This window comes from Gossypium hirsutum, chromosome A13, assembly GCF_007990345.1.
Source record: "Gossypium hirsutum isolate 1008001.06 chromosome A13, Gossypium_hirsutum_v2.1, whole genome shotgun sequence".
In the NCBI taxonomy this organism is placed as follows: domain Eukaryota; kingdom Viridiplantae; phylum Streptophyta; class Magnoliopsida; order Malvales; family Malvaceae; genus Gossypium; species Gossypium hirsutum.
In genome coordinates, this window is record NC_053436.1 from 94,668,374 (window position 1) to 94,740,462 (window position 72,089).

The 72,089-nt window shown below is 33.3% G+C and overlaps 5 protein-coding genes, 2 non-coding genes and 1 pseudogene across 11 annotated transcripts; 4 read left to right on the forward strand and 4 right to left on the reverse strand.

The window, feature by feature from the left end:
• Window positions 1-3,791: 3,791 nt before the first annotated feature.
• LOC107893526 (purple acid phosphatase 18) lies at window positions 3,792-6,568 on the forward strand. Its single transcript, XM_016818556.2, has 5 exons — window positions 3,792-4,206; window positions 4,870-5,538; window positions 5,642-5,830; window positions 5,913-6,001; window positions 6,132-6,568. Exons 1-5 carry the CDS (start codon window positions 4,060-4,062, stop codon window positions 6,349-6,351), a joined length of 1,314 nt encoding a protein of 437 aa, XP_016674045.1. The 5' UTR covers window positions 3,792-4,059; the 3' UTR covers window positions 6,352-6,568.
• A 191-nt stretch (window positions 6,569-6,759) lies between these two features.
• Window positions 6,760-10,473, reverse strand: LOC107893525 (probable folate-biopterin transporter 4). Its single transcript, XM_016818555.2, has 7 exons — window positions 10,269-10,473; window positions 9,464-9,591; window positions 8,845-9,066; window positions 8,246-8,713; window positions 7,705-7,902; window positions 7,469-7,606; window positions 6,760-7,311 (listed from the first exon to the last, which is right to left on the reverse strand). The coding sequence occupies exons 1-7, from the start codon at window positions 10,347-10,349 to the stop codon at window positions 7,050-7,052; spliced, it is 1,497 nt and encodes a 498-aa protein (XP_016674044.1). The 5' UTR covers window positions 10,350-10,473; the 3' UTR covers window positions 6,760-7,049.
• A 27,447-nt stretch (window positions 10,474-37,920) lies between these two features.
• On the reverse strand, window positions 37,921-40,405 carry LOC107893528 (uncharacterized). Its single transcript, XM_016818559.2, has 2 exons — window positions 40,108-40,405; window positions 37,921-38,463 (listed from the first exon to the last, which is right to left on the reverse strand). The coding sequence occupies exons 1-2, from the start codon at window positions 40,403-40,405 to the stop codon at window positions 38,180-38,182; spliced, it is 582 nt and encodes a 193-aa protein (XP_016674048.2). The 3' UTR covers window positions 37,921-38,179.
• A 666-nt stretch (window positions 40,406-41,071) lies between these two features.
• Window positions 41,072-41,156, forward strand: LOC121212998 (small nucleolar RNA R21). Its single transcript, XR_005908365.1, has one exon. It is a non-coding gene; the product is annotated as a small nucleolar RNA R21 (small nucleolar RNA).
• Window positions 41,157-41,518: 362 nt separating this feature from the next.
• LOC121212999 (small nucleolar RNA R21) lies at window positions 41,519-41,608 on the forward strand. Its single transcript, XR_005908367.1, has one exon. It is a non-coding gene; the product is annotated as a small nucleolar RNA R21 (small nucleolar RNA).
• Window positions 41,609-41,657: 49 nt separating this feature from the next.
• Window positions 41,658-44,686, forward strand: LOC121212491 (uncharacterized). The gene has a single exon (XM_041085313.1). The coding sequence runs from the start codon at window positions 42,482-42,484 to the stop codon at window positions 44,510-44,512; it is 2,031 nt and encodes a 676-aa protein (XP_040941247.1). The 5' UTR covers window positions 41,658-42,481; the 3' UTR covers window positions 44,513-44,686.
• On the reverse strand, window positions 44,571-49,109 carry LOC107893527 (microtubule-associated protein TORTIFOLIA1-like; annotated as a pseudogene).
• Window positions 49,110-50,210: 1,101 nt separating this feature from the next.
• On the reverse strand, window positions 50,211-60,508 carry LOC107893529 (DNA polymerase delta catalytic subunit). Of its 5 annotated transcripts, XM_041085316.1 has the most exons (32): window positions 60,151-60,507; window positions 59,938-60,048; window positions 59,681-59,787; window positions 59,439-59,598; window positions 59,042-59,237; window positions 58,815-58,950; window positions 58,514-58,651; window positions 57,889-57,966; window positions 57,653-57,744; window positions 56,975-57,041; window positions 56,800-56,871; window positions 56,497-56,583; window positions 56,035-56,103; window positions 55,565-55,684; window positions 55,387-55,485; window positions 55,165-55,272; window positions 54,930-55,025; window positions 54,729-54,794; window positions 54,540-54,596; window positions 54,330-54,417; window positions 54,135-54,214; window positions 53,637-53,750; window positions 53,168-53,282; window positions 52,915-53,087; window positions 52,720-52,791; window positions 52,254-52,328; window positions 52,067-52,156; window positions 51,826-51,986; window positions 51,292-51,365; window positions 51,099-51,186; window positions 50,726-50,824; window positions 50,211-50,458 (listed from the first exon to the last, which is right to left on the reverse strand). In XM_041085316.1, the coding sequence occupies exons 1-31, from the start codon at window positions 60,434-60,436 to the stop codon at window positions 50,737-50,739; spliced, it is 3,363 nt and encodes a 1,120-aa protein (XP_040941250.1). In that variant the 5' UTR covers window positions 60,437-60,507; the 3' UTR covers window positions 50,211-50,458; window positions 50,726-50,736. The 5 variants fall into 5 exon arrangements, with proteins under 5 accessions (XP_040941250.1, XP_016674049.1, XP_040941248.1 ...); XM_016818560.2 differs by lacking the exon at window positions 56,035-56,103 and having other exon boundaries at window positions 60,151-60,506; XM_041085314.1 differs by having other exon boundaries at window positions 50,211-50,824; window positions 60,151-60,506.
• Between the last annotated feature and the right edge of the window lie 11,581 nt (window positions 60,509-72,089).

Genomic DNA, 72,089 nt, shown 5'->3' on the forward strand with positions numbered 1-72,089 from the left:
GGACTTATCAAATTCAAGTCTCATAATTCACATTTAAATCTTAATAATACTCCTTGGATGGTGAAAATTACACTTTTACCCCTCTATTAATAAAAATGGGTAATTTATAATTTAGCACATGTACTTTCAAATATTTTTCAATTTAGTCTCAAAAGTGATTTTTATCACACTAATACATATTCCAACTTATTATTATATCACTTAGTCAATAATAATAACTCACAAATCTCATTTTAGTCAAATTTATAATTTAGTCCTCAAACTTTTTAAAATTTACAATTTAGTCCTTTTACCGCAATCTCACATCCACAATATTTTCATCGCTTTCCATCTCAATCATTAGTTTACCTTTCAAAATTTTTCTTTATATGACTCATTTCCCAATTTTCACTAAATTTCATTGTTTTTTAATCTTTAAACATTACTAGATGCCATATCAAAATTTTTAAGGTGTTAAAGTTGTGGATCAAGAAAAGAGTCCTCATTTTTATTTGATGCTAGCTTTGAATTCCAAAGGTATTGTGAATGTGACAAAAAATGATAGTTCAACCATGTTATAACATAGACGACTTAACCACATAAGTGAGAAAGGGCTTAGTTTCTTAGTTAAGAAGAATCAACTGTCAGGTTTGAAAAATAATAAACTAAAGAATTGAGCTCATTGTCTAGCTAAAAAGCATAAAAGATATTTTTTTAAGCATCATCCTCCTTTAACAAAATCTAATTTTCTAGATTTGGTTCATTCGATGTTTATTGTCACTTAAAGGTTAGGTCACATAGTGATTCATTCTAGTTTGTGACTTTCATTGATGACTATTCAAGAAGATTTTGGGTTTATGCTTTGAAAACAAAGAACCAAGTACTTGACATGTTCAATCATTTTCAAGCTTCAATTGAGAAGAAAACATGGAAGAAGTTGAAGTGCATCCATATCGATAATAGTGGAGACTAGAAAAGACCATTTGATGATTACTATCGGTTATAGGGAATCGAACATCAAAAGATACTACTAAAGACTCCACAGTTGAATGGGTAGGCTGAGAGAATGAATCAAACATTGATTAAGAAAGTCAAATGTTTTCTTTCAGATGCAAAGCTGCTCAGATCTTTTTAGGCTAAAGCTTTGCATATAGTTGTACATGTGATTAATTTATCTTATATTGTCCCTTTGCAGGGTGATGTACTAGATAAATTTTGGTTTGCTAAATATGAGTCATATGATCACCTACATGTGTCCGTTTGTAAGGCATTTGTTCATATTTTAAAAGATGAGAGATCTAAGTTAGATGTCAAGACTCATCAATACATCTTCATTGGTTATGGTTATGATGAGTTTGGGTGCTAATTATATGATATAACTAAAAAGAAGCTTGTAAGGAGTAGAGACGTGGTTTTTTTATCGAGGATCAGACTATTGAAGACATTGATAAGACGGAGAAGATGGATCCACAAAATAGTGGTGACTTGATCAACACGGATCCAATTCCTCTAACCCTTTCATTGAATCCTTTTCATAATGATATGTAAGAAGATATTAGTGATGACATGCAGAGTATAGTTGATTTTAATGCTATCATAGATTATGTTGAGAATAATCAACACCAAGCACCTATAGCTCCACCAACAGTTCCATCTCGAAGATCCATTAGAGATCAATGATCTTCTATAAGGTATCCTTATGATGAGTATATTCTATTGACTAGCGAGGAAGAACCAAAATGTTATGAAAAAGTTATGGAGAGTGAATGCAAAGATCAGTAGGTTGAGGTTATGAAGGATGAACTTCAATCCTTGCATGACTACCATACCTTTAGGTTGATGAAATTGCAAAATGGTAAAAGAGCTTTGAAAAATCAATGGGTTTACAGGTTGAAGCAAGAAGAAAATTCATCGCCACGATATAAAGCTAGATTGGTCGTCAAAGGTTATAGTTAGGAAAAAGATATTGATTTTGAAGAAATATTTTCTTCGGTTGTGAAGATGACCTCTATCAGAACTATATTGAGTTTGACATCTTGTTATGACTTAGAAGTTGAACAGATGGTTGTGAAAAATGTTTTTCTTCACGGTGATTTGGAGGAAGAGCTTTAAATAGAGCAACCAAAGAGTTTTGTTACACAAGGGACAGAGGACTATGTATGAAAATTGAGGAAGAGCTTGTATAATTTGAAGCAAGCTTCGAGACAATAGTACAAAAAGTTTGAGTCAATTATAAGGGAACATGGCTACAATAAGACTACTTCTGACTATTGTGTTTTTGTTTAGAGATCTTCTGGCGATGATTTCATTATTCCACTGTCTTATTATTGGTTGTAATGCTTTTAAAATTGCCATGTTAGAGCAATAATTGGGTCAACAAATCAAATTGAAAATGTTTTAAAATATAAATAAATAGGTTTAAAATGTTTAGAAATTCATCAGCTTTGCAATATGATTTGGGAAGTGAAGATTTCTTTGTGATAGAATGTTAGTTTCATTTCGTAATAAGGCTTAGCGTCGCTCCTTTCTACCAAAAAATATTTTATAAAGCTTAAAAAAGTTTAAATAATAAATCAAAATTTTACGTAATTAAAATCTATATTATATATAGAACTATTATACATTAAAAAATTATGAACTTATTAAATTTATTTTCAAAATTAAACAAAATAAATCGTAAACTTTTTGTATATTTTTAATTTGATGAATTTATCATGAAATTAAACATTTTTATTATTGTGTTTTTATTTTCTTAATTATATTATCTTAAGCAATGATATATGATTTTAAAAGAATAATTTTTTAATTTAAACTTTTTTTTGTAATTATATAATTTTTTAATTTATAAATTTATATTTATATATTTTACTTATTTCTCAAATTTTATTTAAAAAATCATTTTAAAATTTATATATAAATATTTAATTTCAATTTACATAGATGTCACAAATCACATTTTAATGGGAAGGAAGTATCACGTATCAATCGATTTTGTTTTAAAAAATATTGGGCTAAATTACATAATAAAATATAAGATTAGATACCAATTTAGAGAACCAATGCATTAATCTTTAAAAAAAAAAACCAAAACATTAGGCCAAACTTTTAAATATAAATATAGATAGTTAGATGCATTATATGGACAGGTGAAATTCGGTGCTAAACACAATAAAATAATTAAAATGATGACTCTTACATGACTTTTTTAATTTAGAAAGGAAAAAACTCACATGGATCCTTTATTTTTTTAAGTTTAATATATTATTTGATATTTGAATTAGATATTTTTTTAATGTAATATATGTGCATTTTGATCTAATATGGTATTTGTATTTAGTAAAAGTTATACATACAACGATTACGAATATTTTTTTAAATTTTAAAAATAATTTGATAAAAATTAATTGTTAATATTATTAGTTAATTATAAATTTTCATTAAATCAATTCTATAATTAAAATGAAACACTAGAAATTTAACTCATTATCTATGAGTTGACAAATACAAATACCATATTAAAAAAAAATCAAATATAGGGGCATCAAATGATGCAATAAACTACTTTTAGAAAAAGGAGTTATCCAAATATACAAACAACCACGTATAATACATAACTGGATAATTTGGTATAAATCACAATCTAACTAGAAAATAGAATTTATTCACGAAATAAATTATATTTAAATACGATAAAATAAACATCATTAAGAGAAATAGATAAAACGAAACATAAAAAATCACCATAAATTCATGAAAGTGTAAATAGATGTTAGAGAAATATTAGGAAAGTTTGGCGAGGACATGTTTGGCATTCTCAAATTTCATAAGAAACCATCTAGCTCTCCACAGTCCACACAAATAAAATAGTATATTCCAAAACCGATACCGTGTGTCCTTGATTTCTCTAATAGGACAAGAATGCCACTTTCCTAATACAAAATTATCAGCTTAACAAGGCTAAAACAGTCATATAAAAGAAGACCGTCATGGATTGAGTGAAGACAAAGAAAAAAAACCATCACAATTTTTCTTTCAGTTCAGTGTTTCACAAAGGGGAAGAGATTCCGTAAAAGAACAGGAATGGAAACAAAAAGAATGATTTTTGTGATACTAATCAGTGTTCTTCTATCCTTGTCATTACCCGTTAGAACTGATTACGTTAGACCCCAACCTCGTAAGACTTTGCATTTCCCAAGGGAACCAAAGCACCCTTCTCTGCCTCACCAGGTAACTTTTTATCTTGAGCAGTTTCGTTTCTATGTTGTTAATGTTTTTGTTTGATTCTATTTCTTTTTTCTTGATCTGGTCTGGGACTTTCTTGTTTTATGCATTTCTGGGTTCATTTTGTTGAAAAAGATGATTTACTTTATATATATACGTGGAAGTTTTGGGTTTAATGTTTATGGATTTGTGATTATTTTATGTTTAGAGAAAAGGATTTGACTTGAAATAGCTTAAATTCTTGACTATTTTGTTTTGTTTGTTTTTAGGTTACTGTCAATTTTCTCTGTGGATTTTGTATTTGACCTGCCTGTAAAACTTAACATTTAAGCTAATAGATTTGGTTGTTTCTGGAACTGCATGGTAAATTTGTAAAATTAAGCAATCTATCTATGATTAGGGTTTGAAACTTTCCCTGAATGTTTTTGAGGGAATATTAATAGTAATTTTGAGATTAATGATGCTTATCTAGAACTGAAGAATGGCAGTGTAAGGTATTACTGTCAGATTCATGCACATGTTTTGTTTGAAAGCATGATACATGCATCTATAATCGCGGTCTGACATACAAAAGTTTCTTTCTCTGGTTTAACTTCCTGTTAATTCCGTCAAGACCTTGATGTTGTGATTTTTAGTTGAAATGCATTGTGCTTCATGAATGTGTTGCAGGTACACATATCATTGGCTGGAGAAAATCACATGCGAATTTCATGGATCACTGATGATAACTCCGCTCCTTCAATTGTTGAATACGGAACCTTGCCTGGACAATACACCTTTTCATCATCAGGAGAGGCCACCTCTTATAATTACTTATTTTATAGCTCCGGAAAGATACACCATACTGTCATTGGGCCTCTGGAACATGATACCGTTTATTTCTATCGGTGTGGAGGACAAGGTCCTGAATTTCAGCTCAAGACCCCACCTGGACAATTTCCTGTTACTTTTGCCGTGGCTGGAGATTTAGGTCAAACTGGCTGGACTAAATCAACATTAGACCACATCGACCAATGCAAATATGATGTACATCTGCTTCCCGGGGACCTTTCTTATGCTGATTGCATGCAGCATCTCTGGGACAACTTTGGTGAGCTGGTACAGCCACTTGCGAGTGCCAGACCATGGATGGTAACACAAGGCAACCATGAAAAGGAGAAGATACCATTTTTTACAGATGCATTTGAGTCCTATAATGCAAGATGGAAAATGCCGTTTGAGGAAAGTGAATCGACCTCAAATCTTTATTATTCTTTTGAAGTTGCAGGGGTCCATGTTATCATGCTTGGTTCATATACGGATTACGACGAGCTTTCAGATCAATATAGCTGGTTGAAGGTTGGTTTTTCCTTTCCTCTAATAAGTGATTGAAGATCAATATAGCATGCAACTCTATTTGCGTATTTAATTGACAAAGTTTCTTGTCTCTTTAAAATCGTAGGCTGATCTTTCAAAGGTGGACAGAAAGAAGACACCCTGGTTAGTTGTGTTGTTCCATGTTCCATGGTACAATAGTAACCATGCTCATCAAGGTGAAGGGGATGGGATGATGACAGCCATGGAACCACTGCTTTATGCTGCTGGTGTTGATTTAGTATTTGCAGGTCATGTGCATGCTTACGAGCGCTCCGTATGTCAATATTGGCCTAGCTTTCTTTCTTATTCTTATGTTATTAGTTGGATATATGATAATGTTGTTCTCTACCTGGCAGAAACGTGTTAACAAAGGAAAATCAGATCCTTGTGGCACCGTTCATATTACTATAGGAGATGGAGGCAATAGAGAAGGATTAGCTCAAAAGTACGTCATAACAACAAAATTTCTTAAATTCTGATCTTAGTTGTAATACAAATTGAACATCATGCATTTATCTTGTTTGTTGTAACAACGTTGAGCCAGAATATAGTATGTCATGTAAATTTACTGACAGGTACATTCACCCAACACCAGAGTGGTCAATGTTCCGTGAAGCGAGCTTTGGTCATGGCGAGCTCAAGATAGTGAATTCAACTCATGCATTTTGGAGCTGGCACCGGAATGATGACGATGAACCAGTAAGGTCCGATCAGGTTTGGATAATCTCTCTCATCGGTTCTGGATGTCTTGCAGAAAAGGCTTATGAATCAAGTAAAATTCTTGTTTCTCCTTAAACTAAGACTTGGCGGTCAGTGTCCCTAGATTCGAGCTAAGTTGTTGCTAAACAGCTTGATCTGTGTTATGTGTATATATACACTAATACTAGAAGACATGGTTTCCATTAGTAAAATGGTTATTCGTTTCATGTAATTGAGCATAAAGGCCATCTCCATTTGAAGTTGTCCAATTGCTCATTTCTTATATGTAACTTTTCAAAGATAATTTTGTTTCCCTATGCGCATACTGAAAAGTTTCTCCGATCGATTGAGCACTGTCAACGGAGGTATTATTTTTGTACTAAAAAAGTAAGTTTAACAATTTCGAAATGACCTGATTACACAGTACAATAAAAGAAAATTGATTAAAATACAATATAATATGAAACACAGTAAAAAAAATATTTAAGATGTTTAGGCAAAAACTGAATCCTCAATCTTTTCTTACGATTGTTACATTCCTTCGTGTAACGAATCAATCGACCAAAAACGGTTTATACAAAAATGCCTTTGCAATATCAGAATGAAGATATTTAAAGATGTGAACCAAGAACCAAATGACTGAATGTATCCATTGCTATTAATTTCTGTGTATGGCTACCTGTATTTAAGTAGTAAAGTTGATGGAGAGATTATAATTGTTAGGCTGATATCTAGTCGAGTCAGACTCAGTGGCTAGCAACTCTGGTTGTTCATCTGAAACATCTTAAGGTAAGTTATGATGCTATCCCTGTAGCTTCCTTCGGTATCAAAAACAGGAGCACAACAGGAATGAAAGTGCAAAAGAGTTGAATATTGATGCCTAAAAGAAGGTTGTCGAAAGATCCTGAAGAGATGTTCAAGATTGATGCCAACCCAGCGCCTACAAACGATCCTACAGTGGACCCAAAGTTGTTTATTGACATAAAGAGAGCAAAAAGTGTTCCTTCAATACCTGGTGGGCAAAGCTGTCCGGACAAGATCAAGAATGGCATGAACCTGTGCAGTGACAGGACAGCTTGGCTGAAGAGAGAATGTCTAAGCCTTGAACGTAACTAAAAACTAAGAACAAGGCATGTGGCTTGCGCACATGATGAAGAATTTCATATTCATATTATGATAGTGATGATTTATGAAAAGAAAGCATTATACATACTTGAATTGGTTGACGGCATCTGAAAGTGCAGATCCACAAAGAACCAAGGTCTTGTCTGATACTCCAAATGCAACATTAATTCGAGACACCAAAATAACATCAAAGAGATTCAAGAAAGCCAAACCAATGTGAGTCAACCTGCATTACGTTTTCGGAATAGGAGATACAACTTCACATTAGTTTCAGGAAAGGATAATATTTTACAAATGAATTAAGCTAAAGTACTAAGTACTTACGCAAGAATTCTCCGTAACTTCATTTTCTTCAAGTACTGATTATATGTAAATGTCCCTAGCATGAGTCCTAACCATCCAATAACTCGTACAGTCCCCAAAAAAGATGCTTCCAACTTCAAAAACTCGGTCTGATAGTAGAACATGACTGTTGAAAGGTTTGGAACAGTAACGTGTGCTAGGAAAAACCAAGCCATCGGTCTTGTTTTCCCAGGGGAAAATTAAATCAAAAGAAACTTGATTAGAAGGGCAAAGAACATAACTCTGAGACAATATCAAACAATAGCGTCAACTAGGATAGTATCAAAGATCAACTGCTGATTATCCAATGTTTCATAGACAGTACTTAAATGACGTTTTAAATCTACACATCTATAGTCAAAGAGCTGAGCCTACCCAACATAAAATGCGGACAAATATTAGCGAGACATTCTAGACCATGCGCCATTTTTGAGTAATCATTTCAATTAGCTGCCTTGGAAATGTAAAGCATTTAATAACACTATGTTTAACCTTCAGTTCCAGAAAGTAAGTTAATTCTTACCTCAAAATCATAGGCTGTTTAAAAGCACGGCACAAATTGTAAGTGGCATATTTCAGGGACTGGAACCACAGTAATGGCAGGGACTTGCCCTTTCCAGGACTCGGAGTCTGTGCTTTTCTGCCTGTAAGTTGTGTCTTTTTGCTTTTCTTTTGGCCCTTCTTTCTTTTTCTGGCACTAACATTGGATTTCTTTTCCAAAGAACCGTCTTCATCCAAATCATTAGCTTTTCCATTCAAATGATGGGAATCACTTGAAATAGAGAAATCAGATAAAACTTCACCGCCCATAGAACTCTCTTCGACCAAACCACATGAAAACAACTGTATGGCTGGAAGTATAGAGAAAAGAAGGAAGATAATATCTATCTCTAAGTTGGTTAATGCATATCCTCCTAGCAAACTCCCACACACTCCACCAAAAGCCATCGATAACCATGACAATGACTGAAGGTCTCCGGCAAAGGAGGCCCTGATGAAAGTTAGTTCAACTTTGTAAGCTATTTGTTCTACTGAAATAAAACCAAGCAAACAATTGGTTGCAGAAAACATAGAACGATTTATCAAACAGAGTTGAAAAGTAAATTTGATAGAAGAACATACTTCTCAAATCGTACAGCCTCAGCGATCATTGCATCAACCACAACATCTGCCATTGCAGAACCTAGGTTCTGCAGTGTTAATAAGATCATGAGGTGCCATATGGAACTCCTTGTGGAGGCATTTATACCCAGAATAAGCCATGGCACAAGAGACATCACAGTGGAAATCACCAAATATGGGATCCTTTTTTTCCCTTTAATCGGAATGCAGTCAGACAAAATCCTGCATGTGGAAACAGAGTAAGGCTCCAATAAACAATCAAGAGATAAAATAATGCTAAAAGGACAATTTTCTTGTCATCATATATTTTTCACCCAAATAGTTTTCATCACATTATATTAGGGCTTTAGTAAGGACTACATCATAATTAACATCCTTTACAACATATTTCATGGTCATTATTCCATTACCAATCATGTTCCAGAAAGATATTTTCCCTGAAAACATGCTTTTCCTATGCCTATACTTTCATGCTAAAGATTGGTTTATCAGAAAACACCAAACTGATATTATCCAGATTCTTTAGAACCTCAATATGTCTTTTTTTCTAATAAATAAATCTACCACAATAATGTCATTCCATGGCAACAAGAGTACTAAGCACCACAATGACGCGTACCCGTATATAGGTTTTATGCTCCATGGGAAAAATGATACTGAAAACACAAATTGGGAAACCGAAGGTGACAACTTAAGCCTATCCTTCAACTGGTAAGAAACTGCTGTCCATACGAATGATCTGAAACCCTGCACTCATACATGGTGAAGTTACTTTAAATCCAAACTCAAAGTAAGATAAAAGGGGACAAAAGGTAACATACATAGGAATTACAAGAGCAGAGGGATTGGAACTATTGGAAACCCGGAACAATAATGAGATTGTTAACTTATGCAACAGATACTTCAGGGAAATCTTGAATCACACTTAATTCATCTTAGCTGCCTTAGGGAAATCTAAGCAGAAAAAATGGTGATGTTTCTAAACTAAAACTCATTTAGCTTTAAGCATGAAACTAAAGAAAAGCTTCTCTGTTATGTCGTTTGAGACTTGACAAAGATCTCAATCATAATTCGGCATCAATCAAACGTAAATCACGAGGTTCTATTTGGCTTAACAAAATTATTTCTTTCAATTACCTAAACGAGCATATTTTCCTTCAACGAGAAAACAAATAAAATATTAACCCAAACTATCATTTACAAATTCATATGATATCCAAATCCAAAGTTATATAACATCGACAATTAAAAAGAAGAAAAGAAAATCAAAACTTTAAATGCAAATTGTTAGTTTTTCAACAAAACCCAATACGAAATCAACAAAAAGAAACCACAAAACCAAAGCAATTGAATTTCACATAATTAAGAAGTCTATGAATCAAAGTAAGAGGGAAGAAAAAAGAAGAAGAAAGAAATGGGGGAACCTGGGTGAAGTAAATCAAACAAACGAGCCACAAAAACGCCAAACCAAATGCCGTTTTGAGCTGCTTTATACATTGTATCATCTTTCAGAAACAAAACAAACAAATATGAAAGAAAAAGGAAAAAAAAACTTATAAATTTCTCTTGGATCGGTTTCTGGATCATCAAAAATCGTTTTGTTGGGGGGAGGGGGTGGTGTTAATTTTCAGTTATGGAATAAAATGGTGAACACGTACATGGTCCAACTAGGTCTCGCCACGTAAGCTATCTGGTCCCGCCCACAGCACCAGTCAAGGTCTCCTCCCTTGCCATCCGTGTTGACTTTGACTTTTTGATCAAAATTTACCTTAAAATAAAGGGATATATAAATTATAGCTCCTGAACTTGGCAAGTAAATTCACTTTGGCCCCTAAATTTGATAACTATGTTCACTTTGGTACTTGGGTATTTTTTTGTTCACTTTGATATTTGAACTTGACAACTAGGTTGATTTTAATCTATGAACTTGTCTAAAAAGTTAGATTTATGGCACTCTAAGATTGTGTTACATCATCACTTGAAAAATAAAAAAAATTTAGAAGATAATGTGGTACAATCTCAAAGTTTCATATTCAATATTTTAGTGACTGAATCGATCGTTGAACATGTTAGACCACTAGCTCTTGATTCAACTAGTTCGATCAGTTCAATCGTCGGACCAACAATAATTAAATAAATATTAATAAAAATCTAAAAATCCAAGTAAAACTGATTTTATTTTATTTTTATTTTTTTAGATTTTTATGAATGTTTAATTATTTATTTAATTATCGTTGGTCCGACGGTCGAACCAATCGAATTGGTTAAATCAAGAACTAGTAGCCTAACATGTTAAACCATCAGTCCGGTTATTAAAATACTGAATATGACACTCTAAGATTGTACCACGTCATCATCTAAAAAATTTTTATTTTTTAAACTCAGAGTGTCACATCATCAAACATTTAGAATTTTCAAATTCAGGGATCAAAAATGGATCTAGTTGTCTAGTTCAAGTGTCAAAGTAAGCAAAAAAAGTATATGTACCAAAATGAACTTAGTTGTCAAGTTTAAGGGCCAATATCGACCTACTTGCCAAGATTAGGGGCCAAAAGTTACATTATCCCAATATGGATCTACATGATAAGTTTAGAGGACAAATTTTACATTATCCCTAAAATAAAAAGGGAAAAAACCCAAAATAAAATTTATCAAATAAATTTCAATTGGTTAGGTGATTTTATCTAGACCTGCTTGTGGGTCGGGTCACCCGTCCAAGCTCAAAGGCCAGTTCGAAAAATGAGAGAGTTTGAACAAAAATACGAGGCTCGTAAAATAGGCTTGGGTAAAATTTAAGACTCGTTTTCTATATAGGTCAAGCATTGGGTGTAACACCCTTAACCCGTATCTATCGCCGGAATAAGGTTTCAGGCATTACTTGGATTTACATATCATTTAGCAAAAATTTCAATTAAATACTTATCGTTTCTTTATAGGTATATATCGTTCATTTCATTATATCAATATTTCATGCACCATCATTTCCATATATTTTATGTATATTTATTCTGGTAATAGTTCATATCAAACTTAACATAAATTATATTCCATGTACCTATACTTATTTCGTTTATCTATCTTCATAATTATTTCATGCAACTGTTTTGTACATATATTTCCATATGACCAATTCTTGTAAACATTTCACACAACCATTTTGTACAACTAATTCATATAACCATTCATCATCTGATACATATTACCTGAATATCAATTGTTCAACAGATGTCATAGCGTCTCTCATCCACGGTCTTATTAATCTTTGACATGATGCCATAGTGTCTTTCAACTATGGTCTTACTCATTTTCTGTCATGCTTCCATGGTATCTTTCAACCATGGTCTTATTCATTTCTTGTCATGTTGCCATGGTATCTTTCAACCATGGTCTTATTCATTTCCTGTCATGTTACCATGGTATCTTTCAACCATGGTCTTACACATTTGAATCTTGATGCCATAGCGTCTTTCAGCTATGGTCTTACTCGTCTGAATCGTGATGCCATAGCGTCTTTCAGCTATGATCTTACTCATTTCTGGTATGATGCCATAGTCCAACTATGGTCTTACACATGTATTGCCATGGCCCAGCCATGGTCTTACACTCGTGGTGTCATATCCCAAATATGGTCTTATCATCAGGATGCCATAGCCTAGCTATCGTCTTACACATATATTGTCATGGCCCAGCCATGGTCTTATCCGTCAATTCATCACTAATCACTGAATGGTCATACTCAATTCAGCGTTCTGCTCAATTTGAACTTTTGATCTGATTTCCATAATTTAACAATATTCATAATTCAATAGAAAACATATGAAATAATATATTATATCAGTCCTAATTTAGCAAATAATCATGAAAGTTCAATAATATGAACTTACCTGGTTAAATTGCAGAAATACCAAAATTCAGGGGTATTTTAGAAATTTTTTTATTTTTCTTTATTTTCCACCCGAAATTTATCTAAATTGATAATTTCATTCAATTTATTAATTTAAATAATAAAACAATTCATTTCATGCAATTTGGTTATTTTTTACATTTTTACAAAATTACCCCTAAAGTTTTACTTTTATTCAATTTAATCCCTAAGCCTACAACACGCAAATTAGTCATTTTTAATGTAAACTCATGTTAGCTGAATATTCACATATATTTTCCTCCTCCTTCTCTCCATTCCACATCCTTGATATATACATAATTCTACTATATGCTTATATACTCATATCAAGTTGTCCACTTGAGTCATTGTCACTAAATTATTTAAATCTTGAGCTACAGAATTCTAAATCAATATCCGCTTGTTTTTTTAGAAACTAGACTCAAATATATTTTTACCATAAAAATTATAGAATTTATAATTTATCCAATAAGTACAGTAAAATCTTCAAATTTATCCATGTTCTGTTGTTTGATAGTTTCAACCTTTCTTTCGTAAAAATTAATTATCTCTTAGTACGGGATTTGAATGATGTTCCTGTTTGTTTCTATTGAAAATAGACTTATTAAGGATTTTAAAATATAAATTTGAACACCTAATTATTTTTATACAATTTTTAATAATTTTTCCAATGTCAGAATAGGGGAACCCGAAATCATTCTGACCTTGTCTCACTAAATTTATTATATCTCACAATTTCGATTCAATTGCTTACACTGTTTCTTCTATGAAAAACTAGACTCAATAAAATTTAATTTCATATTTTATTCAGCCTCTAATTCAATTTCCACAATTTTTGGTGATTTTTCAAAGTTAGACCATTGCTGTTGTTTAAAATTGTTTTAGTACAAAATGTTGATTACCAAGTTTATAACACCCTTATTTCCTTTCTCTACAATATTTTCCATCACTTTCTCTTATTTTCCTTCGCTAACATATCAAGAACATAAAACTTTATATAATAAAAACTCTACATTCACATCATTTCATTGCTTTTTCAATAATATTACACTTAAAAATATATTGAAATCTTGATATTCTTACCTTGTTCTATTGATTTCAATCTCTAACTTGATTTTCTCTCTCATCCAACTTCTATTTCTTGAATCTAACTTGATATTCTAGCTCCCCATAGTCTCATTGTCATCTTTCTCTCTTGATGGCTATGGAAATTCTTTTAATTTCTAAGTGAAAATGGTGGATTTTTTGTGAAATGACCAAATTGTAAAGAAAAGAAAGTTTCTTTCTTTCTTTTCTTTTCATACGTTGGGTGCATGGGAAAAAGATGATGGCTCTTCATCCTTCTTTCCTTATATATACTAAATAAAATAATACTAAAATAATAAAAAATCATTTAAAAATCAAATTAAAATATTAATAAACTAATATTTATTTATTTAATTAATCTAAAATATCTTTAACATTATCATTACCTTCTAGATTTTTCTCTCCTTCTAATTGACCATTTTACCCTTTATGATCTTTTAAAATTCCATCATTGAGCCATCATTTAAATTTGGTAAAATTGTAATTTAATCCATCATAATTCTTCACCTATTCAATTTGGTCCCAATTCATCCATTTTCCTTAGTTTCTAGATCATTCCACCCTTAAAATATTTACACTATTAGTCCTTTAACTTTTTCATATTTACACTTTAACCCTTCAAATTTTGAGTATTTACTCTTGTGCAACAAAACTTTTCTCACTTTTACAATTTAGTCCTTTCTTGAATTAATATATCATAATATACTCCCTAATGTTGACATAACTCAAAATTTCCCTTTTTTTCACTTTATTTCTTTATTTTACTATATCAAGGATAATATCTTACTGTAAAAATTTTCAGGGTATTACATTGGGCAAGATTCTTTTAACCTGAGCCTGGTGTTGGGGATCGACCCGTTTAAACAATGAGAAAGAAGTAATAGAGAAAATTGTGCACACAAATTTACGTAGAAAAACTCCTCCAATCAAGAGGATAAAAGTCACAAGCAAATAAGACTTCACTAATGAGCAAACAAACGAATAGTACAAGATGGAGAAATTTAAAACAAACCCTAACCCCAAATACAAAGCTCTCTCTGGCTAAAAACACAAAATTCCCTTAAAGGTCTCTGGTATGACTGTAATATTAGAGTTCTAATATGACTATAATATCTCTAGTATAATCAAAGTTTAACTAGGAAAACTATAACACCCTACATCCGACCCATTCACCAGATTTAGGTATGGAGCGTTACAATTTAAAACAAATCAGACTGAAGAATCAATTTGAAATTCTAACACCTTAATTTCGATGAATCACCCCACAAACTATAGCATAAACTCGAAACATAAAATGTAACACCCCTAACCCGTATCCGTCACCGGATTAGGGTCATGAGGCATTACTAAACAAAAGCACAATTTCGAACATTCACATATTCACACAAGTTATACTCATATATATGAACGAATGTCCAATTAAATATTAATCATGAATTTATTAATTCATAATATATAAATACAAATCATATATTCAACATTTTAATGATATTCGAATATCTAATAAACATCAAACATTTTAAGTCATATTTCTATACATGTACATATCATATCAAATAAAACATAACATATGGCATTTTAATCATTAGCATATACGGTACTAATAACTTCACCAAATGATCAAATATGTTTTATTAAAAAAATAAAACCTTATACACATTTAACCATATCAAACTTGAACTATTATCGAACATCTATAATAGTACATATCAAGTTTGATTCACATACTAAAAATTTTACTCAAATCATTTATATATAGTTAACCTTTTTATAGCACAAGTAACGACTTGAAATGCACTCATTTCATATGCCAATTATCATGCCTAAAATGTATATACACAACTAATCTATTTATCACCAATTTGGACATTTAAACATCACATAAAATGCATATAATCTTCTTGATTTACTAATGCACAAATCACTGTTCATTTGGTCATTTATTTCATTGCATTAACTGATTATACATGCATATCATTATCAATTCCAAGCAAAACTTACAAGACAAATTATAAATTAAATTATTATATTTAATCCAAAAATATGATACATTATCAACTCAATATAAATCTATAACTCAATATTTGATCTTTTATTACCATAATTTAACAAAAGCATAATAACCGAAACGATCATATAACATACTCAATATTTATATTCATCAACTGTACGTAATTTATCAACCAACCAAGCACAATATATGCACATACACTTTCATTACAAACCGAATCAAAAAGGCTAATATATACATATATAAATTATATCTAAATCATCAATATTATGTTCTATTACTAAGCCCAAATTACTAAACCATTCACGAGATAATACATATCATACCAATTCATCATATGCATAAATATTTATAAGAGAAAGTGCCAAATCACAAAGTTGGTTATAACCATCTCACATATTTTCATCATATAGCCGACTTTACAAGTACATTATTAAAATAGCTTTCAAACCAATTCATGTTACAAATTACACTTCACAAAAATAAGTCATTAACCAAATATAGACATATATCCATAACACAAATCTTACATACCATGTAATAAACGTATCAAAACAAACTCTTATCATGTTCGGGTATAACCAAACAACCTTTAATACCAAATCACATATAATACCTTAACCTAACACAATAACCAAATTCACATATACTTTTATCTATGCATATCCATAACCGAATTAACCATAATCCATATAAAAATTTATAAGGCCGAATCACCAAAATCACAACCAAGCATAATCATCATCAAAACAAAGCATTAAATACGAGCATAACAAATTATTAAGCCATTTTTGCATGGCTAATATATACAAGTTTCAAAACCAACCAAAGCAAATACTAGCCTATACATGCCATATATTCAAAGTTTAAACTTTTAAAATACCAAAGTAAAGGTCGATAATGTAATGAACTTCCTTGATGATCCCCGAGCTCGTAACCAACTTCCAAAATCTATAAAACAGAGATATACAAGAACATACACAGTAAGCTATTTAAGCTTAGTAATTTATAAGGAAATTAATAACTCAGTGTTAACATCAAGTCAATTTAACCAAACTAATTTATGCTATTAGGTTCACATTTATTTTCAAGATCATAATTTCATGTATAACATATGCTTCCATATACAATTTCACATTGGCCGAATATACATAATCTTATATACACATATTCATGAATCATTTCAAAAATATTCACATTATATAATAGAAAGGCTGAATATACTTTCCATGTTCACATACATTCTTCATTTGCATCATACATAATTTGTAACAAACATTAAGTAACTTAGTTACCTTATTTCAAGTAGGTAATAAGCCAACTCCTACATGGTCATCTTATCTCATTTTACACATTCAATCACATCTTATCGTTACCCGACGAACCATTCGGAATTGGATAGGACACTCGGATAATCACATATATCGTACAATACCAATGTCCCCGACGTGGTCTTACATATAATCACATATCGATGCCACTGTCTGTGACAGCCCTAAAGTGACCCTAGTCGGAAAGCGATTTCAGGACCGCTAAACCGAGTCACCAAATTATTTGAATATGATATTTATCGTCTAAAATATGTGATTATGAATGTGTGAAAGTTTTAAGCTTCGATTTAGTAAATTGCATGTGAATTTAGTCAATAGGACTTATGTGTGACACTTTTGAAATGTGATAGGTTAATCTATAAGGATCTATTAGTGCATGTAATCAAAGGGGTGGACTTGCATGTCAATTTCCCCTATTTAATTACTAGTGGCCGGCCATGACAAAGGGTGATGGGAAAAACATGTCATAAAACATGTTGTGTTAATGGTTTATGTTAGAAATGATAAAATAATAATGGTTAGTAGGATGATGAAAGAAAAAAAAAAGAAACAGGTTATCATCCATGTTTCTTCCTAGCCGATTCTAAAGAAAAAAAAAGAGAGAACAAGAGCATTCGGTGATGAAAACAAGTTATGTTCTTTGATTATTCTTGGCCGAATTGAAAGGAGGAAGAAAGGAGTGAAGCAATCGGTCATCTTAGGTCAATATTAAGGTAAGGAAGTTGATACTAGTTCTTGAAATCCTAGTTGATATTGAGTGAGATATAAAGTTATTGTTGGTAACCCATGTTGAAATTGTGACTTTGGAATAAGTAAGGTTTTCGGCTATGGAGATTAATAAGGGTGATGGTTGTGTTTCATGCTAAATCTAGATGAACAATGGTAGTTGCTTACATCTTGATATTTATGAGTTCCTTTCTTGGTTCTACCTTAGGTCCATAGGTATGATTTATGTTTGTTATGTTACTCATGGTTAAAATGATTCGGCTATGGTTCATGTAAAAATAAAATATACATGATTTGGTATTAAATGATATTAGGTTACATTCGAACATAGAAGAGTTTATTTTGGTATGCTTATTACATGGTAGGTAAGATTTGTGTTTTGGGATATATGTTTATATTTGGTTAATGATTTGTTCTTTTGAAGTATAAATTTGTAACATGAATTGAGTTGGAAGTTATTATAATGTACTTGTGCATTCGGGTATATGATGAAAATATATGAGGTGGTTATAATCAACTTTGTAATTCGGCTCTTGCACATATATATATTTGCACATGATGTATTGGTATGACATATATATTATCTTAAGGTATATATTTATATATGATGGTGTTTCAGTTATGGAGTAAACGATGGATGCGTATTGAGTTATAATATGTAATGCATTAGTTAGTAAAATGTATGCCATTTATATGTGGTATTAAGTATATAATTGGCCTCAACATAGACTTGCATATTCGGCCACATGAGATGGATTGGTGTTGCATGTATTAGGCTAGAGGCAAGCATATTGATGCTTTTATCTTGGCTTAGATAATCGGCTAAAAGAGAGCGTGGGCTAATATGTTGAGTTTGATTCATGATTTCATACACATGCGACTCTAATGTCTAATGTATATATGGGTTAAGTACCTTGAGTTTCTCTCTTGATTTTCAAGTGATTAAATCAATTTATTTGTTAAATTAAGCTCAAGAGCAAAGGGTAACTAAATCTGATAAAGGGAAGGAAAAGTGGTCGAATAGCCATCGAAATCGTTCGACAACATTCGAAGTAAGTTTTCGAGTAACAAGACTTAGTTTACGATTTGATTAAGTCATGACGTATGAGCATAACAAATATACGGTGATATGATGATTCTACTTGAATTATATGTTGAGTTAATTAGTCTATACGTATGACGGGTAGCCGTATGTGCATAGAGATCGTGTCATAAAGCAAACTAAACCATGCTGTTTGTATGTGGCTAGTGAGCCGAAAATAGGATTGCTTAATACGTGACTTGTGTTTGAATTCTATTTATGAAAATGAAATATAGATGTGTCATGATTTATTGATATGTGCATGAATATTTGGATGATAACCGGGCTAAGTCCCGAAGGCATTTGTGCGAGTTACAATAACCGGGCTAAGTCCCGAAGGCAATTGTGTGAGTTACCATATCCGGGCTAAGTCCCCAAGGCATTTGTGCGAGTTACTATATCCGGGCTAAGTCCCGAAGGCATTTGTGCAAGTTACTATATCCGGGCTAAGTCCCGAAGGCATTTGTGCGAGTTACAATATCCGGGCTATGTCCCGAAGGTATTCGAGCGAGTAGCTATATCCGGTTAAATCCCGAAGGTACTTAGCTTGGGAATGAGCGACCTTGCTGTAATAGTTTCAATTAATACGCTCGTAAAATCCCAGCGATGAGGTATGTTTCGTATATGCTTTGAATTAGTTGATCCCTTACAAATAGTATTCGCTCAGTCGATAAATGAGCTACCGGCCTTTGGCTAAGTTGATCTTTTGTGTATGAATATAAGGGTTGGTAATGTGAAGTAAGTATGATATTGAGAATTTTTGCATATGAAATTATCCGTTTAGCCATATGAATGTTACACTTTAGTTGTGTCAAATTTTATGGCTCAAAACCTACTAAGCATTAAATGCTTACTCCGTTTCTTTGAATCTCTGTTTTATAGATTTTGGTTCGTCAGCTATCGGACTCGGGATTGTCGAAGTCGAAGTCGTCCACACTATCAAACCCCCTTTTGGTACACTTTTGGTTGAACTTTGAAATGGCATGTATAGGACTACCCTTTTTGTTGTGGGTCATGTACCCTTCGGTTTTGTATAAATTTGGATAGCCATGCGAAAATGGCTTATATATATTTTTGAGCATAATGTTATAATCGTTTTGTATGTATATGGTTATTGAGAGGTGTGGATATGCTTGGCAATGATTGGCCATTGGAATGGTTAATCACGATCATACTTTGTGCTATATATGCTAAAGGGTTAGTTGAATCATGGAAACTGTGTAATAGGTAAAGTCTACCTTAAAGGCAGATGCTGACAGCAGCAGTGGTGTGAATTTGAAAAATCACTAAAAATAGTAGGAACGGAATTAAATAGTGAATAAATTATGAAATCGAACCAAACGAAACGGTCATATGAGTCGTATTTTAAGAGATATTCAAGTTTTCGTGGGACAGGACCAGAGCAATTTCTGGATCCCCTGATCTGACTTTGGAAATTCATTATAAATTAACCAGAGATAATTAGAAGTCATGCCATATATGTATAGATTCCTTTTTGAGTCTAGTTTCATTAGAAACAAATGGCATAAGTATTGAAGCCCTGTATAAGGAGTTATCTAAGTCACAATGCAGGAAGGTCAGTGTAGTCGAACCCTGTAACAGGGGAGACTTTAACTAATAAACTGTACTAATTGGCTTGACCAAAAATTCTAGAAAAAAATTTGTGGATGGATATATGAGTCTAGTTTCAGGGAAAAATTACGAAACTGATTTTCGAATTTTGGAACTCAAGATATGATTTTTAAGGTGACAGTGACGCAGTTAGTCAGCTGTCTGGAAATTTTTAAAATGGACTGTGAAAATAAGTGAATTTAGTCTGTGAACCCCTCGTGTCCGACTCCGATAACGGTCTCGGGTACGGGGTGTTACAATTAAATTGGTATCAGAGCTACGGTTTAGTCGATTCTAGGACTACCGTAATACGTTTGGGTCTAGCTATACATGCAATTATGTGATTATTTAATAGTGTGGTGATTTCTGACATTTGCAAATGTGTTTACTTATAGTAACGGATCCCGATCCCGACCGAGCGGTAGCTGATGATCTTGAGAGTGTAGCGCCTGCTCCCGCACAAGGGACAGCGCCGGCGGACTCTCAACCTATTGCTAGTAATCCGAATGATGAAGCTAGACAAGCTTTTATAGCGTGATGAATGATTGGTTCAACCAATACATTCGGACTAATACGGCTGTTCCACAACCTCCATTCCCGAAAAACACAACCCCCGCACCTATGATACCTCCGGTAGCTGACCAAATAAGGTCAAATAAGCCCCCAGTTGACAGAATCCGAAAGCATGGGGCTACTGAATTTAAAACTACGGACAGCGATGATGCCGAACAAGCTGAATTTTGGTTGGACAACACTATTCGGGTACTCGACGAGCTATCTTGCACACCCGATGAGTGCCTAAAGTGTACTATCTCCTTGCTACGTGATTCTGCCTACTATTGGTGGAATACGTTGACTTCTGTTGTGCCCAGAGAGCTAGTAACTTGGGAGTTTTCCAAACCGAGTTTCGAAAGAAGTATATCAGTCAGAGATTCATTGACCAAAACGGAAGGAATTTCTTGAACTCAAACAAGGTTCCATGTCGGTTACCGACTATGAACGAAAATTGTGAGGCTTAGCCGGTACGCGCGAGAATGCATTTCTTCAGAAGCTGTGATGTGCAAACGTTTCGAAGATGGACTGAATGATGATATAAAGCTGTATGTTGGCATTTTAGAAATCCGAGAATTTGTGGTACTTGTCGAGCGAGCTTGCAAAGCCGAGGAGCTCAGTAAGGAGAAAAGGAAAGCCGATGTGGGAGCAAAGGAGTTTCGTAAGAAATCTTCAGGAAAGCCCTTTCAACAGTCATCGAAGAAATTTAGAGATGACTTAGGCCGGTCTAGGGACACTTCAGGTTTTCTAGACGAGATCGCGATCGACCCCCTGTGAGCACACGCGTCACTTCGATCGCCAGTGTTGGAAATGATCGTCGAGACAGAACGGAGTGCCAGTATTGTGGTAAATGGCATTCGGGGAGTTGTAGATTTCATGACCGCTCCTGTTACAAGTGCGGATCAGTTGACCACTTCATTAAAGATTGCCCGAGGTTGTCTGAACAGAATGTAAATCAGAGTGGGAAACCGGGTGCTACCACTGCTCGAGGTAGACCATCTAGAAATACGGGCAATGCTAGTGGTGGTCAGAGAGGATCTAGAGATACTACGACCAGATCTAAGGCTCGTGCTCCTGCTAGGGCTTATGCTATACGCGCACGCGAGGATGCTTCCTCGCCAGATGTTATTACCGGTACTTTTACTCTCTTTGATACTAATGTGATTGCTTTGATTGACCCTGGTTCTACTCATTCTTATATATGTGAAACCTTAGCATCCAGTAAGACTTTACCTATTGAGTCTACTGAGTTCGTAATTCGGGTGTCAAATCCATTGGGTCGTTACGTGCTTGTCGACAAAGTGTGTAAGAAATGTCCCCTAGTAATTCGAGGTTCTTGTTTTCCGGCGGACTTGATGCTTTTGCCGTTTGATGAATTTGATGTTATCCTCGGTTTAGATTGGTTGACCGTGCATGATGCGGTTGTGAATTGCAAAAGCAAGACTATTGATTTGAGGTGCGCAAATAACGAGATAATCCGAGTTGAGTCTACGGACTTAAAAGGGTTGCCAGCTGTAATATCATCAATGTTGGCCCAGAAATATGTAAGAAAGGGGTGCGAAGCATACCTTGCGTATGTACTTGATGACAAAGAGTTAGAAAAGAAACCCGAATCTGTGCCGGTGGTTTGTGAATACCCGGATGTTTTTCCCGAGGAATTACCGGGTTTACCACCTGTTCGGGAGGTAGATTTTGGTATTGAGCTTGTACCTGGGACTACGCCGATTTCGATAGCTCCGTATCGTATGGAACCAACCGAGTTAAAAGAGTTGAAAGCTCAGTTGCAAGAATTGACGGATAGAGGTTTCGCTCGACCAAGTTTCTTACCTTGGGGTGCACCAGTATTGTTTGCGAAAAAGAAGGACGGAACCATGAGGTTGTGCATCAACTATCGTCAGCTGAATAAAGTGACAATAAAGAATAAATATCCGTTACCGCGTATTGATGATTTGTTTGATCAACTAAAGGGAGCCTCAGTGTTTTCAAAGATAGATTTGAGATCGGGTTATTATCAGTTACGAATACGAGATTCGGATATACCCAAAATTGCTTTCAGAACGAGATACGGTCACTATGAGTTCTTAGTGATGCCGTTTGGGCTCACTAATGCCCCTGCGGTATTTATGGATTTGATGAATCGGATCTTCAGACCGTATTTGGATCGGTTTGTAGTCGTGTTTATCAATGATATTTTGGTTTATTCGAGAAATGAAACCGATCATGCTGAGCACCTGAGATTAGTGCTGCAAATTTACGGGATAAGCAGTTATATGCTAAGTTCAGTAAGTGTGAGTTCTGGTTAAGAGAGGTTAGCTTCTTGGGTCATGTGGTATCCGCATCGGGTATTCGAGTTGATCCGAGCAAAATTTCAGCCATACTTAACTGCAAGCCTCTGAGAAATATTACTGAGGTTCGGAGCTTTTTGGGACTTACCGGTTACTACCGACAGTTTGTAAAAGGTTTCTCGATGATAGCCACACCAATGACGAAGCTACTTCAAAAAGATGTTAAGTTCGAATGGATGGAAAAATGTCAGAAAAGTTTTGATCAACTGAAAACTTATTTGACTGAAGCCCCAATTCTAGTGCAACTCGAATCAGGCAAAGAGTTTGTCATTTATAATGATGCCTCCCTACTTGGGTTGGGTTGCGTATTGAAGCAAGAAGGTCGAGTTGTGGCCTATGCGTCGAGACAATTAAAGCCACATGAGAAAAATTATCCGACCCATGATCTCGAATTAGCTGTCATCGTATTCGCTTTGAAAATATGGCGACATTACTTATTTGGTGAGAAGTGCCATGTATTTTCGGATCACAAAAGTCTCAAATATTTGATGACTCAAAGAGACTTAAATCTACGACAAAGACGTTGGCTCGAGTTGTTAAAAGATTATGAGCTTGTCATTGACTATCACCCGGGAAAGGCTAATGTGGTTGCGGATGCCTTAAGTCGTAAATCACTGTTTGCTTTACGAGCGATGAATGTACACTTGTCTGTTCTATCTGACAATGTGTTAGTGGCGGAATTAAAGGCCAAACCATTGTTGATTCATCAAATTCGTGAAGCTCAAAAAGTCGACGATGAATTGGTTGCAAAACGGGCTGAATGTGTTCCGAATATGGAATCAGAGTTTCAAATTGATGATGACGATTGTTTGAGGTTCAGAAGTCGGTTGTGTGTTCCAAGAAATTGCAAGAAGCTTTGGGTACCAAGCTGCATTTTAGCACCACTTTTCATCCACAAACCGATGGTCAATCTGAGCGGATAATTCAGATACTTGAGGATATGTTGAGATGTTGCATCCTCGAGTTTAGTGGCTCATGGGAGCGGTATTTACCTTTGATTGAATTCGCTTACAACAATAGTTTTCAATCAAGTATTAAGATGGCACCTTACGAGGCTTTGTACGGTCGTAAATGCCGTACACCATTGTTTTGGACCGAGCTCGGTGAAAGTAAAATTTTCGGAGTTGATTTGATTAAAGATGCTGAACAGAAAGTAAAAGTAATCCGTAAAAGTCTGAAGGCAGCCACAGATCGTCAGAAATCGTATGCGGATCTGAAACGAAAAGACATTGAATATCAGGTGGGAGATAAAGTGTTTCTTAAAGTTTCGCCTTGGAAAAAGATACTCAGATTTGGCCGTAAAGGCAAGTTGAGTCCGAGATTCATTGGGCCGTACGAAATCTCCGAACGAGTTGGTCCAGTTGCGTATAGATTGATTTTGCCCCCTGAACTTGAAAAGATTCACGACGTCTTTCATGTTTCGATGCTTCGATGTTATAGATCTGATCCATCACACGTAATTAATCCATCAGAGGTTGAAATTCAATCCGACATGAGTTATGAAGAAGAGCCGATTCGTATCCTAGCTCGTGAAGTGAAAGAGTTACGAAACAAAAAAGGTTCCTTTAGTAAAAGTGTTATGGCTCAAACATGGGATAGAAGAAGCTACTTGGGAACCCGAGAACTCTATAAAAGAGTGATACCCAAACCTATTTACCGGTAAGATTTTCGGGGACGAAAATTTCTTAAGTGGGGGAGAGTTGTGACAGCCCTAAAGTGACCCTAGTCGGAAAGCGGTTTCGGGACCGCTAAACCGAGTCACCAAATTATTTGAATATGATATTTATTGTCTAAAATATATGATTATGAATGTGTGATAGTTTTAAGCTTCGATTTAGTAAATTGCATGTGAATTTAGTCAATAGGACTTATGTGTGACACTTTTGAAATGTGATAGGTAAATCTATAAGGATCTATTAGTGCATGTAATCAAAGGGGTGGACTTGCATGTCAATTTCCCCCATTTAATTACTAGTGGCCGGCCATGACAAAGGGTGATGGGCAAAACATGTCATAAAACATGTTGTGTTAATGGTTTATGTTAGAAATGATAAAATAATAATGGTTAGTAGGATGATGAAAGAAAAAAAAAAGAGGTCATCATCCATGTTTCTTCCTAGCCGATTCTAAAGAAAAAAAAAAGAGAGAACAAGAGCATTCGGTGATGAAAACAAGTTGTGTTCTTTGATTATTCTTGGCCGAATTGAAAGGAGGAAGAAAGGAGTGAAGCAATCGGTCATTTTATGTCAATATTAAGGTAAGGAAGTTGATACTAGTTCTTGAAATCCTAGTTGATATTGAGTGAGATATAAAGTTATTGTTGGTAACCCATGTTGAAATTGTGACTTTGGAATAAGTAAGGTTTTTGGCTATGGAGATTAATAAGGGTGATGGTTGTGTTTCATGCTAAATCTAGATGAACAATGGTAGTTGCTTACATCTTGATATTTATGAGTTCCTTTCTTGGTTCTACCTTAGGTCCATAGGTATGATTTATGTTTGTTATGTTACTCATGGTTAAAATGATTCGGCTATGGTTCATGTAAAAATAAAATATACATGATTTGGTATTAAATGATATTAGGTTATATTCGAACATAGAAAGAGTTTATTTTGGTATGCTTATTACATGGTAGGTAAGATTTGTGTTTTGGGATATATGTTTATATTTGGTTAATGATTTGTTCTTGTGAAGTATAAATTTGTAACATGAATTGAGTTGGAAGTTATTATAATGTACTTGTGCATTCGGGTATATGATGAAAATATATGAGGTGGTTATAATCAACTTTGTAATTCGGCTCTTGCACATATATATATTTGCACATGATGTATTGGTATGACATATATATTATCTTAAGGTATATATTTATATATGATGGTGTTTCAGTTATGGAGTAAACGATGGATGCGTATTGAGTTATAATATGTAATGCAGTAGTTAGTAAAATGTATGCCATTTATATGTGGTATTAAGTATATAATTGGCCTCAACATAGACTTGCATATTCGGCCACATGAGATGGATTGGTGTTGCATGTATTCGGCTAGAGGCAAGCATATTGATGCTTTTATCTTGGCTTAGATAATCGGCTAAAAGAGAGCGTGGGCTAATATGTTGAGTTTGATTCATGATTTCATACACATGCGACTCTAATGTCTAATGTATATATGGGTTAAGTACCTTGAGTTTCTCTCTTGATGTTCAAGTGATTAAATCAATTTATTTGTTAAATTAAGCTCAAGAGCAAAGGGGAACTAAATCCGATAAAGGGAAGGAAAAAGTGGTTGAATAGCCATCGAAATCGTTCGACAACATCCGAAGTAAGTTTTCGAGTAACGAGACTTAGTTTACGATTTGATTAAGTCATGACGTATGAGCATAACGAATATACAGTGATATGATGATTCTACTTGAATTATATGTTGAGTTAATTAGTCTATACGTATGACGGGTAGCCGTATGTGCATAGAGATCGTGTCATAAAGCAAACTAAACCATGCTGTTTGTATGTGGCTAGTGAGCCGAAAATGGGATTGCTTAATACGTGACTTGTGTTTGAATTCTATTTATGAAAATGAAATATAGATGTGTCATGATTTATTGATATGTGCATGAATATTTGGATGATAACCGGGCTAAGTCCCGAAGGCATTTGTGCGAGTTACAATAACCGGGCTAAGTCCCGAAGGCAATTGTGCGAGTTACCATATCTGGGCTAAGTCCCCAAGGCATTTGTGCGAGTTACTATATCCGGGCTAAGTCCCGAAGGCATTTGTGCGAGTTACCATATCCGGGCTAAGTCCCGAAGGCATTTGTGCGAGTTACTATATCCGGGCTAAGTCCCGAAGGCATTTGTGCGAGTTACAATATCCGGGCTATGTCCCGAAGGTATTCGAGCGAGTAGCTATATCCGGTTAAATCCCGAAGGTACTTGGCTTGGGAATGAGCGACCTTGCTGTAATAGTTTCAATTAATACGCTCGTAAAATCCCAGCGATGAGGTATGTTTCGTATATGCTTTGAATTAGTTGATCCCTTACAAATAGTATTCGCTCAGTCGATAAATGAACTACCGGCCTTTGGCTAAGTTGATCTTTTGTGTATGAATATAAGGGTTGGTAATGTGAAGTAAGTATGATATTGAGAATTTTTGCATATGAAATTATCCGTTTAGCCATATGAATGTTACACTTTAGTTGTGTCAAATTTTATGGCTCAAAACTTACTAAGCATTAAATGCTTACTCTGTTTCTTTGAATCTCTGTTTTATAGATTTTGGTTCGTCAGCTATCGGACTCGGGATTGTCGAAGTCGAAGTCGTCCACACTATCAAACCCCCTTTTGGTACACTTTTGGTTGAACTTTGAAATGGCATGTATAGGACTACCCTTTTTGTTGTGGGTCATGTACCCTTCGGTTTTGTATAAATTTGGATAGCCATGCGAAAATGGCTTATATATATTTTTTAGCATAATGTTATAATCATTTTGTATGTATATGGTTATTGAGAGGTGTGGATATGCTTGGCAATGATTGTCCATTGGAATGGTTAATCACGATCATACTTTGTGCTATATATGCTAAAGGGTTAGTTGAATCATGGAAACTGTGTAATAGGTAAAGTCTACCTTAAAGGCAGATGCTGACAGCAGCAGTGGTGTGAATTTGAAAAATCACTAAAAATAGTAGGAAAGGAATTAAATAGTGAATAAATTATGAAATCGAACCAAACGAAACGGTCATATGAGTCGTATTTTAAGAGATATTCAAGTTTTCGTGGGACAGGGCCAGAGCAATTTTTGGATCCCCTGATCTGACTTTGGAAATTCATTATAAATTAACTAGAGATAATTAGAAGTCATGCCATATATGTATAGATTCCTTTTAGAGTCTAGTTTCATTAGAAACAAATGGCATAAGTATTGAAGCCCTGTATAAGGAGTTATCTAAGTCGCAATGTAGGAAGGTCAGTGTAGTCAAACCCTGTAACAGGGGAGACTTTAACTAATAAACTGTACTAATTGGCTCGACCAAAAATTCTAGAAAAAAATTTGTGGATGGATATATGAGTCTAGTTTCAGGGAAAAATTATGAAACTGATTTTCGAGTTTTGGAACTCAAGATATGATTTTTAAGGTGACAGTGACGCAGTTAGTCAGTTGTCTGGAAATTTTTAAAATAGACTGTGAAAATAAGTGAATTTAGTCTGTGAACCCCTCGTGTCCGACTCCGGTAACGGTCTCGGGTACGGGGTGTTACACTGTCCCAGGCAGGGTCTTACTCGTACACATATATCGGAGACACATATCGATGCCAACGTATAAAACATGGTCTTACTTACACACATATATCGGAGTCACATATCGATGCCAACGTATAAAACGTGGTCTTACTCGCACATATATATCGATGCCATGGTCTTACTTGCACATCACATAACAGAATCCTATGTCATGACATATGTATCCTAGCTATTCCTAAGGTTCATACGGGGCTTCCGGACGTCATAACTCAGTCGAAACGGATTCATAAACATAGCTGCCAAGCTTGTACACATTCCTCTAACTCATATATATATATTCACATATTTCATTTCAGCATATATAACTCAAATTTAATTAAAATTAACTATGTCTATTTGCTTATAAACTTACCTCGGACGATGAAAAACTATAACGGGACGACTAGTCAACAACTTTAGTTTTCCCCCGATCCAAATTCGATTTTTTTGGTTCTTGATCTAAACATATTCAAATTAAACTCATTCAAATATATTTTCACTCAATTTAGTCCAAAAACACATAAATGATAAAATTACACTTCTACCCCTGACATTTCACATTTTTACAATTTAGTCCCTATTGCAGAAAACACAAAATATGCAAAATTTGCACACACCATGCTTAGGCCAAATGTTCCTAGTGTACATATAAGTCTGTATATTTCATTTATTTCACATTTTAGTCTCTCAATTTATTATTTTTGCAATTTAGTTCTAATTACACAAAATCATCAAAAATTCTAATACAAAACATGTTAATTTATCACATATCTTTTATTTTTTACCATCAAACAACAAAAATCACAAGCTTTCAACAATGGCATAACTCAAAATATTCACCAAAATAAAAAATTCAAGCATGGGCTTTGTAGATAACATAGCAACGATCTCAAAAACGTAAAAATTATCAAAAACCGAGCTAGTTACGCACCTTAATCAAACTCAACAATGGTTGAATGCCCTAGCTCTCTTTTCTTTTCTTTTTGTTATGTTATTCGGTCATGAGAAGAAATAATGAACATGGTTTTTAATTATGATATATTATATCATATATATGTTATTAATTATTTTACAAATTTAACCTTTTAAATTTAATTAGAAAACCATATATAACATGCCCAAAACCGTCCACTTATAAATTCAATGGCCTAATTACATTTGAAATGCTTCATATTAATAAGACAAGTTCAATTCGGCCCTTTTTAAAAATAAGCACTAAATTTCCATTTTACGCGATTAAGTCCTTTTTATTTAATCGGGCACTCAAATGACAAAATTAAATCACAAAAATTTCACACACACAAATTCACATATAATAAACATAGAAAATAATTTTTAAATATTTTTTCTGACTCAGATTCGTGGTCCCGAAACCACCGTTCCGATTAGAGTCTACATCGGGTTGTTACATAAAATATGCTAACATTCATATAGAAGTTCAAAATCCCTTCATAACTTATTATCTTAGCATAAGTTAAATAGGAACATAGGCATTGTTCCTGAACTACGAACAGAGTGCGCCATACTTGTTTGAAGTCTAGTTCACAAACACTTACAATCAGATAGGTTAGTAAAAACTTATGATTTTAGAAACACAATCTTATTCACTTGTTTGTTCCTGTTGGATAAGTGGGTCTCCTTATAATGCCTCAGAATGACTCAATGAGTCCTTAACATGTTCCATGAGTGTAGCGCAAGGCTAAACACTTTCCAACAGACCAACTTCTCCCATTAAATAGAGCTTAGCTCGACATTCCATTATCTTTCCAACTTGTCCTAAGGCCTCAATGCCCAAAATATAAAGCACAAGAGTGAGTACTCACAATCCTGTGACATGTCATTACATCTAACAGATTTAGAATGTAACACCTCTAACCCACATTCGTCGCCAGAACGGGGTTACAGGATGTTACCAGAGTTTACAGAATAATTACACATAATTCCACTATTTGCATCTTCTCAAGTCATAGTTACTAAATTATTTATATCTAGAGCTAAGGAACTCCAAATTAAGATCCGCTAATTTTCCCTGAAACTAGACTCACATATTTTATTACCATAAAATTTACAGAATTTTTAGATTAGCTAATAAGTACAATTTATTCTTCAAAGTTACCCTTGTTCTGCTATTTGACAGCTTCGACCTTTCTTTACTAAAAATTAATTATCTCCTCATACGAAATTAAGATGATATTCCTGTTTGTTTTTTTTGAAAATAAACTCATTAGGATTTTAAGAATATAAATTATAACCCATAATTATTTTTATATCATTTTTAATTATTTTCCCAAATCAAAATAGGGGATTTCGAAATCATTCTGACTCTGTCTCACAAAAATTCAAATATCTTATAAAATAAGATTTTTTTTTGCTTACACCATTTCTTCTATGTAAAACTAGGCTCAATAGGCTTTAATCTAATATTATATTCAACCTCTAAGTCGATTTCCACAATTTTTGGTGATTTTTCAAATTTGGACTACTGCTTGTAACACCCCTTACCCGTATCCAAGGCCGGAACAGAGTACGAGGCATTACCAGACTTAACAATACACATAGACAAAAACCGGGCCATAAAATTTCATTTAATTCAAAACTTTTCGAACACATGCATAACAAACAAAGCTAACTATATCATCACATCAAAACATAGGACATGACACAATTAATTAAACTTATAAACCATAATGGATAAGGACCACATCTCATGATTTTATACGATAACTCAATGCAGACTGATACGTATGGTCAAAATTATAATAAAAATTACATATCACAAACCAACTTCCTATACATGCCACTCACTTGATATTTCTAATATTTGAATTAATTTTCCCAAAAATGATAGTTTGATAGTGTGATTTTGCCTCCGACGGTCTCCAACCCCGAGCCGACCTGCCAATACTAAAGAAATGGAGAGGATGGGTAAGCTTTACGCTTAGTAAGTTCATATGAAAATAATAAGCAATTACTACCATGCTTTTCAAGATAAAACACTATAATTGTACAATTACACATATTCAGGACAGGCTGTTTTCTGGAGTCCCGGTGTTAAAAAAAATCATATCTCAAGTTACAAAACTCGAAATCCAATTCCGTAAATTTTCTATGAAACTAGACTCATAAGTCTACTTACTAATTTTTTCTAGAATTTTTGGTTGGGCCATTTAGTATAGTTTATTAGTTAAAGTCTCCCCTGTTTCAGGGTATGACTACTCTGACCCCTGTGCACTACGAACCGAATTTCTCCCTGTACAGAATTCCAACGACCATGAAGTTTGTTTCCCTTAAAATTAGATTCAATAAGGAATCCATAAATGTAAGGTATGACTCTCAATAATTTTTGTACAATTTATGGTGAATTTCTAAAGTCAGAACAGGGGATCTCGAATTCATTCAGACCCTATTTCACAAGAATTCAAATATAACACAATATAGAATTCTTTTGCTTCATCTGTTTCTTTCATGTGAAAATAGACTTATTAAGCTTTATTTTCATATATCATTTGCATTTTTATTAAACTTCCACAATTTTTAGTGAATTTTCAAAGTCATGCAACTGCTGCTGTCCAACACTATTTTACCACTAAAATTCATTCTTACATAATTCCACTTAATCCATTTTGTCTTATCGAAATTCACCCAATTATCGAGCACATTGCTCATAATTTTTTTATAAACATATACCTACACTTATTCATCATATAATCATGTTCAATTGTATTTTTACTTAATCGATTTTCCCGTTGAACTCTTCGGAATAATAACTGATACTCAATTGCCTGCACATATTTTCACACTTGTAGCCAAAGCTATCTGGTACGCATAGTAGCCTGCACATAGTACTACATATGCGACCAATTATCCGGTACACGTAGTAGCCTGCACTTAGTACTACACACGTGACCAATTATCCGGTACACGTAGTAGCCTGCACTTAGTACTACACACGTGACCTAACCATCTGATACACATAGTAGCCTGCACTTAGTACTACACACGTGATCACAATTTTAGGGTACGCATAGTAGCCTGCACTTAGTACTACACATGCGACCTCACAATAGATCATTCGTATCATTTTTATTCCGAAGGTTCAATCGGGAAATTCCTCACTTTTCAACATTTTACTAAATTGTCCGTAATCAATTTAAATTCATAATTTACATCAAATAACCATTTGATAGGCAGCCACATTTCATATGATATCAAAATATAATAACATAAAAAGAATCGATAGATTATTTATGTACGAATTTACTCGAAGTGTCGAACTCACTATCCATAGTACCAATTGTCCATTCATAGTATAATAAAACACAACTGAAATATCAAATCAGCTTTTGAGAATTTACATAACATATATCACATATTTTATATATCACTTGTCATGTATCTTTATTTTCTTGCATTTCATGTAACATTCTTTCATGTCATATTTCCACATCATAAACACCATTCCATCAACTTTTCCAATATATTAAATCATAAAATATATGCAATAATAGTAAGAAATATAATTCAAACATAACATTGCATTATTATTATCATACGAACTTACCTCGATCTAGAAACATCAATTTACCATTTTAGTCCATAACCTTGTATTTTCCCGATTTAAGCCTGAATCTCTATTTCCTTCATCTATAATATCACATTTATCCTAATAATTAGTCACACTATTCATACGGGTCCAAAAATCATATTTTTAAAAATTTTCATTTTGACCCCTAAACTTTTTCATATTTGTACTTTTGCCCCAAGGTTCGGAAATTAAATTTCATCCTATTTTCTTATGTTTTATGACATGCTGATCATTTTTCCCTTCTATGGCAACATCAAATTCTCACTCTAACATGTACTTATGACTATTAGGTATTTTTACCGATTAAGCCCTTTTGCTCGTTTTCACTTAAAACCGAGTAGCACAAGTTGTCTAACATAATTTAAAACCTCATATTTTATCATAAAACACCAAAATACACAAATTTCACCTATGGGTATTTTTCCAAATATGAACCCTAGGTTGAATTATTGCTAGCATAAGCTAAATCAAGTTACCGGGACTCCAAAAACGTAAAAATCATTAAAAATGAGGCTAGAACGGACTTCAATCGAGCTTGGAAGCATGGAAACCCTAGACATGGAGTCTCCCTTGGTATACACGTCCATGGTGAAGAAGATGAGCAAAATTGGCTTTTAATTTTGTATTTTAATTCATTTTACCTCTAAATGACCAAAATGCCCTTACTACTAAACTTTTCAAAAATTCCATTCATGTCCAATATTTGTCCATAAACTTTGAAATTGGTCAAATTTCTATTTAAGACCTCCTAATTAATATTTCAAAGCAATTTCATATTAGAAACTTCTAGAATGCAAGTTTTGCAACTTATTCAATTTAGTCCCTAACTTCAAATTAAGCACTTTATGCATAGAATTTCTTCACGAAATTTTCACACAATCATGCAATCATATCATAGACCTCAAAATAATCATAAAATAATTATTTCTATCTCGGATTTGTGGTCACAAAACCACTATTCCGAATAGGCCCTAATTCGGGATATTACACTGCTGTTGTCCAAAAACTGTTTTAGCGAAAAATGTTGACAACTAAGTTTATAACACATTCACTTCCTTTCAATTAAACCCTATACATGCCATAAAAACCTTAAAATGCACAATAAAATTTACCAAAGTAATCTGGATAGTGTGCCCTAATGTGTTGATCCGATTCACTGATTTCACGTCAATCTACAAAGAACATTTAACATACAAGAGTAAGCTTATGAAAGCTTAGTAAGCTCATAGGCATAGAAAAATAAATCTTACCGAATATTAGTTTTCCAAAATTCAAATCATATGGACATTTCAAGTAAGTTACTTTCATCCTGTAAGTTATAATATCATTTTTTAAAAAAATTTACTTAATTGAGCTCAATAATAATAATGATAACATTAGTTACATTTATTTTTCCACACGTTACATTTACGACTTACCAATTTGTCCATTCAAGGAATGGCTTACGGATTTGAGTACATCGTGATCTGAAGCCCGAAGTCTAGCTGAAGCACATAAGTGCTAAACGGAAGCCCGAAGGCTAACTGAAGCACACAAGTGCTAAACGGAAGCCCGAAGGCTAACTGAAGCACACAAGTGCTAAACGGAAGCCCGAAGGCTAACTAAAGCTCATCAGAGCTGAACTGAAACCCCAAAAGGGTTAACTGAAACTCATATGAGTTAAAGGAAGCTCGTAAGAGCTAAACGGAAAGCAAACACGAGAATTCGCAACAAATGATGAATCTCAGTTTACTTGGGTAATTTACTGTCAATTCGTCTTTTTCACTGAACGATCGTACTCATTTCCTGCGTTCCATTCCTCCGAAATACTCAGTTCAATTTTGTAACTTTTATACATAATTTACTTATTTTCAACAATTAACATACATAAATATTAATCACCATTCATAAAATAATATTGAAATTTAATAATTTAACCGTACGAACTTACCTGGGAAAATTCGCAAAAGTCATACAAGTTCAGGGACTAATCGGTTATTTTCTCTTTTCCACAATTCACTTCGGGTTCTTGATCTATAATTGTAAAATCATTCATTTATTAGCATTCATTTCAATTTTACTCTACTTTACAGTTTATACCCTTTAATTCCTGAAATTATACTTTTGCCCCAAATTTTTATAGTTTTTACAATTTAGTCCTTGCTCAATTAACCCATCAATTGAGCTAACTTTTCTCAATTAACACTTTATTTATTCATTCTAAGCTACTACACAACCTTTGAAAATCATAATTTCAGTATCAAATCTTAATTCACAACTTTTTCACAATTAGGTCCTAAAATTAATTTCTATCAAAATCACTTAATAAAATCATCATATAATAAAATAAGAACTTCAATTCCATAATAATTCACCATAATCATACAGCACTTATTCATGGTAACTTTTAAAGTCACCCATAAAATCAAAAACTAATGAATTAGATAATTGGACCTAATTGTAAAAGTCACAAAAACATAAAAATTACTAAGAAAAAGTAAAAATTGAACTCACATATGTCAAAATATGAAAAACGAGAAACTTCCAGACCTCCCATGGCATTTTTTCTGAAGAAAAATGATGATATCTCTAGATTTTTCAATTTTGTCTTTATTTTATATGTTTAATTTGCAAAATTTCCAATTTTGCCCTTATTTCTCCTTGTCTTTTTGCTAATTTTCTTGCCCAAACCGTCCAGCCCATATAATTTGGGTCTAATTTCTTTTAAATCCCTTCTTATTAGTCACTTAAGCTATTTAATCACTTTACCAAATTTTACACTATTTTCAATTTAGTCCTTTTTAATTAATTAACTAACCAAACGTTAAATTTTTCTAACAAAACTTTAATACTAACTCAATAACACTCCATAAATATTTATAAAAATATTTATGACTCGGTTTATGAATCTGAGGTCTCGATACCTCGTTTTCAACCTGATTTACCTAATTAATTCTTTTAAATCACAAAATTCACTAATTACAAAAAAAAATACTTCTATAATCACACTTGACTCATAGGTATTAATTTATTAAATTTTCAACTCACTCGTCGAATTTAGTGATCTTGAATCATTGTTTCTGACACCACTAAAAATTGGGCTGTTACACAAAAGGTAATCTTGTCAAAACATTTACTTAACACAAAGCTCGCAAATCACAAAGAGCTCGCAAAACATAAAATAATATAAAACTCGGATATCATTGTTTCATAAAAAACACTTATTTGAATACATTCATTAAACAAAGTTATTGAAAAGACTTACTCTCGGAGTCAAAACCCTAAGCTTCTAATTAACATTATGGTTCGCACATACAAGTGGCGATCCCTAAACACTCACCAATTTGTTGAATACTTAGACAAGCTTTGCTTTTCCTTGTTTTTGCTTGTAGACGGTTTTGTTGGGTTTGCAATAGACATACATAAGTTACAAACAACACATTCAACATACACACATAAACATAAGTTAACCTAAATTCGCATATGCTAGACTTTTAACGAACCTAGTTTCCTTTGTTGCGAACTTTTCCGAACATCAATAGAGAAACAAAATCTTACCTTGCTTTCTAAGAGCTAATTCATGGGTTCTTAAAACTTGGTGACAAAATAATCAATGAGGAATTTTAAAAGAATAACAGAATATGAATTTATTGTCTTAATTTATAGGCTATTAATGTTTTAGTGTCCTTAGGATACTTTAGTTGTAATAGAAGTAAGAAGTAGTTACATGCATGAATGGTGTTGTAATATAAGTTGACTTCCTAATTCTGATATAACCCTACTTGGCTACTCCTAATTTTGGCTCTTGACCTAAAATAGTGACTACAGCTCGCCAAGCCCATTAGTGAATACCAGCTTGCCTAGCCCTTTGACGAACACCACTTCGTCATGTCTCCTAGAGAAATCCTACTCGCCATGCCTACTAGTGAACTCCAATTCGCCAACCTTACTGGCGTATTTTAGTTCGCCAAACCCAAACTTCCAAGCCCTACTGTGGGATGTTACACAAATAATAACAATAAATTTTAATTTCATTTTTTATTTTTAATTAAAAATTAAACTTTTTATTGATTTTCATCATTAATTTTTGAAGAATATAATTTTTTTCTCATTTTTATTCTTAATTAATTCATATTAATTTTTAGAGATTTTTAAAATGTTAGTAATTATAATTATCTTGTTTGGATAAATAATCTTATAAATTAAGTTATTAGATTTTTATGAATTAAAAACTAACTATAAAAAAGAATAATTATATTAAAAATATATAATGTAAAAAATATTCAATATGTATATCATTATATTTTTGAAATTTTATGAATATTTTTAATAAAATAAAATTTTAAAAATATATATTAGAAATAAATAAAAATAATTTTTTAAAGTTTAAATATTTATTTTATAATGGGGTAATGTGTATCAAATAAAATAAAATTATAAATTAAAAAAAAACACCTCAGAAATTAAAAAGGAAAATTGAGCCACTAAATCTCCTTTTCAAATTACCCGAACACACCCAAAAGTTTTGATTGTAAATTAAAATAAAAGTAATAAATATGTCAATATTTTAAAACAAGAATATTTGGTGACAATTTTGAATAAATAAAAAAACAACTGGATATTTAATATTCGAGTCTGTTGAATACTAAATATCTAATACAAATTTAGATTCGGATAATTCACATGCCAATTGAAATCTATAACTGAATTTTAATATTTTAAAATTTACAGATATTTGATTACTCTCTTTCCTATATCACCAAGAAACAAAAGATAATTTGCAACCTTAAAAATCATTAATTATGTCCATTTGCTTCTGCCCAAGACATCAACCAACAGTTTAAATGCAGTAGGTTGGGGCTGTTGAGGGTCTATATACGAAAGGTCGGATAGCGTGAAAATGACCCGACGGATGATTATAGGTGAACTTGATTCCTGTGCTGCCATCCCCAAGATGGTTGCAGTGATCATGGAAACTACTGATAGGTCGTCCCAAGCATGCATCCCACCGCTCACTCTCGGGCATTGTTTCGGCCACGGTGTATATCCCCTTGGAGTTTGTAAAAGCCTGATAGTTCACTACTTCCCCAGATTTTGTAATGCAAAGAACGGCAACCTCAGCACCTGCACCAAATGAAATCCGTGGTTTGTAAATATAAGACAAACAGATCAAGTTTCATTGATGATTTGGATATTTCTACTTGGTTCGAAATATTAGTTACAATTTGCCTAGAGAAAAACCCCGACTTTGTTGGGAAATTGCCTCAATGAACGAACCAAATTCTATCATTTAAAGCATCAATGGCATAATACAACTTTAGAGATAATGCAGATGGCATCAATGAAGCGTTGAAGTGAGGAATAGTTTTCTCCTGTTTAAGACAAATCGACTTGGGAGGAATGCTTAGTGTGATCGCTAAAGAAAGAATATTGAACATTTTCAGTTCTTCAAAATTGCAAAGTTTGCTCTTGTTTATTGGTACAAGAATTGAAGACTCGGTCTACCATCACTAGAATGTGACCTTAAAAGGTTAGGAACAGTTCTATCGATTCCGAACAGCTTTTTCTCAATTATGGAAATGAACAAGTACTTACTTATCAAATGCCAGACACATTTAACAATCTATTAGAAAGTTACAGCAACTGTCCATTCTTTGATTTATAATCTACTAACTTCACCAAGTATGCAAAATGAAAAACAGACCTTTGTCTTGATCAGGATGAATTGGTGTTGTTGTCGGATCTTTACAACATTTGTAACCCTAAATCTGTTGTTTGGAACTTGCACTAAATTAAATAACAAAGTAAAAGAAAAGCTAACAGGACAGTCATCACAGTGGTGGAAGAAAAAATATCGAAACCAAAGATCATGAACATATCACACAGTTTGACATTTTAAGCCTAACTCCTTAGACAGACTTGTGGGAGAATGCACCCTAAACAAAAAAGGCCTTAGAATATAGCAGTCAGCTCAAAGACCCCTTCTAACACTATTATTGCCATTTCCAACCCAATTAGCCACCATTTAATCTATTGAGCAAACACGAATTGTGTGACCAGGATGAATCGGTGACGTTGTTGTACCTTTACAACATTGGAACCCTAGACATGTTCTTCACAAATTGCAGTAAATTAAGCAGCAATGTAAGAAAAAAGCTAGCAGGACAGCCATCACAGTCACAGATGAAAGAAATGGAAACCAAAGATCATGAACATATCAAACGATTCCACATTTTAAGCCTATAAACAAAATTCCCTACACAAACAGGATCCAGACAACAACAGGAGGTCAGCTCAGAGATCCTTTCTAACACTATATTAGCCGTCTGCAAACGCAATTAGCCACGGAAAATCTATCAAACAAGCTCCTATTGTAGAAGCAATTTACACAAAAGCAAAACACAAAGAACTAAGCACACCATTGAAAGGTAAGTTTGTTTTATTTTCTTTGTTCAATCTTAGCATAAATTCAATCAATCCAATGCAGTTACAATAGATAAGGCCCGCCATCACCTAATTTCATCCAAATTCAACTAAATCATTCAAGTTCATAAGCATATAAGCAGTAATTAACCAATGAAGGAACAAACTTTAACTTTGCCCAGAAACTGAGATGCCACCGACACCTTAAGAATCATAATTCCGACACAAATACCACTTCAAATTTCAGGTTAAAAAATAAATTTACCTATCAAACAACCACGATTATGATTACAGATGAGGAAAAAAAAAAGAGAAGTGAAGAGGAAAAGAGATGAAGGGAGGAACCTTCTAAAACATGATCTTCAGGACCAATGGAAGAATCAGCACAAACATCACAGACAACTCTACCATGAATCTCACCAGTCCATGATTTAACACCTGAGATTAAAAATACAGCTAAGACAACAAAACCCAGAACCAGATTATTGTCCTTTGATTCCATGGGATGTGTTTTGTCTTTGTCTGAGACGTTCAGTTGAGCAACCAATAAACCTGTAACAAAAGAAATGCATAAATCTACCATTTGTGATTTGGGAAAGCTAAAACCTTCCTTTTTTGGGCTCAAAACAGAGACCCAGCCCATTGCATCAAAATAGTAAAAGTTTTTTTCGTAATTTTATTATCTTTGGAGGATAAATCAGACAATTTCTACTTGTCATCTCATTCTATAAATTAACTCAACCCTACGCTCTTTATTCCCAAATTGTAGCCCTTCCATTCCAGGTTCAATCACTCGAGATCTGTAATTTTTTTTTTCAATTTTAAGTACGAATATCCAATTCCGATGGGTTTTTTTTATAATTATTTTGTCTTTTGCAATTTCTCTTTCCTGTTATGAGTAAATTCTCAGTTAAAATATTAATTTTCATCTCAATTATGTTGGATGCTTTTCATGTTAGTTAAAAGTAGCCTGATTTGTTGATGATAGAAAATTCCATTTCTGATGGATGCTCATGATTGTTTTTTTCTGGGTTTTCGTTTATTTTATGAGGACCGATTAAAAAAAATCATGTTCAATTATTTAATGCTGAACAATTTCATAATCCCTATGATGATTTCTTATTTTATTCTAAAAAAAGTTGATAGGCCTGATTTCTATTTGAAGAATATATCATTTTGAGGGATATAACAATTTAAATTTTTTTATAGTGATATTTTGTAAGTTATTTGTGTTTTCTTGCTTAGATTAAATGCTTTTGGTATTGTTGTTTTTGTGTTTTCCTTAGAATGTTAACCCTACACTAACTTGCATCCCAATGATGATGATATGGATTGTTAAAAGTAGTGCCTGATCTATATATTATCATTTGATGATAAATACATACTGAGGGATGCATAGTTTTTTTTTCCCCCTCTATGTAGTTTAGCTTTTATTATTGTGCTATCAATTCAGTATCTAACTGGTTTTCTTACTATTTTGAATCTCAATGATGATGATATGCATTGTTAAAAGTAGTGACTGATCGATCGATGATCAGTTGATGATAAGTACATACATAGAGGGATGCAAAATTTTGCTTGAACTTGGTGGTGTTGTTCATTAATGAACACTTTTTTGTTAGCAGTAATTAGAGATTTATGTATATTAATATTGTGGCATCAACTGATTTTGGAATGGCAAGGGGTCTGATTTCCTTGTTATCACTGAGGATTGGCAGTGTTTTGGTGTTGCTGGCTGTTATCCTACACTAATTTGCATCCCGATGATGATGTATATGGATTGTTAAAAGTAGTGTCTGATATATTTACAATCGTTGGATGATAGATAAATACATACTGAGGGATGCATTCTTCTCTTTTTTACTTGTAATGAGTATTTGGTTATCAAGACTAGCATTATTAACGAAATTAATATCTAAGTTCAATCCCAAGGCAGTTTATTCCAAGTGATTTGGCAATCTCAAGGTCTCGAATGATACAACCAGGCCTTGCTGCTCCCGGATTCTAAATAAAATAAAATCATATATTCTATTCAATTATATATTAATATTCTAAATAAAATGACAAATCATTCAAAATACAAGTAAAACTAACTAAATATTAAATCTAAGTTAAAGGCATGCAAAAATATAAATTAATAGAAGCATATGAAATTCAATAATTAAGTTAAAGAAAGGGATTGGACTGAATTGTAATTGGATTTGGTGGATTGGATTGGATTTGAAATCAGTACCTAATAGTTATTAAAACCATTTTACTATTATAGTACAAGCTCTTTTATCTGATTTTTTGTGGATTTTCATTTAAATACCAATCTTTAAAATTGTTGATGCATGGATCAAACAAGGCGAAACTTAAGTTACTCGCTTGATGTTAGAGGCAATATGAATACCTGGTAAAACTTCTTTCTCTTACTTTAAATCTAACGGCTTAGATTAAAAGGGTCACATCACATGCGGATTGCATGGAAAAGATTGCACACCCTAAAAAGGAGACGTTATTAACAGAATACCCTTAAAAAATAACTGACTTGCAGAACAACGGAAGAAGGCGTGATTTGGTTTATGATCATCGAACGCAGCATTCTCCTTCATTTTTTCTTGATGAGCAAGCAGAGAAAACAAGACTTGCTTGTCTACTGATAGTGATAATGATAGTGATACTATCTTTTTTCTTTTCAAAAAAGTGAGTCGGTATCTAGTGTGAAGCATTGGATGCAATGGTGGAACCAACAGGTAATGAAATTGAAAATGAAACCATTATTGAAGAAAGGGAAGAACTTATGGTTTCACGTTTTGCTAATGGAAAACCATGTTTAAGAGCAGCCCATTTTCTTAAACCAACTTTATCTTCCATTCATGAACCAATCCCAGACCTTTTTCCACTTTCCCCTTCTTCTCTACACTACATTTTCTGCCCTGAACAGTGGCCTTTAAAGGTCAGCTTCACTGGTTGGAGCAACCCCAAAAAGGCTTGGGTTTTTTGGATTGATATCCTGCGTCCCGTGTACCAACCTATCTGGGAGAAGGCTGGTATCTTTGAAGCAATAATGAGCTCAACTTACTCGACCAAAAGATATTATAATTTGGTTATCGGTTTAGCAGAGAAATGGAACCCTGGAACCAACACTTTCATCTTCCCTTGGGGTGAAACAACAATCTCTTTAGAAGATGTGTTGATTTTGGGAGGCTACTCTGTTGTAGGCTTCCCTGTTACATTCTCTGGTGATAGCCAAGAACTCAGGGAAGCTCAAGAAAAACTGGTTACAGAACACAAGAACATCAGAGGGGATACATGGAGAAAGATCTTTCTAACAGAGTGGATGGATTATTTTATAGGAAGCGGGAGAGATATTGAGCATGAAGCATTTCTTTCATGGTGGCTGACAAGGTTTGTTTTCCAAGATTCTGTTGGATTCATTTGTAAAAGAGTGTTTCCAATTGCATGTCTTTTAGCTAGGGGCCAAGTTGTGGCACTAGGACCTGCGGTTTTGGCTAGCATTTACAGGGACTTGACTTTATTGAAAGAAACCATTGCTGATTCAACTAAATATAGGAGTACTGAATTTGATGATTGTGTGTCAAAAGTTACACTTTGTTCACCAATGAAGTTAGTTCAACTTTGGGCATGGGAAAGGTTCCCAGCATTGCAGCCAAATCCTAATGTGATCCAAGAGTTTGACCCCAGATCAGCTAGATGGAACAGTGTGAAATTTGTGAAAGTTGAAAATGTGAGGATGGTTTTGGATTCAGCAGGCGACACTTTTGGTTGGAGGCCTTATGCTAAAATTGTTAATAACAGGCAGTGTCTTGAATTTTACGAGAAAGAAGAGTGGGTATCAATTGATAGAAATTTGATTAAAGAATTAGTATCGTTTGCTCTATGTTTGAGGCCTTCGGAGTTGGTTGGATTAGGACCAGGATGCATACAACAGTACCTGCCGCATCGAGTAGCAATGCAGTTTGGAATTGATCAAGATGTACCATCTCATGTTGCTCGGTCCAATAAGTCTCCGGAAATCGCTTGGAACAATTACCTGAGGCCAATTAATGGTGGAAAATTGTATATCCCATCTCGTTTCTTCAGGTCTGACGTGACTGTCCGATACTTAGAATGGTGGAAGATGGTGTCAATGCTGGTTCAACAAGATGTGATAAAGGGTATAGTGCGGAGAAAAAGGAGTTCAAGGAAGAGGCCGAGACAAATTCCATGGGTGAAAGCTAAAAAGGGAGAGAATGAGGCCAGCATTCCTCCCGGTTTCCATCCCAAATTAATCGCTGTGAAACCTGAGCCTTTTATTGATGAACTTGAACCTGAAGCTTTTGAAGTGTCTAAACAGAAAGGCAATGTCATTACTAGACCAGTTGGTCATGATAATTGCTTTCTTGTTAAGGCTCAAGGTCACTCATCTTCAATGGCAGATACTGGAGGATCTGTAAAGATGGAGTTTTCCATGACGCCAGCTCAAACGGCTATAGATATCAAAGATCAAAGTGAAGAAACAGCAAGAGTGAGGAGAGAAGCAATTGAGAGCGAATTTGAGTGTTCAATGTATAGTAAAGATAACATCAGCAAGAATGGTGAAAGCAGTAGTACTTTTGAAGTCAACATGATAGCTTCCACACTTGAAGTTCGGGTTGCCAGGCTTGAAAGAATAGTTTCTGATCTAATGCAGCATAGAAGCTTGGAAGAAATCCAAGCAAAGAAGACAGCTAAAGAAAACCTGGCCATAGTCAACCTATACATTTGATTCAGTATATGTTTTGCATATGAGATTGGATATATAGACACGAGCCTACAACTATGTATTTAACTTTAACCCCGTTAATTTTGCATAGATGGTATAATAGACGTACATTTACATTTATATCAGAGGCCACTATCTTACATGATATACAAAAATGTATAAGTGGCCTCAACCATTGATGCTAGTTTTCTTTCACTTCAAATTTACATCATGTAAAATATATGCGCCGAACCAGAGTAACATAATCATGAAGTTTGCAAGAACAACACAGGATTCCAAAACCAAAACCAGCAGATTTACTTATCAAACTGTTGCAGCTCAATTTTCCAGGCAGATGCCAATTGTAATAGAAGTTGATCAGGTACTGCGCCTTCCCAATTCTCTGGTGGATCCATCGTGGAAGCTGCTTCATGTAAATTCAACAGAAGCTCTTTCTTCAACTCCATCGTTATACCCAATGCATCATGTCCGTTTTCTATCACCACTTTGACCAGCTGAATAATTACAGGAATTTTTTTTTTTAATAGTAAACTTATAAAAGAAAATGTCTAAATAGAGCAGCTTGAAGTAAATGGCTCAAAGATGAAGAACCCATACCTGTTGAATCCAGGATAGACAAATATCAAACAAATCTTGCTCCATAAGAAATTGCACAATAGCGTGCAAGGCTTCATTTGCTATCTCATTTGACAGTTGATCAACCATAGGGCCTGATCTATCCATCAGCTTTATAAGCAAGAGATCATCCCCTGTAGAGAGAACTTCTGCATAGGCAGAGTCCATATCACCTACTTGAAGGGCATGCATTGCATTGCTCCAAGAAGTCCAGACAGGATCTCGCTCCGGTCCAACATTATCATCGCCAACAGCTTCAGCAGTCAATTCAGGAACACGTCCTGATTGAGATGTTACACTATCCTCCCCAACTACACGAATTGCTTCCAAGGTAGCTTCATCTTTTGATGCTTGCCATACACTTCTAGCAGAAGGTCCTTCACCAAGCCTCGCAGGCCCAGGACATTTATCCCAACCTCTCCTGCCACCAAGCTGATCACTCTCATGTTCCGATTTGGGAGATCTACTATCCCGGCTACTGCTAGCTGGAGCTCTTCTTGATACAACTTGCCCATTTCTGGAAGCACCAAATGCAGGGAAATCCCAACCATCAGGCATTTCAGATCTCCAAGAAGGTCCCCTCCCCCTCACACCTGGAACAATTCCATCTGATTGGGCAAATCTTTCAACAAATGGAATTTGCCCATTGAACTTGGAACCGTAGTCAGAAAAACCATTATACTTCCCTAAATGTCTATTATAAGGTCCTTCAAATGCTGCCGTGAAGTTACCACCTCTCCTGCTTGATGATATTGATAAATCCCTAGCCATGTCTTCAACAATTCTTTCAAGTCCCCTAACTCTGTTCTCCAAAGTTACCATGCTATCATGAGAACCACCCATAAAATCCTGCAACATAACAAGGAATCTCATCAATCAAAAGAGCACTTTTGGAAGCGTTCATAAGTGCTTAACTGAGAAATACCTGCAACATGTTCATAAGATGAGCTTGTTGTCTCTCCAGCTGCACTAACTGCCTCTGGATAGCCACCCAACTTCCTTTGTTGCTAACGAAGGACCCTTCAGACTGTCCATCCACTTTCGAGAAACCTAAACGATTTCCAGATGGCTCCCTTTGATTTACATCTATCCTGTCATCAGCATCAGTTGGCCTTTTTCTTAGGTCGTTTCCATTTATCTTCTCTTCAGGCCATTTGTCTCGCATACCAGCAGCTCCTCTCTCTATTTTACGGTTTTTGCTGCTGGAAGATGCATGAAAATCATCTGTCTGGTTGTTTCCCACACCACTCAATCTCATCCTCGTGTCTGAACCATTTGGATCAGACTCTTCTTCACTCTTCAAGTTAGAAGAATTAAGATATCTTCGAGGAACAACTACTTCAACTGGCAAATCATCAGAACCCCTTGTTTCGAGTTTCTGAAAGAATTCAGGATTCAACTCTCTGTCTGTTAATGCAGGTGATTTCTTCTTTAAAATTACAACTGCTTTGTCAATAATGCTTCCACCTTTGCCTTCAGAAACAGAATCTGAAGTCTGTGTTTTTTTATCACCCGCACTTGGATCTTTGGAGCCATTCTTTTCTGATGATTCAGCTGACTGAGCATTGTCACCATCTACAGCATTGAAACAAGTTTAATCCAATAAGATGAATGACCTATACATCAGAAGGACAACCCGTAACACTTAACTGACACACTTACCATGAGACAAGGCTTTCAGGTCATCTGCAGCTCCATCTTCCCCTTTTCCTGCAATCTTCTTCCATAATTGCAATGCTTCTGTCATGCTATCTCTCACAGGTTTCATCTGGTTGACCAATGATTAAACGTTACAATAGAATAAAATTTCCATGAGGCAGTGTTGAGTAATGTAAATCTGTCATATCTGCACCATTAGAAGAGATGATAGTGAAAGGACTTCAATCCTAACCTTGCTTAATCATAATGTGCTAGCTGAAAGTCCCTTGAAAACCAATTTAGAAAGCATGGATGCATACAGTCCAAACCCACATTTTCTATTAGTCTAAATTCTGTCACACAATTAACCCTAGGATTTCTAATTATATCAAGTTCCTACAAAAAAAGGAAATCTATGTGGAGGATATACATGTTTTCCCGAAGCAAAGTGACCAGATCAACACATGTAATGAAGAAAAGAAAGTACATGGTCTGGCACCAGTCATGCCCAAAATATGTATCAAAATTTCACAATGAAATCATACACAAGGCATTGATGTAAAAGTAATATACATATATATAAGTATGTATGCATGCATGCAAGAAAAATGACTCCAAAAAGCTACCCTATCAAAGCGACAACCCTCAAGTATGGTTATTGTCGAAGATGCTCTATCTGCAATCAAGTTGCTTGAATGCAGTGCCAATGCACTTAAAGAATCTGCAGCTGCCTTTCTCGTCGCCCAATCTGTGCTCCCAAGGCATTCGTGGATGCTTAGCTGCAATGCTTCCAAGCTCTGAGGTGCAATTGCTCCCACCTACATGGTCATCATAAATTTACAGAACTTCAATTTTCTTTTCCTATTTTTTGACCAAAAAAACAAATTGTTCCTATTTGTGGAATTTTCCATATCTATTCCCCACCTAGCTACCTAATTCACATGATCAAATAAAACAAGATCTACAATACCAGCCAAAAAAAACAAGCACAAAGTAAACAATAAAGAAACTACAAGATATTCATTTACGATGATACTTGACATCCACAAAACCAACAACATAAATCATCAATATCCTTATGAATCAAACACAAAACAACTGCAATACACAAACCTGTGACAAACTTGCCACTACTGGCAAAAGGGAAGCCTTGGCCATAAAATTCTGGTTATTCAACAGCTTGCAGATCCTTGGACACAGTTTCTGAAAAGCAGGCAAAGGAGGATCAGATGCACATTCCACCATCTTAGCCATACACGTCGATGCACCAGATTGTACCCCTTTGTTCTGCTCCCCCATTGCTTCAAACAACGGCTTTACAAACAATCCCACCATATTCCCCCACTCTCCCCTTTCAAATACTGCCCTGAAAGCGCCCCTATTGAATCGCGGCAAGCATCTTTCACCCCAGAATCAGCATCTTTCAGCCTTTTAACAATGTGGGCAACGATTTTAGTCAAATGGGAAGCTGCCAATTCACCATGGCAATTACATAGCACTGAAAGTAACCTCAAAGATTCTTTCTTCACAGCTTGTTTTGGATCATTTGAAGAATCAAAAAGGCAATTGAGTAACATGGGAAATGATTCGGGAGACAGAGTTTGGATGGTCTTTTCAAGTTCTTCAACAGCAATTTGGTAAGTATCACGGTCAGAGAGCTTGGAAAGTGAGGTTAAAATCCTCTGCTTTAGCTCTACCATTGCAAGGTGAGATGATACTGAAGAAGGTTTAACAGGGTTTGAAGGAGGAGCTAAAGTTGAAACCTTTGAAGGTTTTGTTGATTTGGGTGCTTGAGAATTATTCATTTTCAAAACTGAGAAGGAAAAAAAACTAAAGGCTTTATAAGAATGAGATTTCAAAGATTGAACATTGGGGAAAAAGATGGGATTTTGAGGAAATGGGGTTATAAAGATTGGAACAAAGTGCAAAAATGGATTGGATTTTGAGGAAATGGGGAAGTTTCATATTAAGTGAAAAAAAAGGGTTTATTTTGTACATTGAAAGTTGATGGAGGAGGAAATTTTTGGAGTTGAATGAGAGAAAATATGGTAATCTCTAAACAGGAAATATAGATATTAGAAACTGAAATAAGGGGGGGAAATGGGATTTTTGAGGATGGTTCTATGAGTTGAAAGGGAAGAAAAAAGATGGGATTTTGCATAAATTGAAAGACAAGTTGATGGAGAAATGAGTTAAGGGATGGAAAAAGCTGAGATCTAAAGAGAGTGAAGAAAAAAAGAAATTATTTTTTTCCTGGATTCGAGATTTGGCGAAAAAGAGGATAAAAGGGATCATTCAAGATTTTAAATGTGATAGTTTTACTTGGTTTTTGGAGGGCAAGGAGGTGTTAGGGTTTGACCGTTGAGGTGGTGAAAAAATCATTACCGTTGATTTTGATTAGTCAATTTTTGTAATGTCATAGAAAAACTTATATATTTTTAACTCCATGTACTGTCAACCTATTATTAGAGAATGTAATAATTATTTTATTTTTAATATTTTAAAAGCTATTTATTCATTAATTTATTAATGATTTGTTTTAATATTTTAATATTTTTTGTCTCAAATTTATCAGCTTCTACTCTGCCATTGCATCGATAAAAAAAACCATAATTCCATTTATAATATTATCAATTTAAATTAATTTTAAATTAGATAAACAAGATGAGAATTCAAAGTAAAAAGAAATAAATTTCAAAAGTTATGATTTAGAAAATTTAGAGTTGAGATTTAGTAGGTTTGTTTCAAAATTTTCCTTTTTCTTTCTTAAATGGTTGAAACTTGCTCTTCTCTGGTGAATTGCCCCTTAAGTTTGTGCAACTAACACGTTTTAGTCTTCAAAAAATTCTCTTTTTTTAAAAAAAAAAATCAAACATATAAAGCTTTTCTTAGATATAAGAATGGATGGTCCTAATTAGTTTAAATTATTTACAAATTTTTATTTTTTATATAGGTCTAATTGTGTCCCCATCCCTGCACTCTTTCGATTTTAACAATTTAATCATTCTACTAGTCTAATTTGACAATTAAAATCCAATTCAACACTATTAATTGACTTGTTAAATTTTATTGTCTCAGATTGTCCTTTAATTTTTAAATCAAATATTTAAAAATTAAAATGTAAAATTCAAATTTAACAAAAATTCAGCAAAAGTGTTATAAATAGACCTTTAATTTTAAAATCAAAGAAAGAGTAAAATTAAATTTCAAAAATGCAAAGAATATGGACGAAAGAAATAATTAAACCTTTATATATATTAGGCCATATGTTAAGAAGTTGAAAACCTCAAGTTAACTACTATCATGACATGGAAGGTTAATGCAGCAAATTACCTCAAATTTAGGTAACTACCTTTTTATATATATAAAAACATAGTATTCATTTTTAAGATGTTGACATATTTAATAATTTATGATGTGACTAGACATACATACAAATTATCAAATCTAGTAAAAACAAGGTGAATATATATGTATCATATTAGGTAAAGGGAATACAACACGTAGCAGCATCGCCTACCCACCAACTTAATGCATGTAATGATACAAAGTAGAGATTTTGTGCACTGAAATACGGAAAAGATTATAGATAATAGCACATTCGCATTACATGGACCACTGCAAACCGTGATACAGCAAAATTGAAAATAGACCTCAGAACATGCTGACATCGCTCAGCATTGCACAAGCCAAAACCTGCAATTTGTAAAGACATTGAGGAACAGAAGCTTTAAAGGAAAACTGAAGAATCTTAACTGATAAAGCTTTATGTCCAGATTTTCAACTTTCTTTGTTCCAAAAAAGAGAAGCTCCGCCTGGTTTCTAATCTTTAACTTTAAAATTTGGGATAGAAACACTCTAGAGGTTTTCTTGACTCAATTGTTGAGATACCAGGGGATCCATACACAGCCTGTGAAATGCTCATTAACGGGAAGATGCGTTTATTGAGCAGCTGAAAACAACCTGTTATAGACTTAAAAGTTCCACCGGTCCAACTGCCGCTTGGCTTCTACCATATCTTTCTGTGCTTTCTTTCTCCGGTAAAATATTGGACAATCCCGACTGTAAACATGATAAAACATAGTTTATAATTAAAATAAAGAAAGGACGAAGCAATAAGATGCAGTCACACTTAATAGGCAGCCTGTCATTCCCTTTCTTTTCCAAAAAAGGAAGCACATAATCTGCATGGTTCTATATTGGTTGAGCACTACTACACTAATGCATTGCAAGATCCTGGTTTTACCAAGGATTTTCCAGGAAAAAAGAATTGTCAAACTAAAACAGCATTAACATTATTCATCACAAGTCACAAAGAGAAAGGAGATGGTAAAACCTAGTGCAGAGCACATCCTGGTGAAGAGAGCCTTGACACTCTTGGCACTGTGTCCATAGCCTCCCAAAAAGCTCCTCTAGTTCTGACACTGCAATCATTTCATACAATCATAATGTCAAAAGACCTTTGGCTCCTCCAGTTCTAAAAAATGTTATTTTAATTCAGAAAAACAGTAAAGGAAAAATATGCACACCTTGAGAAACTGTTTTATAATAAAGTTCTGCCTCTCTTCCCTTGCAGTGTGAACAGAGTGTTCGATCTGAATTGCTGAGGGAAAACCCAAATGGTATTTATACATGTAAGATATGCCATATATTTGCATGGTGTGCAGTAATCAATATGCAGGTGGACTCTATAAAGTTCTTGCAGATACTTCTAAGAACTTTTACACCTATACATCTCCCAATGCATATTTCGTATTTTGCAAGACCTCTCTAAAGGCCGTTCTAGGTTCGATCAATTTTCAAAGTTAAGAGTGTGTGTATCTTTGGGGGGGGGGGAGATCATTTTATGGAAAAATCAATTGAGGGGAAGTCTGTTGAAAGCATTTCGACATTGAAAATAGCATAGAAAATCTGGCTTATGAAGCACAAAATCATAAGAATTGAGACACTGGTCATCTTCAGAATAGTAAAAAGCAAACATCATAAAACAAGGATCCTCAATTTCTTTACAGAAAATATTACTGATCCTTTAAATATAAAAATAGAATGAAGTAGATTTATACCAAATTAGCGCTTTGCAGCCAATACAACTAAGTTGTTTCTTTGCAAATTTCATTATTCCACTGTTTGACGGAGTTGATATGGAAATGGATCTTGTGTGACTCCCATGGAGAAGTTCCTTGCTAGCATTCTTTAAAATGGGCTCAAAAATTCTTAAAAGCGGCTGTTACATTAATACAATTGTTAAAACAAGGGAAAATTTTGTCATAGACTAAACTGAAACAATTAAACCACTAAACTAACCTTGCTAATTTGATTTTCAAGGTAATATTGAGGATCTATGGGGATGTTATTTTCTAGCACATAGATTGGGTCCTCTGACCTCTCATAAGCCTGAATTCATAGACGGTATTGGATACCAGGATATATAAATAATACAATCATTTGCAATAGTTTTATTTTTTTATGAAAAAATCATCAACAAGATTACCTTGGCGCCTTTTGCGGCTTTAATAATGACATAAGGCACCCGATCCCCAACATTTGGAGCAGTCGCAGGATCTCGCTGTCAAGTATAGAGAAAAAGTTCATCCTAATGCTCTAAAATCAATCAGCATTTTATAGAGGATATCAAACAGGCGGCCTTAGAAGAAAGCAACTACAACTGAAATCTGGTAAAGGCAACAGCTCATTATCTCATTTAGAAATTGAAAAATAGTAGCAATCATTATTGCATCTAACAATTATCTAGAAATATATGATAACATGCAAACTCAGCATAAAACTTACAGTAAGCACATGCAATATTTGACTGTTTAACAAGTATCCAAAGAAATTAAACTTAAGTCATCTGAAGACAATGCTACCACCATATATATAAGTATTATAATTAGGTACCTCAAACATATATTATATGTAACATGCTGAGATATACCAAGAAAAAGCATAATACAAACCTTGCGCATACGTTCAGCAAGTTCAACATGAGCAGCTTTTACCTCATAATCATCTCCAGTTTTTGTCAGACCCTGTACATAGGAGCAGGAACAAACAGCTAAAATAAAGACCAACACAAATTTAGACCAAGCATTACAAAATCTTCACAGTGACTAAAGCATCATTAAACCAGGAATAAAGGATATTCTTGTCACCTTAGTAATAACCAAAAGTGACAAATCCATTCGATTCATGAGAAGATCTGAAATGGTATTCTTGACATATTGAACTGCACCAGGAATATCTCTATCAATCAGTATTTTGTGCAGGCATTCAGTTACAAGGTTTTTGACCAATAAACAATTGTCTCTTCGAACAGTTTCGATGCCTGTTCATGATGAAAGATGAATTAGCATTCAAGTTCAATAAAAATTTCAGAAGTCCACATGGTTGAGGTTTCTTGTTTACCTTTAGTGTCCATTTTGTCAAACTTTTGTGGATTTGTCCAAAATAAACCAGCATATCTTTTCTTGCTAATCAAAAGATAGGGATAATAAACCTTCTCGAACTCTAGCTTGATGGGCTAAAAACACCAAACCAATATAGAAAAAGGGGGAAAAAAAAAAGAACAGAAAATGAAGACAATATTAACAACAGATAAACCAGCAAGTAACCAGAAGTTGACAAAAAACACAAAAATTAACTTTTAAGTGATAATTTGCTATGAATGAGATTATTAACATCCATGGCCCTAGAGGTAGCCGCCACGTTTACATTATGATTCAAGATGAGAGCTGACCAGAATATTATAACCAAGTGTAACACATTAAGGCTCAGACAGTTGCAGAACACTTCCCCTTCCTATTTAAACACTGGGCAATTAGGGTTTCTTCAATTTTAAAAGATGTGGCACTATTTACTATAAAAGAAGTCTTACTTTTGTAAAAGTTCCACTGATGTGTTCTGCAGCTTCTCTCCCCAAGTTCATTGCTGCTTCTACATCAGACACACCAAATTGTACCATCACCGAATCTGTGTCCCCATATATAACCTGATTATAAAAAATTATTTAGTATGATTTCTGCCACAATATCCGTAAGAATAATGTGATGCAAGACTATCAAGCAACAATAAGTACACATATGCAGGCCCAAATACTGTATCACTCTAATCTCCTTGGCCAGACGAGAAAATTAAACTTCCAAGAACCAGGTAAGACAAAACAGCCTTAACTTGGGAAAGCTGAAATAGATAACATATGAAAGGAAAGATGATCCATGTTATGGATGCATCAGAAACTATTTTTTTTTAAATGATCCTTGAGATTCCAACTTTAAACCTTCAATCAAATGCTTAACCGAATCTCAGTTCATTTTGATTAGCATATTGCATCAAGTTCATGACATATATAACTAGAGCTTTTGGGATGACTTACCTCAGCATTGTGTTCATAGCCCCCTAGCACTGTAAATTTATCTTCAACAAGCTTCTTGGTGTGCTCAATCATTTGGCGACCTTTACAAGGTAAACAACATGTTAGATCAAACAAAACTAGAATAATGCATTTTAAATCATTTATAGGGATGGGAATTTTTTTAGCAATGCTGTTAATAAGAACATTTTATTGTACCATAGCTTGTAACACTCGAAGAAATCTCTAAACATGGTAACTGACCAACAGTAGCTCCTGTAAATCCATATACAGAATTTGCACTTACCTGAAATAAATAATAAATCAGATCAAAGTAATGAAAAGCATACAAGGAAACATTTATTTCAACCCCAGAATGCGATAATTACCATTTGAAAACGGATGATAAGAAAAAAGTAATGATCCTACCTTCAGGGCCAGCTGTCGGCCATCTAGAACAGCTTTCTCAAGTGGATCCTTTGCTTCCTACATTCATATAAAGAATATGAGTAAAAAAATGGAGGCAAAGAAGAAGACTTAATATTTTGATGGCACAATATAGAACCAATAGCAATAGGAAGCAGAACTGTGCAATTAAAATAAAATTATTGTAATCACCTTCAAATCAGCTTTTGCTCGTTTACGAGCAGCTAATAGCTCTTCCAATATTTCTGGAAGTATCCCCTGAAGATTTTCATTCTTCTAATCAGTTAGATTTTCGGTATTCATCAACAAGAAAATAAAATAAAACCTCTAAAGTTTACTTATTTATAGAGGAAATAATCATCTATGACAAAATTGACATTTTAATAATATAACCTTCTGTAGCTCTGGTTTAACAAATGTTTCACCAGATGGAGTTCTGTTAACACATTCTGGTGGGAGGTTGAGTTTGCGAACATCTTCAGGAGTCACCTTCACAAAGACCATCCAAGATCAGAATTTGCCCAAAAGTCCCACCAATTATTGATCAGACAAAAAGGAACATAAATAAAAGAAACATAAAATAACAGCTGAACGAGATGGTAAAAGCAAGATAAATTTGAAGTATCACCAATGTGCAATAGCATAAATTATATGCCATCATAATTGATGGATACAAAGACGCAAAATCCAGTGTCGCAATTGGCTTTTCATAGAATCCTGCTTTTGCTTCCAACACCTGAAACAGAGTTCATCAACATGATATGCATGTCTGTTTAATCTTTTAGTGAGGTAGCTGTAGTTTTTAGGTGGCAAAAAGTTACTAGCATAAGAAATTTGAGAACAAACTTACAGTTGCACCTTCAAACGTTCCCTGTTCAGATCCTGCTTGTTTGACATTTGGAATAACAAGGTTCTTCTGCTTAGACTTCCTAAGAAGTTGAGAAAGCACCTGAAAAAATCAACAAAGATTTTAAATTTGAACTATTAATCACTTGATTCATCCACGGAAACTTACAAATTGTACAAACCTTGATGCTTTGTCCTCTAGAAAGAAGAAAAGATATAGGCACACCTGTGACACGAGCCATCTCAACATAATTGTAAACATACATTAGTTTATCCAAAAGCCTTTGGGGAAGGTAAGCATCCTGCAACCATACAAGAAAGAGAATACTGATTCAGTCATAGATGATCAGAAACTTAAGCTCTTCAACTCAACCAATGCACTCTGAAGAGTAGAGTATAATGTCTGCTGATGTAATAGACATATAAGATCAAAAAATAAAGATCACTACGTAGGATTTTAGAATGGAAGCTACAGCTGATGCTGGTAACATCTTATATATCTTAGCTGTAAAGAAATTGGAATAACCATTAGCAAAAGGCTCATGTCTTGAACAACTCAAAATACTTGTAGAAATACAACTCTGGTAATATATTATGTATGTAAATTAAATGCAAAAGGAACTTGGGCTTTAGCACCAAATGTTTCACCCACCTCACTTAGGAGGTAGACTTCTACAAGGCTGGGGTTTGATGCCCATAGCAATATCCCTTCCCCTATTCCCTGGGCATTGCCTCCCTTGTATCAGAAAAGAAAGATGCAAAAACATGGCCCAAAAGACACCTAACAAGCTCTTAATAGAAAAACTAAACAATAGGGCATTTCTATGAAACCAACTAGAAGGGAGCTACTATCACAAATGTCTCAAGAGGCTCAGGCATTTAATGAGCTGAATACACATGAAGATAAAGAGCAAATCAAACTAAATTCAATCACTAACAATAATCAATCAAAATGAAAGTCAAATAAACAATTCTATCCAACAATAAGGACATGGACTCAAGTTTCTTTTAGCCTCTAAATTCCTGATGAGACATAAAAAAAGTCAAAAGAATCTACAACCATAATAGTTTGTGCACTCAAGTTTTGCAAGTTAGACTAAAACCAACTATGCACCTTCAAACAATAGACAGCAAGACGCCTCCTAGTCTCAGCATTTCCATTCTGAAGATCTGATATTATTGAATGGTGAACATCCTCTTTCTGTACAAAAGCAATGCAAGGGCAAAACTTGAGTTCAAATTTTGGAGAAGAGTGACAAACAAAAGGAAACAACAAATGTCGAAAGGTAAACAAATCTGCAAAAGAACCCTTAGGAATATATTAACCCTAGGAACCAATTGCAGAATCTAACAACATATTTTAACTATTAAAACATGATTACAGAAGTAGCCATAATCTTAGAAGAGAAATTCTAACCTGCTCAGATAGAAAGTGTGCTGAAACTGAATTCAATGAATAAGAACTTAGTTTGTAGTCCCTTTGCATAGCCTACAACAAAAAGAAACAAAGCTAACAAATTTGTAAATATGAATCATTTGAACTCAGATAAAAATTACAAACTCATAAAGTAGAAAAACTGCATGCATAAAACCTGGAGCAAATCAAATTGAACTCTCCCCTCCACAGTAACTTCTTTGCTCTCCCTAGTTCCATACTGTCTGTAAAACAAGCCAGCATCAATAACCAGAATATATACCAGGAAAGTAACTCTTAACTCAACCAGAAACTGGAAGAAAACTCACAATAGTTATTTATGCTAGGGCAGGAAGTATGATGAAACAAAGTAACAAACGCTCAGTTAAACGCTTTCAATCAATAGTTGAAGTAAGTTACAGACAACATAACTTTCCTTCTTCATAACCTCACTCTGAAAATTAGTGACAAGTGAATTCAGTAAAGTTATAGATGGAAGCAGCTAAAGGAAAATGAATACAAGATTGATTCACACTAAGCTCCTCATATGACCCTTTGGGTTATAGCCTTGTATGAAACAGAGCCTTAGAAAGGCAGAACTTTTTAACACTTCTTTAGTAACAGAAGCAACTAACTTCACCATCGGAAATTATGCAGGAACAAGAAATTCTAATTTGATAGGAGTAAATTAATAGTTTCAAAAACATAAAAGGGAAGGCAATGAGGAGAAACAAATTAATTTATAAGGATGTGGAGATTATTAGTATTCTTTGCAATTGCAATGTGAGAAGCCAGTTTAAAATAAGGCTAACAACAGCAGCAATTATAAGAATAACACCCATAACAGATACTTTACCTTGAAGAAAATGTTGTATCTTTTACACGAACCCTACTATTCCTGATGCGGCCAAGTATTGGAAACTCTGCTATTCCAAGTGTTTGTGCTCTCTGTTAACCAGAAGATTAAATGTCAGATGGTTCAATCACACAACTCCTATACAAATAAAGGAAACCCTACATAATGAACCAAAAAGAAACCTTTGCTGCAGCAACATTCATGGAGAATAAAACAGAAGCTAATTTTTCATTTACCTCAATAAGATATGGCAAATCAAACTTGCAAATGTTATATCCAATTATAATATCAGGGTCCACTTCACGGATAAATTCCTGCAAGCAAAACCTTCTCATTAAAAAAGGTGCAGTGTAAGCAAAAGAAACACTTTCTTCTCATACGAGATTGATGTGAGATTGCCTATGTTCTTCAAGGAACCGGTTTTGTAAAATGGAAATTTATCATAATATCAGCTTAAAAGCCACTGACACTTAAAGAAGTAGGTTCCTAGACATATACTTAGGATTACTGATAATATTTTGATGATTTCATTAGTGCTTAAGTGAATTGCAGTAATGAAAGCTTTATATTTGGCTTGAAAAAGCATTTGTTTTCCTGGTTCTTGCATTTCTGGCAGTTTTCTGATTCAATTTAAATGATTTATCGAATGAAATACAAGAAGACAAACATAAAGGTAGAACAGGGGTGAATCAGGAAGTTGGTTAATGAATCCCTTCAAACATATCAAACATGTCATGAACAATTAAGATTAAAAAAAAAGACTCACTCATGGTGTTCAGTAATATGAACAAATGGATAACTTCTTTTTTATGCCTAAGTATTGAAGTAAAACAGAGAAGGTTTTAAAGACAAAATCAGTACCCTCCAAGCAAGCAAGACTTCTTTTTCTGTATCAAAAGACATTACATCAACACCAACTATTGGGGAGCATGACTTAAGGGTCATGACATTACGAATGAATGGCTGATCTTCTCCTTGCAAAGTAACTAGATTTGCTACCTAGAAAGAAACAAAAAATTTCTTCAGAGCTGGTGAAAGAAAATGAAAGGTTAGCTTTCAATCAATCCTTCGTCAACGTGAACTAGGATCCCATGAACAAACTTAATAACATTTTTCCAATTTTTCCCAAATCAAATGGGTGACTTGAACAGAGGAATAAGACCTGGATTACAGGATCCTGAGAAGGCTCTGGAAAATGACCTTTGCGACCAGCACACTCTATATCAAAACTCAATATGCGAAATGGAGCCATCTTTGAGAATTCCCCCTCAGGGGCATGGCTAATCAAATCTGAATACCTAAGAACAATAAGGGAAGAGAATTAAACCAGGAGGATAAAGAAACAATGGAATAGTTGAAATGCTCTTAATAGACAAAAAAAGTGTTTACAAGCAATCAAACTCCAATTGGCAGTAGGACATATTCTTCGCTGTCTTCTTATATTTACCAGCCGGTATCTCAATCCAATTACCACCAACAATATTGCAATCAATCATGAAACGTAGTGCAAAAAGAACATTGCTTTCATATGTAATGAAGCTCTTCATACCAAGGCCGTCAATTTGTATGCCTCGATCAAGAATGCCTGCAAATTATTGGCAATTAAAAAGCCTCCAGGTATAAAAAGAACTAGGCAGTTTTCTAGGTATTCAATTATGTACATGATTAAGATTTCATGACAGAGAAAAAAGTAAGTTAAAAATAGTTTCAACTACAATAAGGCATTTCATTTACTGAAGGAAACCCAAACAGAATAAATACCATACAAAAGAATCAGGAATGTTACCACGACAGGTAGCAACCATTGTTGGCAATGCCACTACAATCTTGAGAAATGGTTGAGACTTTTGTTGCTGGTAATACATAATACTTCTTTTCTGAACCAATTCAATACGCCGAACAAACTTCGGTACCTTGCTGTTTCTGTTCATCTCCTTCATCCTGCCCTGAAACCATGTTGCTGAAACAATTAAGAAGCCACTCGCAAAAGGTAAATGCATAACCTGAGGAAGTGGTAAAACCAAATACCTCAAGCGTTTGATGAAAATGGGAGATATCATCAGGACCCATTCCTGGAGGGCAGCTAATGTAGAAATACGGCTCAAATCCATGAACAAGACAACAAACGCTATGTCCTACAAGTTGCCAATATAAGCAATTCATCAGATTGACATAAAATGTACAATTTGGGATTCTTTCAAATTAATAACAGGCACGGTCAGTAATATTATATGCTTTTTAGTACTCAGCAGCTAATATCACTTGAAAAATTCTCGAATAAATACCTTCTCCAGTAACCCCGAAAATTCGGATAATGGCAGCTTGACAAGAAGAATCAGGTAGCAAATTTTTATGACTCTCTCCAATCACATAATCAATCTCCAATTGTTGGAAAACTAAAACACCAGCAAGAGAAGAAGAAGGCAGAGCTCAAAATTTCCCCCAAAAAAACTTAAAAATCAAATATTTACAGCAAAATATTTGCTTCTTAAACTTACCAATGCTACGAGACTGGGAAATGTAGGCATCAGAGAGAGGAGGGCGAGCCCACTTGGAAAGACGAGAAGCGAGAGCTTGACGTTCCTCGAAGTCGCGTAGAATTAGGGATTCCACGTCTTCTTCCCCCATCAGGGTTTCGTCAAAGAAGACATCTTCATCGACGAAATCTTCTTCCGTCGACGGTGGGGGAGGCGTCGGAGTCGTCGCTTGGTGCTTCAAAGCCGGAGATGGCTGGTGTGAAGAAGGCGGTGGCGGCCTCTTCCGTGAATTGCCGCCCTTGTTCATGATTTGGTGTCGTTTTGGAGTAAAGAAAGGGAGTGATGGGAAATGGAGGGGGTTTGGGAGTTGAGAAGAGTGATATTCCCGCCAGTTTTGGGGCTTTTATAAGGGAATATGATGTCACGTGTCATGCAGGTGATTAACACTATATTTTTGGGATTAGAGAGTAATTTGCCCTTTAAACTATATCTCCTCCTCCTTGTAACTATTTCTCGATGTATTTTATTTACCAAGCCCAAATTAAGGGTGCAATATTAGACCAATTAGAATTAGTGGTTAACAAGTGATATAAAAATAACATTATTAAAGGAATAGTTACAAATCAGTAAAAATGTGGAAAAAGGTCAAAAAGAATGTGAATAAAAGTGGGTGACGTGAAATTTTTAAAGTAAATAAAGGCGTAAATCTTTTTTAACAGATATTATGCTCCATTCTTGTGGTCAAGTGGTTGATAGGATAAAATCACAAAGCACCAAAACATTAGTAGTGGCAATTCGTTGAGATTTGGTGTCAATAATAGCAAGTCATTGGTTAGCACAAGTCACTAATTTTATTTGTAGATTTTGTTTCGTTTGAGTTCAAATTTAGTAATAAATAATTTGTGTTCAATCATTTCCTATTTTCTTTTGCTGAATTTCTAGCAATTGTGGCTGATATTTCTTTTTTTGATATTTTGATTGGATTTTAAAATTGGGTTTGTATGTTTTACCAACATGGTTTTTTTTTATAATTTAATTTTTTATTGTTGTTTTGAGAGGACAATAGGTGATACGTGATTGAATGATTTTATTGAGTACCAATGTTTTTTGAATTTGAATGATTTTCTTAAAGTTGATTCCAGTTTGGTATTTGTAATTTTATGTTTAATAAGTCATTTTTAGAATGATATTTGGTAATGGTTTTATATTGATTGAGAAATGTTTTTTTTTTCCCTTTTGAGAAGTATACTTTTGCCATGGATAACGATGTCATGGCTTCTTTCTTTTGAGATTGAATAAGTTTGGTTTTGAGGGCTTGTGTGAAAGCGCTATAGGGTTTAAAAGGATATTGAAATGTCAAGGGATTCGTATCAACATAAATTAAAATAAAGTCGATTCTAATTTAAAAATATGTTTGAATCATAGTTTTTTCTTCCTATATATGACCATTGGTAGAAGCTAGCTTATACAAAATTCAGGCAAATATATAATGAGCTGATCAACGATGGTGTTCTAATTTGCAAATCAAGATTTCTGTTGGAATCAGATTTGACAAATATGTTAATTTTGCAGGTAGTTAAGATCCCACTTCCAATCTTATTTGATAAATATATTTCAAACTTGGTAGTATATTGGATACTTGATTTGTATTTAGTGGTGAATTATTTTTTTTATTTCTTGAATTTTCAACATTTCTTTAACTCAAAATAATTTTTTAAAAACAGGTTTAAGAAAATTTATCAAATATTGAGAAATATTATATGTAGAATCATTTAAACACCATAAAATCAATTTATTTTTTAAAATTCATTTTTCAAAACAGTTCTGTGAAACAAACAATCTTTAATGTTTTTGTCATATTGAAGCATGACTATACTTGTAGACTCACTCAAAAAATGAAAGAGTTTAGATAAAAGTATAAGCTTGAAAAATGGGTTTAGACAAAAAAATAAAGTCTGTTGGCTAGGCCTCATATAATTTTTTTTTTGCCCGAGCCCAAACTAAATATGCAAAAAAAAAAAACTATTGCTTTTCCTTGTTGTTTTTTACTCTCTCTTTTTTTTTTGGTTATTTTCTTGTTATTTCATTATTTTAATACCATTTCACTATTATTTTGTTTTTGTTTTATTGTTAATTTTGTTACTGTTTTAGAGACATTTGTTTGTTAAATTACGTCTATTTTAGTGTTATTTAGGTAAACATATATATTTATTTTCAATTTATTGAGAAACATTTATTTTTATTTTTTTAGGATTTTTGATATATTATATTTTTAAAAAAATTATATAATAAATAATATAAAAAAATTAATACGGTTAGACTAGGTCCAAAATTTAATATTTTTACCTAGGCCGAGCTTAGGAAAAATATTAGGCCCATTTTCGGGTCCGGCCCATAGATACCTCTAAGTATGACCTAAACCCAACCTATCAACATTGTGAAAAAATGTTTGAGGCTTGATTTAAAATATGAGATTCAAATTTTATTCAACTTCATTCACATTTATAAATGGTTAACCAAAGACCATTTAGAGTTAACCATAATTTTTGTATTTTAAAGATACAGTTATTTTTATTTAACATTTATTAATAATATATACTTTTTAATACTATTGTATTTTTTTCGTTTTAATAAATCTAAAGATACACAACTTAATATATTTTTCTTTAAAAAGCATATTTTTTAATACTAACATTTTAATATAGAATATTTGATTTTCATATTATATAAATTATATTAAATTAACATATCATAAATTTGAAAATGAGTTGGGCTGCACTAAGTTTGAGTTTTAAATTTAGAGATTGAGTTCGACTTATATTTTAAATAAGTTTAATTTTTTTTTGAGTATTATATTTTATCTAAATATTGAGAAGACCTTCCAATTTAAGTGAATAGTCTTTCCAGTGAACAAATCTAATTGTAAATAACAATTAATTAATTAAAAAAAGTATTGCTAAAACAATTATTAATAAAATATTAATTAAACACAACTACACAAGTAAAATCAATGAAACAAATATGAATCTGTCTATATTTTTTTTCTTCTAATATATCAATAAAAAAAGTTTCTAATCTTGTCATATATATACTAAAAGAATCGTTAAGAAATTTTTCAATAATTTTTTGGTTGAATAAATTACACAGTCTTATCAATCTATTATCATTTTACATAAGACTATAAGCTAACCTCAGCATAAAGTTACAACTTAAATATGTTATATTTGCGTGTGTGTGTGTGTATATATATAGTTCTATACTACCAAGAATGAACAATCTATAAAGTACTTAGATTCAACAAATGAATCAAAAAATTATAAAGAAAAGCAAGGTAGACGATAGATGATGGTTAGTGATGATGAACGGTGGGTTGCATGATGACTAGATTTTCTTCAATATAAGTAAATTAGTTTTTTTTCCCGTGCAGTGCCCAGGTTATTAATGTGTTTTATAAAATTGTTATTATTCAAATAACAATTTAAAAGTATTTTAGTGGGAAAAATCAAAAATGCGATCCATTTGTATCTGTTTTCTTTGTTCATTTTATAGAAAAATATTTCAAAGTTTTTAGACACGATAAATATAATAATTTGATTTTCAACGGTGTCGTAAAATTCAATTTTAGACTGAATTAATAGAGTAAAATTAGTAGATAATTTAAAATGGAATAAATACAAGTGAAATGCGGATTGGAAAGATCGAACTAATAAGTGTCATTGAATTAAATAGATTATAAAAATAGTACAATGACTAAATTATAAAAGATAACGATTATTAAGATTTAAATTTTAAAAATGAAGAGGGATCAAGTAGGAAATTAACCTAAGGTTATAAAAGCAATTTAACCTTTTTTTTTAATGTTATGGCAATGGTTAATGGAAAGTTGAGTCATCACGTTCTAATTGAATTTTAAATAGTTAAGGTTTAGATTAATAGCTAATTAACTTAATTAGTTTGCTAATTATTATATATATATAGTGGGAGAGAAAATTTCATTTCCATCATCTTCTTCTCTCCCACCAAAGAAAAACAAAACCATTCCTCCATTCCATCATTGTCGAAACTTTAATTGGGTAGATAAGTGAGTTATAACTTTAATTTTAATTGAATTATTAATTGACTGATACTAAATTATGTAAGCTCAAGTGATAATATTTAGAATTATTAAGTTTTGGTTTAGTTTCATTGTTGGAAAAATTTAACAACTCTTGATATTAATAGTTTAAATTCATGCATGTTAGTAGTAGTTAAGATCATAGTTATTTATGTTGAAACTTTGATGAAAAGTATTAAATTAGGTTAGAAACCAGCACAGATTTTATAATTAAATTATGTATAATTATGGACTTAATTGTAAGAAATGAAATTTTGAGGTTTGATAATAAATAATGGTTGTAGGAAGTCCCTATATTATATTAATTAAATCAAATTTAAATTTGATTGGGTAAATTGTGGGTTACATGTGTTCCAAATATTAGGATGTTTAGGGGCTTAATTGAATGAAACACATTCACAAATATAATGTGTTGAATTGTGTTTGAATTGTATGATTAATGAATTTTCTACATCTGAATTTATTGTAAAGCCATCAACGAATAGCTAATCCGATTTTTGCTAATTCAAATATGTTAAATAAATGTGTATATATATTTGATTCGTTAAATGTTCAGAAATGATAATCTAACAATGTGAAATATTCAGAAGGTATTTATATATTTGACTGTTTGATTCGTGATTATGGGTTGGTTGAGTACTTGAGTATATGATTATTGATGAAATATGATAGTAATGATATTTACCCAACTAACGTTGTCAAATAGAGTTATGAGTATAGTTAACATGGCATAGGATCTGTTTTGATAGGTGGGAGATTCAATAATCATATACTCGTACGCTGAGTAATGATTACACAGATCAAAAGCCTTTTGATAGGTGGGAGATTCAATAATCATATACTCGTGATTATCTATTTTGCACTATTGTGTAATCTATTTCATTTTGTATGTATATATATATATGTTTAAAGTCTATGACGTATACCTAGGTTGGATGGCTTGTAGCCTAAGTTAATTTTAGAATTTTTGGTAAGTAACATATAAGGTTATATAGGTTGAACTTTATTTTTTGACTACTATGCTTGATTAAGTATGTTTGAATGTGCCAATTGGTTGATTTAGTAATGATATATTGAAAGTTATAATTTGATAATGTTTGAACATGTTTAGATAGGTTCATTAGATGACTAAGTTTTGTGATACATTTTAGGTATGTTTAGGTTCATTTGCTTAAGGCTTTGAATACTTAAAAGTGTAGGATTTTGACCATTTAATCACTGTGTCTCAAGACAAAAAGAACATGTCTTGAGAGTACTACTTGAACAAATTTCATTTAAATTTTTCATTCAAGATTCTGAGGTCCTGAGACATATTTGTATAGTCTCGAGACAATTGTTCCTAGGTCTCGAGACAGAAGTACATCAAAACTAAATAGATTTTGTCTTGTTCCAGGTCTTGAGACAGGAACCCCTTATCTCGATATATCAAGACATTCAAACATCGAAGCAAAAATAGTAAAACATGTGAGGTTGGTCTCGAGACATAAAAGGCTTTGCCTTGATACACAACATGTAGTATCTCAAGACATTCAAACTTCGAAGCTAAAAAATTCAAAATAAATTATGACCTATCTCAATTAGAGGTGATCATGGGCCGGACTGGGCCGGGTTCGGGTCAGGCTCAACTAAAAATTTAGGCCAATTCATTGGGTACGGGCCGGGCCGGGCCTAAAAATGGGCTTAAAGTTTTGCCCAAGGCCCACCCAAATAAAAATACTAAAACCTGGGCCTGGCCCGGCCCGTATTTATTTTTATATTATTTTATATAATTTTTAAATATATATAATACATCAAAAATACTAAATAAATCAAAATAAATATTTTCCAACAAATTGAAAATAAATTTTAAAAAATATGTAGACTTAAATAACACTAAGATAGATGCAACTTAACAAGTGAATAACTCTAAAATAGTAATGAAATTAACAAATGCCTTTAAAATAATAACAAAATTAATAATAAAATAAGTTTTATACAATATCCAAATAATAACAACAAAATAGGAGCAACTAATAGTAATATGGTAGCAAAATAGGAAGAAAACAATAAGAAAATAACATTTAAAAAAAATAGCAGATTTTTTTGTCATTTAGTGTATTCGGGCCGGGCCCAGGCCAAAAATACATTACCTGAGACCCGGCCCATTTTTTAAACGGGCCTCATTTTTTTGTCCAAGCCCATTTTTCGGGCCTATATTTTTGCCCAAGCCTTCTCACATTTCGGGCGGGCTTTCAGGCAGGGCCGGGTAGCCCGACCATGAGCAGGTCTAATCTCAATACATAAATTCGAAATTTGACATTTAAGTTTGAATTTAAGTACTAACTTTGAAATTAACATGTATAACCCTCGTAAATTGATGAAATGAAATCAATGAGTGTATAAATAGTTACATATGAATTATTTTGTTGAATTGAAAGTTATTTCGGCAACACAATATGATATTACTTACTCAGATCCAACAATCAAGTCAAGTATAAGGTGTTATAAAACTTCTAAAATTATCTACATATTTTGAAAAATATTAGGAATAATTTCTTAAAAAACCGTCAACAATTTCAAATAGTTAAAGTCAAGAATATTTATCTTTTATGTTCCAATTTTATTTATTTTAAATCATTCAAAAACCAATTTATCACATGAAAAATAAGAATTCAAATAAAACTTCTAAAATTATCCACCAAATTCATTTTAAAATGATAAAAAATAATTTATTTAAAAATTCAAGAATACTTTTAATTTTATTTATTCTAAATCATTTAAAAATAATTTATTTTGATAATTTATCACATAAAAAATTAGGAATTGGAATAAATATGGAGTTATCCACATGCCATTAAATTAGGCTATCCAAATAAGTTTTAGTCTTAAACCTTGTAATATACAATATATACAAGTATGATACGTAGATAGAGAAAAAAAAAGGTTCTTTTTATAAAATTAATCTAAAAAATTAATTAATTATATAAATGACTCATTTTTTTATAAAATACGAAAATGACCAAAAATCTACCGTGCAAGTTGGTGGAGCCAAATTGTTTGGTGCCACCAATATCTCACATCAGCAACCGGGATAAAAAAAATCAATTTTTTGGTAGAGCCTTGTAGAATGGCGCCACCTGTATAAATACTAGGGAAATAGTGCAATTTCTAAAAATATAAAGAGCTTTAAACAAAATTTCCTTTTTCTGGTGGAGCCAAATAATTTGGTGCCACCAGTTTCCAACGTCTCTGCCACCTTTTTGTCAATTTTCTATTTTTCTTTAATTTTTTTATTATTTGTTTATAATATTTTAAATTTATATTTTTTGGTAGAGCCATTGTAAATGTCGCCACCAGTACATTTAAACCCCTTTTTTTAAATTTGTTTATATTTAAAATATAAAAATATATTTTTTTTATTTGGTGGAGCCATTCTCTTTGGCGTAACCAAGTTGGTATATATAAGCCTCAATAACACATCAATTTGAGTTGAAGGAAAAAAATTACTTATACTTTATTAGATATGAAAGCGTTTTTTTTATGTGTTTGTGTTTTTCTTTAATTTAAAGGTATGTTTTGTTTAACGATAATTGTAACAGCCCGTTTTTAGTGAAATCAGAACAGTGGTTTCGGGACCACAAATTCGAGTCCGAAAGAAAAATAATTTTAATATTATTTCATAGTCTACATTATAATTGAAATATCGTATGAAAATTTCGTTAAGAAAATTTTACCGATTTCATGTTTAATTTGAGGGAAATGACCAAATTGCATAAAATGCAAAAGTTGAATTCTAGTAGCTAGAGGGATCAAATAGCTATGGAATTCAAAATTGGAGGTCCTTATATGGCAAATAAACCATTTAGAGGAGTTAGTAGATAAGTATGCTTAGTCATCAATGGAAAATTAAATAAAGAAAATGACTAAATTAGAAAAATGAAATAATAAAAGATGATATTTCAATTAAATAAGAAATATCATCATTTTATATCATCTTTCTCAAATAAAAAAACATTGAAACCCTAGTTAGAAGAGCTTGAAGATAGCAAACTTATTTGGCTTAATTAGATCCGGATAGATCAAATACGAAGTTTGAACGAGGAAAGAAAAAGTGTCGGGTTAGTAGATTACAAATCAACGAACACTTATCGAGGTAAGTTCGTGTAACTAATTTGAGAATTTATATGTTTGAATTGAATGTTATGTATGTAAACTGTGTAATTGACATGTATGAAAATCAATCACATATCCGATAATGTCTGACAAATAATAAGTTCCGTATGAATAAATGAAATTCGATGGATACAGGGTTCCCGAATTGGTTGTGGTTCTGTATGTGTTGCGGACACACCACAGCTCGAAAGAGCGTCCTATTATTAGCTCTCATGAGCATCTCGATATTTGGCTCTCATGAGTTTCCCGTTATATGGTTCTTGCGAGCTTCTCGTTAATAGCTCTTCGGAGCATCCCGATTTGTTGTGATTAGAGGTGTGCATGGGCCAGGCTGGGCCAGGTTCGGGCTGGGCCCAGACAAAATTTTAGACCCGTTTTCTAGGCCAAGGCCCGGCCTGGCCCGAAATATGGGCATAAAAATTTGTCCAAGCCCCGCCTGAAATAAAATTGTTAAGCCTAAGCTCGACCCGGCCGTGCCCATATTAATTTTTTTAGCTTATTTCATTAAATAAAAAGTTTTAAAATATCATAAATCAAATACATTTAAAAACATAAAAACAAATATTAAAACAAGAAACAAATAAAAAAATAAGACTAAAACAATTCTTAAAACAATACACAATTTGAAAATATAATAAAAAGTGGTTATATTAAAATTGAAAATAAAATGTAAATATGATTAAAAATAAAAAATATATATATTTAGTATATAATTCGGGTAGGGCCGGGCCCGGGCCAAAAAAGTTTTACCCGAGGCCCGACCTATTTTTTAAACGGGCCTCTTTTTTTTCCCAAACCCATATATTGAGCCTATATTTTTACCCAGCCCATGCACACCTCTAATTGTGATCCTACATGTGTTGTGAACTCACCGCAGCTCTTATGAACATCCCGATATATGGCTCTTCGGAACTTCTCGATTAATGGCTCTTTCATGAGCTTCCCGATTAATTGGCTTTCTGGAGCTTCCCCATATTGGCTCACTTAAACCTTTCTGATATTTGTTCGCTTGAACCTTCCCAATATTAGCTCATATGAGCTTCCCGTTAATGGCTTTCTGGAGCTTCCCCTTTATGTGCTTGTATGAGCATTCCCGAATATGAATTGACGGATTTCAGATTTGTGTACTTCGTATGTACTACCCGTGTATCCATCAATATTTTAAATAATTTAACGGGCAAAATCCTAATATGAGAAAATAAGCGTTAGAAATTAATCATTACCCGTATATGCATGACATACATGGAATTTGATATTTGATAAGCTCATACATGCTTCTTGGTGTTCATGTGAAATACATGACTAACATTTTTGATGGGGTTATATGTTTAGGTTATTAGCCAAGTTACTTTGGTTGTATTATGTATGCTTACTTTAAATGCAAATGTATGGTAAGTTCATTTCTCGTTATACGAACTTACTAAGCATTAAATGTTTACTCTGCTTTATTTTATTTGTCTTATAGTACTCTGAAGCTCGTAAAGGTTGGAAGCTGGTCAGAGCTACATCACACTATCCATCGTCCCATTTCGGTATATATATGGAAAACTAATTTTGGTTATAATGGCATGTATAAGGTTATTTAGTCAATGTTGGCTTAAAAATATTTTGATGTAAATAGCCATTAGAATGACTTGAGTTGGATATATTTTGATATGTATATGTAATTTTGGCTTAATATGTTTGTTGTGTTTAATGTGGTTGAATAGTGAATAATTGATAAGTATAATAATGTATGGTTTGAGATAATATATAATTAGAGAAATATGCATATATGATTGTATGATCAATTAAGTAAGATTGAATACTTGGACATATGGGGTGTTATGATATGTGTTAAACTTGGTTTTGGCTTGATTTAAATATTTTGTATTGGTTGGTGAAAGTGTTGAAGTGTTGATGTAGGTGGAAGACAAATTGGGTGAGAAAAGTGGCTTTGGAATTGGTCTATTTTCGTCCACACGGGCATGTGTCTCAGCCGTGTGTGACGCATGGCCTAGCACATGGGCGTGTGATTTGGCCGTGTGTCTTTACATCTTAAAATATGAAAAATAGAATGCTCAAAATTATCCACATAGCCTAGCACACGGGCATGTGGCTTGGTCGTGAGACCCCTGCACCTATTTAATGCAAGTCAGTATGCTTACACAGCTTAGCACACGGACGTGTGGCTTGGTCGTGTGACCTAAGCCAGTGAGTACCTTAAATTAGACACGGGCTGGGACACAGCCGTGTCTCCATACTTCGAATGCTCACATGGTCTGGCCACATGGGCTTGCGTCCCTCGCACCTTGGAAAATTTTTGATATTTTGCGAAAAAATTTTTGAGTTTCCGATTTAGTCTCAACTTGTTTCTAATGTACATTTTGGGCTTCGAGGGCTCATATAAGGGATAATATGATTGAATATGATTGACTTCTGATATGAATATTAAATTATATGAATTATCTGTATTTGATCTGTAAATTTTAGTAATACTATGTAACCCTGTTTCGGCGACAGATATGGGTTAGGGGTGTTGCAATAATCCGATAGGGCTTTGACATCGATAAATTTAATGGTCATTTTCAGACGAATAGGTATGTTTGAAGGTTATGCAACCAATTTAGTTCAAATTAGTTATACAACCAACGAGTGGATTATTTGGGGTTCCCTAGGTCAATGGGATGTTTGAAGGTTATAAGGAATCCTAAATTGAACCGCAATGGTGAGATCATCAATATCGACAGCATTCAAGCTACAATTTAACAGCATTGAGAAAGTCATTTTTGTTGCGATTAAGCAAATTATTTTTTAATTTGTAAGATAAGATGATGTCGGTTTTGAACAAAATCTTTTAATTATGTTTTGTTTGTAGGATACAATTTTGTCGGTCTTGAAGAAAATTGTTTTTTTTTTAGTATTGAGAAAATTGTTCCTGTTGCAAAATGATATATTATAAGTTAAGTGAAACTATTTAGAATGTTTGAAATGTAAAATTAATTTTGTAAAAAATATATTATTTGAATAATATAAATTGATAGTTATTTTATGAAATGTAATTTTCATGTAAATAATTTATGTAATGTGAAATAAAAAAAATTAAAAGGACATTTTTAAAGAAAGAATTATAACAGACATTTTTAATAGAAATAAAAAAATAGAGGACCAAAAAATAAAGAAAATTTGGAAAAAAAATGAGAAAAAAGAAGATGAAAGTAAGGGTTGAATAGATTAGGAAAAAAAAGAGAGAATTTATTTGTAAAAAAATAAATTATGACTTTTTAAAAAAAATAATAATAAAAGGATTAAAAGTAAATATAATGATTGATCAAATCACAAGACATCATCGATGTGGTTGGTTAACAGGTTAATTAATGTTAGTTTAAAGGAAAAAAGAAAGAAATAGGAGGAAAGAGAAGAGACCTTTAAAAAGGAAGGAATGTGGGGGTTTTGGTCCCCGTTCAGTTTTTTTGTAAAGAATTAAGAGGAAGAAAAGAAGAAAAAAGAGAAAAAAATTGTATTTGTTTTAAAGTTGATAAATATAAGCAATGTATGTATAAATTTTTTTATGTGGAATGTATTATATTAATTAAAAGTAGTTATTTTAATATAATAATTAATTATATTTAATTTACGTAATTGTTTTTAAAATTATGCAAATATTAGAATGTCTTATCGAGTAAATACAGATCACACTTCATCGAATATCAAC

Bases quoted from the DNA above. Each gene is read 5' to 3' on its own strand.
- LOC107893529 (XM_041085316.1), bottom strand. From the start codon at position 60,436: ATGAACAAGGGCGGCAATTCACGGAAGAGGCCGCCACCGCCTTCTTCA. The intron at 52,157-52,253 runs GTAATCTTGTTG...CTATGAATTCAG, and splicing joins AAGCCGCAAAAGGCGCCAAG to GCTTATGAGAGGTCAGAGGA. The intron at 51,187-51,291 runs GTGTGCATATTT...AAATGATTGCAG, and splicing joins TTATAAAACAGTTTCTCAAG to TGTCAGAACTAGAGGAGCTT.
- LOC121212491 (XM_041085313.1), top strand. From the start codon at position 42,482: ATGGTGGAACCAACAGGTAATGAAATTGAAAATGAAACCATTATTGAA.
- LOC107893525 (XM_016818555.2), bottom strand. From the start codon at position 10,349: ATGATACAATGTATAAAGCAGCTCAAAACGGCATTTGGTTTGGCGTTT. The intron at 7,903-8,245 runs GTAAGAATTAAC...TGGGAAAACAAG, and splicing joins AAACAGCCTATGATTTTGAG to ACCGATGGCTTGGTTTTTCC. The intron at 7,607-7,704 runs GTAAGTACTTAG...AACGTAATGCAG, and splicing joins AAGTTACGGAGAATTCTTGC to GTTGACTCACATTGGTTTGG.
- LOC107893528 (XM_016818559.2), bottom strand. From the start codon at position 40,405: ATGGGCTGGGTCTCTGTTTTGAGCCCAAAAAAGGAAGGTTTTAGCTTT. The intron at 38,464-40,107 runs GTTCCTCCCTTC...CATTTGGTGCAG, and splicing joins TGAAGATCATGTTTTAGAAG to GTGCTGAGGTTGCCGTTCTT.
- LOC107893526 (XM_016818556.2), top strand. From the start codon at position 4,060: ATGGAAACAAAAAGAATGATTTTTGTGATACTAATCAGTGTTCTTCTA. The intron at 5,831-5,912 runs GTATGTCAATAT...TCTACCTGGCAG, and splicing joins TGCATGCTTACGAGCGCTCC to AAACGTGTTAACAAAGGAAA. The intron at 6,002-6,131 runs GTACGTCATAAC...ATTTACTGACAG, and splicing joins AGAGAAGGATTAGCTCAAAA to GTACATTCACCCAACACCAG.